Below are 71,243 nucleotides of genomic sequence, written 5' to 3'. Positions count from 1 at the left end.
GGGGACTTTCTCCTGGCTCTGGAACTATCCCCCTGGGGCAGCCCTGGGCTGTGCTGGCATCAGCTCCTGAGCCAGAGGCTGCAGGTGATGAGAGAGATCCGGGGAAAGTGCTGGGGCCAGGCTGGAAAGTGACTCTGCAGCAATGGCTCCTGCTCTGCCCCTGAGTGTCTGCGCGGCGCAGAGCTGCTGCCCCAGCGCCCCCAGGCTCCCCCCGTTAGCAGGGGCTGTAGCTGCTGGGGAGGAAACGCCCCCGGGAATGCAGGACAGTGAGCGGCTCCTCATGCAGGAGGGGGGGGGAGCCTGGAAGGGGCAGCTGGAGCAATCAGTGGGGAGGGAGGTGCCGGGCACCCAGCCTTGCCCTGCAGCCCACCCCCCGGGCAGACTGACTTGCCTGGGAGAGGGGAGGGGCAGGAGAGGAAAAGCCAGGTCCTGCCTCTGCCTGGTGCCCAAACTGCTGGGGAAATGTGCTGCTGGGGGGACAGTGTCGGGGGCTCCCCCAAAGTGGCTCCTTTGGTTCTGCTCTTGTCTGGCGTTTGGCTCAGAAACTCTGTTCCTGGGAGAGTGTAACAGCGTCTGGTGGGTTTAGTCCCGGTGGGAGAGGTCGGGTCTGTGCTGTAATAGCGTCACTGAGGCTTCTCCCAGCCTGGCAGAGTCTAGAGTGTCTGTCTGCAGGGACAGAGCCTGGGGGGTCGGGGTGTGAAATGGACTAACACTAATTCAGAAACCTCCCGAATTTCCCTTCTCACCCTGACAGGCTGCAGAATAACGACCCCGTTTTTCTCCAGAGCGTCCCATCTTCCCAGGAGCCGGGCCAGGAAATGGCTGTGGTGCATCCAGCTGAGGTAGGGATTTGGGGAGCTGCTGGGGAGGGTTGTTGTTGAGGGGAGGGTCAGGAAACACTCAGGTGAGGGGTGGGGGACAGAGACTGATAAACCTGCTGGGACATGCCCAGCCTAGGGCCTGGCTTATGAACAGACCCATTGGGAGTGTGTGAACATTCCCCCATTTCTGAAGCTGGAAACACCCCCTGGGCGGGGCTGGGAAACCAGAGCAGAGCACTGGAGCCTGAACTCCCCGGGCAGAGACTGCGATGAAATACAAAGGGGAGGGGCTGGGATTCCTGTCCCTGTTCCCTGCCTCCCACCTCAGCCTGTGCCTAGCAGGTGGGTGGGAAATGGGAAGACCCTGCCCTCCTCCGCCTGCTGGGAGGGACAAGGAGCTCTCCCCTTCTCTCTGTTCCCTGCAGCCTCCTGGCCACTCTGGGCAGGGTGGGTGGGATTCTGCCCTCTGGCCTTCCCAGACCTGTCCTATTGTGCTGCTTCCCATGAATGGTGGGGCTGTGGCTGGGGCAGCAGGCACTGAGTGGGGGCACCTGTTATTTCAGGGGCCGTGAGCTTCGAGGAGGTGGCTGTGTATTTCCCACGGGGCAGGGGCTCTGCTGACCCCGCTCAGAGAGCCCTCTACAGGGACGTCCTGCAGGAGAACTATGGGACTGTGACCTCGCTGGGTAAGGGTTCCTGTCCTCAGCTATGTGAAGCCACGGGGTCTGCATTTCTGCAGCGGGTCAGTGACATTAGAGGGGAATGGGTCGCATAGTCCGCAGCGCCAGTGTGAGAGAGGCGTTCACGCCCAACCCTCCAGTGGGATAGGGGAGTCATGGACCTAACGGACATGCTAATTCATCCCCGTCCCTCCAGCTGTCGCGGGGCAGGAGCAGTGTCTTAGCCTCTCTGCATTAATTCTCACTCACACACAGCATCTCTGCGCACCTCCCTTCCTGGGACTGGCTCCAGGTGTGGGGGCCTCTGGGGTTCAGACACAGGCAGGGGTTTAACACCAGAGCTGTGTGTGCCTCAGCAAGTCCCCAGAGCCCACACACCCTGAACGCTCCCAGTAACGCTGTGAGAACTTCCTGTTCCTCCAGACATCAGCCTGTCCCACGGGGACTCAGTGACCACGTTCCCATCTGTTCACATCCCACAACTCCCAGCAAACCCTAAACTCAAGACGCACCCTTTGTGACAAATACTGCCCCAGTCCTCAGTGCACTGTGCTCATACCTGATTTCACCCCTGAGCAGGACTCCCATTCCCAAACCTGCCCTGATTACCCAGCTGGAAGCAGGGGAAGAGCCGTGGGTCCTGGCTCCAGCGTTTTTGCTGCCCCAAGCGATAGGGAAAAATAAGCTGCGATCAGCGGCAATTCGGCGGCAGCTCTACCACCACTGCTTTATTCTTCATGCGCAATTTGGCGGCAGGTCTTTCCTTCCGAGAGGGACTGAGGGACCCACCGCCGAATTGCCACCAAAGCCCCACACGCGCCACCCCTTTCCGCTGGCCGCCCCAAGCACCTGCTTGCTGTGCTGATGCCTGAGCTGGCCCTCCGTCCTGGATCTCCAGGCCTCCGAGGAAATTAACATCCCAAAGAGGCACCTGCACAGGTGAGGAGTCAGTGACACTGACACAGAAACTATCTGGCAAGTGAAGGAAAATCTGAAAATCCCCAAATGTGCTATAAGCCCCTTCAGTGATTGCGTTGTGTTTTCCTCTTGCTACTCCCTTTGTGTCCTTTCTACCCGCCCAGGCACTGACTCCTGCCTGATTCCTCTCCCCCAGCAGGTGAGGAGACAATGAGTGAGAACGAGGAGGGGAATCCACAGCAGGAAGGCCCTGAGGAAGTGGAACTGCGGGGGAGGTTTCTGAGAGGAGCTGAAGGGAACTTTTCCCAGTGCTGGGAACAGAGAAAAGCCTGGAGTCATTGGCACAGGTCAGAGAGGAAGCTGGGAAACAGCCCATGGAAGAAAGTGGATGACTCCATTGAATGTGGGAGAGGAGGCAATGGTGCCCAGGAAACCACAGCCCAGCAGACAAATCATAAAGAAAAGAAACCCTAGAAATGCTCGGAGTGTGGGAAAAGTTTCAGTCGGCAGTCTGGCTTTTCTAAAGCATGGGAGAATCCACACAGGAGAGAGACCTTATGAATGCATAAATTGTAGGAAAACCTTCAGTCAGCTCTCAGGCCTTATTTGCCACAGGAGAATCCACACAGGCGAGAGGCCATATATTGTGGGGAAAAGTTTCAGTGCACCATCAGCCCTTTCAGTCAGCGCCAAGCCTTCTTAAGCATAAGAGAATCCACACGGGAGAGAAACTCTTTAAATGTTTGGACTGTGGGAAAAGTTTCAGTGAGAGCAAGCCTTATTTAGCATGGGGGAATCCACACAGGAGAGCCACCCTATCAATGCTTTGAGTGTGGGGAAAGCTTCAGTCAGCACTCAGGCCTTATTTGCCACAGGAGAATCCACACGGGAAAGAAACTCTCTAAATACTTGGACTGTGGGAACAGTTTCAGTCAGCGCTCAAGCCTCATTAAGCATGGGAGAATCCACACAAGAGAGAAACCCCATGAATGCTTGTGTAAGCAGAGTCAGGATGAGCTCTACCCTGACATCTGGTGGTGAATTATGGCGAGTGTGGAACAGAATTTCAGGGGCTGATCATGTTTGCATAGGCACACCCACCCTGCCTAGCATGAGCCCACGGCAACCCAAAATGGTCACGTTGACAGCTGTGGGATCCCCAATTTCTCTGTTACTGGGGCAGGAGGAATAAAGTGTTGTTACCCTGAGTATGTGAATGAGGGACTATGAAACTGTTTTATGACAGAAGGTCTCACCTTCGTCTAAGTAACACTCACTAGACAAGGGACATGGGTTCCAAAACCCAGGAAATTGATAGAGGTAGGGACAAGCATGTGTACCTGGTGGGATGGGGCCTCTTTAAGAGTCTAGAGCACCAATTGCATCTTTTTCTCTCTCCACTGTTGAATAGTAGAGCTGGGTTTGATTCTGTTAAGAATCTAGCTAGAGACTGCTGAACTGACTTCACTTTGGGCCAATTATGCACCAGCACTGGGGCTCCCTATTAGAAGCTGAAATCAATAAATGAGCTGAACTTACTGGGTGCTGTGTTAACTAGTGGGGAGCCTGAAGATATATTGCAAAGTTGCAGAATGATTGAGCAGCCCATGGAACAGCGAGCGAGCGGAGGGGAGTGGTTTGCGGGACGGTTGGAGCGGCTCACGGGTCGGCTGGAGAAACAGAGCGGCTGGTGGAGTGGAGCTGTTTGTGGTGAAGGCTGCAGCAGAACCCCATGGAGAGGCAGGGCAGTCAGCCTTGGACCACGTAAGGCGCCTCTTAACACTCTGTGTGCCCCCATCTCCACCCAGGCTGGGGGCAGTAAAACTCTGCTGATAAACTTTGAACTCTGGGGCGGCACTGACCAGAGACAGAGACGTTTGGGTTATTGGACTTTGGGGTGATTGGACTTAAGACCCTGAGGGGAAAAGGGGAACAGGACACTGCCAAAACTTACTTGGTGGGTCTTTTGCTCATGGTTTATGTTATGAATCCTCTTGTGGTGTTTCCCAACATGATGCCACATTGTTTCCTCCTTTATTAAAAGGATTTTGCTACACTCAGACTCTGTGCTTGCGAGAGGGGAAGTATTGCCTCCTAGAGGCGCCTGGGGTGTAGTATGTAATTGTCCCAGGTCACTGGATGGGGGCTCGAGTTGGTTTTTGTATTGCATTATTGAAACGGCACTGCTGGATACTGAACCCGGCTCTTGTTGCTGCCAACTCAGAGGGGCAGAAGGGTTACGCTCCCAGCTCGTAACTTCATAAACATCAAAGTTTCATTTGAAGATCAAACCTTGCTTCACACCAGACAGTCCACACAAGAGAGAACCTTCAATAAATGCAGGAAAAGATTCAATCTGAGCTCACACATTATTTCCCATCACATAATTCAGAGGAGGAGGAGGAGCTTGAATGTGAGGGAAGCTTCATTTGGTGCTCACATGGCATCAAGCATCAGCAGAGCCACACAGGGAAGAGCCTCTCAGATGTCCTTAGCGTGGAAAATGCTTCCCTTGGAGCTAACACCACACTGGACATCAGAGACTCCTCCACACAGGAGGGAAATTCTCTCAGTGCCCTGACTAGGGCTGGCCATAGTAAAACGTCCATTTCCTAATCCCCACATGCAGCAGGCACATTTGGTTCCCAGATATCCAGTTGTCCATGTCTGGGAGCAGGTTCCACCAGCAGCTGACCCTGAGCTGATCAGTGACTCTCTGGTTTTGCCTGGTCTCAGCAAAGGCCAGGCAGAGGAGAAGTCCTGGTCAGTCCCTCCTCCCTGCCACAGCCCTGGCTGCTGAACTGCTGGGCCTTCCTGCCAACCTGCTGGGGGAAGGGAGAGAGAACCTGCTTTTGATACTACACCCCAGATTCATCGTCATGATGATGCATTTAGTACAAGATGGGTCGTGTAAGGTATCATTGGCAAAGTTCTGATTTGCTGAATATGAGAATCCTGTCTGTATGCATGTATCAGTTTGGTAGCTGAAGTTATGAATATTGACTCTGTATCTTAATTTCAAATGTGGTTACACCTGGTGACAGCCACTAGGAAAGATGCTTCCAGTGTAGACAGCTGGTTGGGAAGGGCCAGCAGGGAAACAATAGACCTTAGGAGAATCTTATCCCCGACCTGGTGAGCCTGCTGGAGAATGCTCCAGGCAGCCTCTGAGCAATGGGCTCGGCAAGGTGGGCAAGGGCATGTGACCGGACCACATGACACTGAGCTCCATTTTGGGTACCTGTGTTTCTCCACAAACTGGGCTGGGAACCAAGTTTGGAAGAACGAGTATCGGCCACATGGAACAGCTCTCTAAGGCAGGGAGTGACATCATCGGTTGTTGGATACTCTCCCATTGCTGAACACCTGAGAGAAGCTCCGAAAGAAAATGACTTGGCGCGGGGGTGGGGAGCCCAAGCTGGAAAGCGAGTGCAGCTTGTGCCTTCAGCATCTGCAAGCCTGTGTGGGTCATCAGTCAGGTGAGCACTTGCAAATCAGACCCAATCTTCCTAGTCTTTTAGGCTTTGTTTGCAATTTTGTTTATTTACTAGGTAATCTGCTTGGATCTGTTTGATATCACTTCACTTCTGGTTTCTGTAGTTAGTAATCTTGGTTCATGTTTTAATGTGAACCCGTGTGCTTTGGAGCCTTTAGCTGTGCTGTCTCAATTCCCATCGCAGCCAGTAGTAGCTGAAATTATCTAGGATCCTGGTTAGAGGGTTGATCCAGGTGCAGATGCAGCAGCTCCACTGGTCAGGAGCGGCCAGAGCAGAGAGAGAACCCCAGAGTGGGGACACCCTAGCCCCTGCTGTAAGTGACCACAACAAGATTGGAGGTTGAACCCCAGACACCCTGGGCCCAGCCTTACCAGGGTTACGAGGACTTTGCCACACACAGAGTAGAAGGAGAGTCCTTGAGGTCAGGGAGGCCTCTGGGTAAAGGGAGGAGTGAGGACTCACATCCTAGCTGGCCCATTCCACTGGGGTGTGTATAAGCCAGAAAATGAGCCACAATATAGGACCATGCCCCCTTTACACTTGGACCCTTTGCTTCTCCCTCTCTCCTCTGCTGTCTCTGCTCCCTTGGCTTTCCCAGCACCTGGCCCCACAGTGCTTGTGGTCAGCTGGAGACGGGGCTTCCTGGGCCTGCTCCTCTCCTGATTCCAAAGGACTTGGCAGTTGAGGGGTCAAGTCCTCCATGGTTGTGCTGGCTTAGTTTTCCCTTTGTGCAGAAATTCCTGCTTTCTTCAGGACTGAGCCTCTTCTGGCCTCTCAGGCCCATGCTCTGGTTTCAGCTAGAGCCCCGGGATGGACCTGGGGCGTAGGGCGTCCCAAAGGCTAGAGCGTGAGCCTTAGTGGCTTCCAGACCAGCCTTGCCATTCCTGATGTGCCAGAGAAATGGGCACACGCCCAGGCTGGCGTGCAGAGCAGTTTCCTCTCCCAAGTGTGCGCCTGTCCCGCCGCTTGAGGGGGCTTGCAAATGCCACCTTTGGAGCCTGTGTGTTTCTCTGCTTCCCGCCAGCTGGGGAAAAGCCTTGGGGTAAAATCTCCTGCCCCACTGCCAAAATGAGCAACCTTGGAGCGGGAACGGTAAGAGGCCCTCGCAGCGGGCAGGCCCTGCTTTCCTACCGCCTTCTGCTGTTGGCCACAGAGCATCAGCAGCTGCCCCCATGCTGGTCTGCGGGTGCCTTTCAGTGGGTGTCTGGTGTGCCAGGAGCAGGCTGGCTGTGGTGTCTTTGGGGCTGTCTGCAGTCCACACGCGGGCATGGTCCTCCCCTCCTCTTGCCCCACCCTCGGTTGCTCTGTGGCTTTTAAGCTTCCCTTGGCGCTGTCAGCACCAGCTGCCTCTGCTCGAGGGGCCCAGAGGAGGAAGTTGTGCTGGGCTCCAGCCTGGGGCTCTTCCTCCCTCCTGCCTGTCCCTGGCTATCAAGCCTGGGCCTGGCCCTCCTTCGCTACGCGCCGTGTGGGCAAGAGCCAAAGCGCGTCAGCTAGTGCAAGGGCCATAAGAGTGGGCATCATGTGTAGCTGCGAGAATTGCAGCCCTCAGGTCACCCCACAGGACGGCAGCATCTCTAGCCAGGGTGTGACGGAGCGATTCTGGCGGGACCCAACTGAGAGTGCCAAATCAGGACCAATTGCTCAAACAGGGCAGTCACAGCCCTAGGCTGGGGTTTTTCCACCTCTAAGGCAAACCAAACCAGCCGGACAAAAAGGACATCGGTCTCACCCCACTGGCTAACCACAAGTCACCCGAGCAATTTCCTTAGACACTCCAGTCTCCCAGTATCACCACCAGTGCACTCTGTCCTGGGGATAAATGGTTATGAAAACCAACACCCCAATAAAAGAAAAAGGTTCCTCGATCCCAAAGGACAAAGCCACAGACCCATGTCAATAGACACATCAGATATTACACACAAATCCCGGTGTTGCCATTCCTTTAGAATCTAAAATCTAAAGGTTTATTTACAAAGGGGAAAAGATAGAGATGAGAGGTAGAATTGGTTAAATGGAATCAATTACATACAGTAATGGCAAAGTTCTTAGTTCAGGCTTGCAGCAGTGATGGAGTAAACTGCAGGTTCAAATCAAGTCTCTGGAGTACATCCCCCGCTGGGATGGGTCCTCAGTCCTTTGTGCAGAGCTTCAGCTTGTAGCAAAGTCTCTCCAGAGGTTAGAAGCAGGGTTGAAGACAAGATGGAGATGATGCATCAGCCTTATATAGGCTTTTCCAGGTGTAAGAACCTCTTTGTCCCCACTGTGGAAAATTACAGCAAAATGGAGTCTGGAGTCACAGGGGCCAGTCCCTGCATACTTTGCTGAGTCACAAGGCGTGCCTGCCTTCTCTCCATGGGTCAATTGTGTAGCTGATGGTCCTTAATGGGCCATCACAGGCTAAGCAGAGCTAACACCAACTTGTCTGGGATATCACCCAGAAGCACATCACCAACTTGAAATACAGACAGTATAGAGCCAATATACATAACTTCAACTAAAAATGATACATGCACACAGACAGCATAATCATAACCAGCAACCCATAACCTGGTCTTAGACACCTTATATGACCCCTTTACCTAAGATTTGATGCCACTACAGGACCTTGGTTGCAACCCATGTTCTATATGGTCCCAATTTATATCAATAACGTCACACCCCCAACGCAAAATTGATACAGGAAGGGATGTCACAAACATCGCTGACTGCATCCCAAGAGCCCCCTTTCCTTGGGTCTGTCTCACTACAGCTAGTGTTGGGCCAGAGGCCGTACCAGCGTATAACAGAAATGGTTTATCAAAGTCATGTTCAATAACATGATTGAATTTCTTTACAAACTCAAGGTATAACTTGGTTAGCTTTTGCAGCATGGTTCCTGTATGTTTCATGTGATTTTGCCAAGAGCTAAAGAAAACAGCTACTTTATCCATACCAGCTTTGGCCAATGTTTGGAACCCAATTAACATTAAACCAATGTAGATATTGAGGTTGTTCATAGTACAGGAATCTTGGCATTTAGCCATGAAAGCAATATGGTAGCGTGCCTCAGTTTCCCCTTTCATACAGCACATCAGGTCTGGAATGTATTTTCCTGTGAAAAGTTTCAATACTGTTTACAGGCATTAACTGTGAAACATCAGTATAGCAAGGCCCTTTAACATAAAGTGTGTTTCCATGTATTCCTTTCAACATGTTCAATGGATTTTCCAAAAGATTAGGCACATTGTACATTGTTACAGTTCTTGGCAATAGCAACACATTAGTTACAAAAATTAGCATTAGCAATAACAACAAATTCATTGCAAGTGTCCATTTACAATCATGTTTGTCATGCCACACCCTTGGCTCAATACCATTGAGTTTGGGCATTTTAGGTTAACCTGTGGCTTCCCTTTGCAAAATTCAGTCTTCTTTCCTTCTTGTCCTGCAGGATGAGACCCTGATTTCTCTTGCTTAACAGAATTCACTGGCTGATGGGGTGGGCTCTCTGTGCTAACAGCTATTAGCAAGTCTTTCTTCTCCCTGCCAGCCAAGTAATTTGCATTAACACAGACACTAGCTTTTAACTCCTTAGCTGCTATGGATTCCAAGGCTGGACTTTGTCTTACAGAGATACCACACAAATCCAAAGGGTCTGAGGGTGAGAGCTGGCTTGCTCTCCCCTGCATCCTTAAGCATTCAGCCATAAAACTGTTCTGCTCAGAAACACCAGTAGCTGAATCTGTCCTCAGACCCTGAAGCACAGACTGCTTACTCACAGAATCAGCATGGAGACAGTCCTGTTCCAACACCATTGTCTTCCCAACAGGCTGGCCACACACAGCCTCGTGGTTATAGGGCTGTTCAACTTTGTTAACAGCTCCTACTCCATCTGAGACCTTTCCAAAGCTGCCCACACTGGATCTCTCAAAAGGAAAGTCAGTGGATCCATTCACAACAGAAAATTTCTGGCTGTTAGGAACTGAAACTTCCTTGATTAAATCACTTTACACCCTTCAGTTGCAGTAAACCGCTTGCACAGGCTACCATGAGGATTCCTTTCCCCAGGAGCTTTTCTAAGCAGCACCACCCTCACAGAAATTCTGCCCTTCCCTGCTTCACCTAGGGCTTGCTCTAAAGGAACATTTTCCTGAGCAATCACAGATTCTTTCTGGTTCTTACTTACGTTCATAATCACCTTAGGCCCATCAGGCAGATTTCTACACAATCCCTTTCAGGCAAACTTATAGACTTCCTAGATAACAGGTTAGAAACAATCTCCTTTCCCTGGCCTGGAACAAGTTTAGGAATCTTTTCCTTCTTGCTACAAGTTGTCAAACTGTCAGTAGGTAACACAATTAAATCACCTTCATGCTCTCCTTGTGCCCTGGCTGGGTATCACCCTGATCAGACAGAGTTGCAACACCCTTTTCCAACCACACATTAGCAACTGGCAAACTACACGCACCAGAATTGTCTGGTCTCTGGGATTTTGCTATGACACTAACTGGATGCAACCTAGTCACAGTGCCATTCTCCCCAGCAGACACAAACTCAGGACCATTCCCTTCCTGGGCTTTAGCTGTATTTACAACCAACCTGAGACAACTGAATCACCCTCAACCATCACAGGCTGAAAGGCCCCTTCTGTCTGCTCCACAGACACCGAAGAGCCAGAGACACATTCTCTTTCACCAGACACACAGCTTGGGATCTCATTTCCTTGTCCCAGCACACAGGGCTGTTCACAGACAACTGCTTGGAGATTGGGGTAACTTCCTCCATAGGCAAGTCAATACCCCTGACAGACATAGGCACATTCCCTTCACTGTCACATTTCTCCCCACAGGACACAGGTAAGGGATAGGGACACTCATCTTCCACTATCCCTCCCTTCCCAAACTCCTGATTAGACAAAGCCATCAGCTCACAAGGCTGCCTAGGCTCCTCCAAACTTTCCCTACCAGGCACATTGCCACTCCCAATGGATAAGCTGCTGCTTTTTTCACTACACTGAGCTACTTCCAGCAAATCACAGTTACTCATTTCAGGTTCACTTTTCAAGCTGTACTAGCCAACAATCCATTACCCATCACAAATCTACCCTCTCCTTCCTCAGTTAGGGCTTTAACCTGACCATCTACTTTAATCTGCTTCTGAGAAACATTTTCCTCACCAATGAGATCTTTCTGCTCTTGATCTAACTTCAGATTTCCTTCTGAGACATCAGACAGACATTCAGAAACTTCATTTACAGACACACTGCTTTCTTGCACAGACAAACAGATATTTCTCTCCAGGTTAGAACTCCCTCTCCCCAGCCATAGCAAAACTGGTTAAACACAGAAAACTGCCCAGAGTGACACCACATATCAACACAGTTATAAACTGGATTTTCAAGAGGATACAGTTTCTGCTGTTCTTCCCTTGCTTTTGACTTGGAGCTGAAGTCTGGCAGTTTCCTGCTGCATCTGTCGAGTTTCCTCCTCAGCAGCCAGCAGCTCCAGATGCCCCTTACGAGCTTTTTCTTCTCTCTTAGCAGCTTCTTTCTCCAGCTGGGCCAAGGCTTCCTTCTCTTCCATTCGAATTTCTGCCAGTTTTGCTCATATTCAAACTGCAGGCTGTCTCTCAAGGCTTGCAGTTTCCTTGCTTTTCCTGATGCTTTCTGTCTCATGGTCACTGATCTTTAACCAACCAAACTCTCAAACCCAAAATTTGAATTTGATAGCGTGGGTTCTGACCCAAAGCTTAATTGACCTGGTTCTGTGGATCCAAGCACGACTACGCCACTGTGACGGAGCGATTCTGGCGGGACCCAACTGAGAGTGCCAAATCAGGACCAATTACTCAAACAGGACAGTCACAGCCCTAGGCTGGGGTTTTTCCACCTCTAAGGCAAACCAAACCAGCCGGACAAAAAGGACTTTGGTTTCACCCCACTGGCTAACCACAAGTCACCCAAGCAATTTCCTTAGACACTCCAGTTTCCCAGTATCACCCCCCCGTGCACTCTGTCCTGGGGATGAATGGTTATGAAAACCAACACCCCAATAAAAGAAAAGGTTCTCTTGATCCCAAAGGACCAAGCCCCAGACCCAGGTCAATATACACGTCAGATCTTACCCACAAATCACGCTGTTGCCAATCCTTTAGAATCTAAAATCTAAAGGTTTATTTACAAAGGGAAAAAGATAGAGATGAGAGGTAGAATTGGTTAAATGGAATCAATTACATACAGTAATGGCAAAGTTCTTAGTTCAGGCTTGCAGCAGTGATGGAGTAAACTGCAGGTTCAAATCAAGTCTCTGGAGTACATCCCCCGCTGGGATGGGTCCTCAGTCCTTTGTGCAGAGCTTCAGCTTGTAGCAAAGTCTCTCCAGAGGTAAGAAGCAGGGTTGAAGACAAGATGGAGATGATGCATCAGCCTTATATAGGCTTTTCCAGGTGTAAGAATCTCTTTGTCCCCACTGTGGAAAATTACAGCAAAATGGAGTCTGGAGTCACATGGGCCAGTCCCTGCATACTTCGCTGAGTCATAAGGCGTGCCTGCCTTCTCTCCATGGGTCAATTGTGTAGCTGATGGTCCTTAATGGGCCATCAAGCAGGCTAAGCAGAGCTGACACCAACTTGTCTGGGATATCACCCAGAAGCACATCACCAACTTGAAATACAGACAGTATAGAGCCAATATACATAACTTCAACTAAAAATGACACATGCACACAGACAGCATAATCATAACCAGCAACCCATAACCTGGTCTTAGACACCTTATATGACCCCTTTACCTAAGATTTGGTGCCACTACAGGACCTTGGTTGCAACCCATGTTCTATATGGTCCCCATTTATATCAATAACGTCACACAGGGTGTCAAGTTCTAGGCCCGCCCATTGCGGCCATTGCGCTGCCGGCCAGACCGAGGCCTGGCTCCAGTGGGATCAACTCACCGGCAGGAGGGGAAAGACTTGCTCTTGCACAACTCCAGAGAAAGAAGCAGAGATTCCAGGGCTTGGCCACAAGCCAACAGGGCACCAGATGGTCCCACGGAGAGTTGAACTGAGCTGGTAGGAGTCAGACTCCTGCATGAGCCCATCACACCATGGGAGGGTGGGGAGGAGCTGTGAGCCCGGCGGGTGTGTCCGGTGCAGGACATTGGGAGTCTGGGGGCTGCTGCACAAATCAGCTGCTGGGGCCGGTGGGTGCCTGGGCTGCTGCTGCTGCCCCAGCTGGGTCTGTATGGGGAGAGATCTGCATTAGCCCCTTTGTGCCCAGCTCTGCGGGGCGGGAGGGTTCGACTCTTGCGGTGGCTGGAGCCAGCCCCTGAGCCGGAGCCTGCCGGTGAGGGGAGAGACCTGGGGAAAGGGCTGGGGCTGAGCAGGAAAGTGAGTCTGGAGCTTCAGCCTCACAGCCCCAGGGAGCACCTGCCCTCAGCTCTGGGCCAGATCTGCCGCTGGGGCCAAAGCAGAGGGTTCTTTGGGTCAGTTCTTGGGTAACCTGCATTGAGCTGTGCGCTCATTGCTTACAATCCCTTCAAGCCTATCTTTGAGTAGTTAATCAATGTGTGTTCTATTTCCTAAAACTCTGTGTTTTGCTAGATGTGCTTGGGGCACCTGCTCAGGACCAGAGACTGGTGCATGATCCTCTCCACTTGGAGGAGGAGCAGACTGGGGAATAAACTGATCCCGTCAGGCTTTTGGCCAGGGCAAGACGCTGCAGCACCGGGACGTAGGCTGGGGAGCTGGGGAGAAGCTTCCTAGTCCCTGCAGCTGGGTGTGTCCCTGCCTGTGCAAAGGTTTGTGTGAGTGCAGGGCCGGGAGCGAGCTGCATCTTCTCCCAGCAGCTGTGTGAGAGGGAGCCCAGGCTGGGGAGACAGAGGGCTCAGCGGTACCCCAGCTCCAAGTTGCACCCCTTGGGGCCTTTAAACATTAGGAACCATCAGAGTTAAGGTGACGTGTACAAACTTTGTGCAGTGCTGTTGTGCATGCGTGTTATGATACAGACTCCCAAGCGTGGCCTTGGGGTGAATTCCTGCCCCTGACAGCATCAATTTCTCCAGACCACCAAGGGAAGTGGTGCTTTCTCCATCCATCCCTTGATGAGGTGCCTTGTGGAGTCTGCTTTGGTCCAAAACTTGCTAGAGTGCCATACAGGAGGCCTGGGCTGTGCAGAGGGGTCAGATGAGATGATCTAAGTGTCTCTTGTGGCCTTAGTCTCCAAATCTCAGCAAAACGGAGTGTGGCACATTGAGAGCCTCTGAGGTTTCCATGTGCTGCCTGCTTGATCCCCAGCACTAACCCTGAGTGCGTGGGGGTGTCACAGGGAGAGCAGCTGAAACATGAAAGGGGCTGGCCAGGGACAGGACATTACCCTGCAGGGCAGGGGTGGGTGAGGCGGTGACATCACACGGGCCTGGGGCAGCACCTCAGCTGATGGGTGAAAGGAGGTTGGGAGGTGGTGACCTCACAGAGCGTCCATGACAACAGCCAGGTAGGACAGGCTGCAGGGCTGGGGCCATCTCAGAGACCCCGGGCTTTGCTGCAGAGAGTCTCCTTCTGTAGGTCTCCCAGCCTAGGTCCGTGCTGATTAGGCCTCCACTGGATTCTTGTGTACAGTTCTGGGCATCACATTTTGGAAAGATGCAGAGAAATTGGAGAAAGTCCAGAGAAGAGCAACAAGAATGATGAAAGTCTAGAAAACATGACCTATGAGGGAAGATTGAAAGAATTGGATTTGTTAAGTCTGGAGAAGAGAAGACTGAGAGGGGACATTACAGTTTTCAAGTACCTAAAAGGTTGTTACAAGGAGGCGGGAGAAAATTATTCTCCTTAACCTCTCATGATAGGACAAGAATCAAGAGGCTTAAATTACAGCAAGGGAGGTTTAGGTTAGACATTAGGAAAACTTGCTAAGAGTCAGGTGGTTAATCAGTGGAATAAATTGCCTAGGGAGGTTGTTGAATCTCCATCCTTGGAGATTTTTAAGAGCAGGTTAGACAAAGCCCTGTCAGAGATGATCTATATAATACTTAGTCTTGCCTTGAGTGCAGGCGACTGGACTCGATGACCTCTTGGGGTCCTTCCAGTCCTATGATTCTATGATCCAAAGGTCTCTTCTTGCCTTAATGTCTACAAATCTCTGCAAAACTAAGTATGGGCCATTGAGCAGCCTCTGATGTTTTCATGTGTCGCCTGCTTTGTGTCCAGAAGTAACACTGAGTGAGTGGGGGTGTGGGTGTGACACAGCAGGAGCAGCTCAAAGATGCAAAGGGGCTGTCCAGGGCGGTGACATCACACTAGCCTTTTACAGGAGCTGGGCTGATTGGTCAAAGGAGGTTGGGAAGCGGTGACCTCACAGAGAGTCTATGAGCAGGGGCAGGTAAAGAGGCTGCAGGGTGGGGGAAATGGCTTTGCTGCAGGGAGTCTCCTTCTCAAGGTCTCCCCTTGAGGAGTGAGAGAGAATACAGGGTCACGCCTGTGAGCGCGAGGAGGAGCCTCCTTGGGGTTTTCCCTTCCCACTGCTAATTGAGTGAGAAGACAGAAGTCCCTGTGGAGCAGAGAAGAGCCTCAGAGAGGTTTCATGTTGTTGTTTCATGTTGTCATAGGTTTCCTTCATATGGACTGCATGACCAAGTGGAATTGATGGCAAAACATTGCCATTATGCAGTAAAACATCTTTAAGACTCATCTTCGATGAATCAACGAACAGTCTCCACTCATGTGGACTGTGAACGATGTTGAGGGCTGCCATCACACCATGGATGTTGTTGCAGGCTACAAGATGGTCTTCCATGAAGAAGAATGGGACAAGATCCTTTTGACGGTCCCGGAGCAGGCTACATGAGGAAATCAGTCCTTTCGTTGGACTTGCTGGCAGAAGAGCCCAGTGATGGTGCAGCTCCCCGAGCGCCAGTGACAAACGCAGCGCTCCAGCAACTGAGCTCTAGGGCTCGCTGCTGAAAGAAAAGCTTCACGAGTGACAAAGGGAAAAGGGAGGTGCTGGTCTTTAGCCAAGGGCAGGAGCCCCACCCTCCAACACAGACCATTTCCTCGTTGTCTGTCTGTGCTGGGGCAGAATCAGTAACACGGCCTCCTGCTTTTGCTATTGCAGAGAGTCAGTTCTGACGGTCTCTCAAACCCAGGGTGCCAAACAGGCCTCAGAGCTGACTGGGTGTAAACAAGAACTACTCAGGTAGACTGTGTCAGCTGCGAATTCAGATGTGCCCCTTTCCTGGAGAGATGGACTGAGCTGTGAGGGGACTGGAAGCGGAGCTCCCAATGTTTAACTTGCACTCGTTCAGCATCTTTCCTGCGAGTGCCGTCACTGTAGGTTAAATCCTCCAGCCCAGGACTCCCACCAGCTGTGGGCCCGACAAGCTTTCCTGGGATTGGATTCTGTAGAACAGGGGTGCAGGGAACCAGCAGGTGCATCTGACTCTTGGTGAGGTTTTGCATGCAAGATGTGTGTGTGAGTCTTTGTGTGTCGGAAGCAGTGAGTGTGGCACTCTCAGTGAACCGACAGAGGGCGACGGTGGTCAGAGAGAGACAAAGGAAGAATCAAGAGGCACCGATGGGCATAAGGATGATGATTGTGTTGTGTTTCATTCCTTAGATGTGGTGCCACCGCCTGTCCTTTAGCCTTGTAGTTTACCAAGAGTAAAACTAAATATCTGTTGAGATACAAGGGAGTGTGTGTGTCCATTCCTGCTAGCTGCACAGGGGTTTGATGTTGCTGTTAACTCTCGGCTCTGCCGGGATAAGGAATAATTGAAGCCATCACTGAAGTGAAGGAGGGAGATGATTTTCTGACAGGGAGGGACGGCTACTCTTAAAGGTGTTTGGCAGGCAGCCTCCTGCCCAGGTCTGTCCCAACAACACCCAGTTGAAAGGGGACCCTCCCCAGCCCTCCTCAGCCCGATGAAAAGGAGCGAGTGAGTGAGCGTGGGGGAGAGCGAGCGACTGAGGGAGATGGATTGAGCGGTCCGGGATCTCTGCGAAGGGGCGGGATGAGGGTGTTCAGTTTTGTTGGGTCAGAAAGTTGGCAACCCCAGATCCAGGGGAAACAACTCAAAGACCCAGCGAGTCTGGCCAGGGGCAGGACATCAGCTTTGAGGGGAGGGGTGGGTGTGGCAGTGACATCACAAAGGCCTTTTGCAGGACCGCGGCCTATTGGGCAAAGGTGGTGGGGAGGGGGTGACCTCACAGAGAGACCCCGACATCAGCCGGGCAGGACAGAGGTGCAGGGCCAGGCCAGTCTCTGAGACCTCCCGGCTTTGCTGCCGCAAGTCTCCTTCGCGAGGTCTCTCCTCGAGGGCTGAGAGAGAATTAGGATTCAGAGTTCTGAGCATGAGGAGGAAAGACTGTGGAGTTTTCTCCTTTCCTACCATGGATTGTGCTGAAAAGAAACTTCCCTTTGAGAAGGTAAGAGGCTCAGAGAGGTTTGGAACCTGTTCAGTCTGATCCACCTGGCGCAGGCAGCATTCTAGGCACAGACAGCGCTGGCTTCAGGTGGCAGAATTTGATTTCTCCCTAGGTTTTGATGGTTGGAATCCCTGGGGACATTGGGGTTTGTCCTTTTCATTTCTCTTTTCCTGTTTCCTCCCTCCTTTCCCCTCTTCTCTTGCTTCTTTTTCCCTTTTCCCAGATTCCTCCTCTACCGAAGAGGGATGTGTGGAGTGCGGCAGGGGAGGGGTATTGCTCTCATTGCAGAGGTCCTCACCAAGAGGTGGGGCTGGATCTGAGAGTGATCCCCTGTGATGGTGACCTGGGCCGTCCTTTGGGACATCTGGTGAGACCTCAGCCGCCCGCCTCAGAGTCTCAGTGGTGATTGGCCGAGCAGGGGCTATTGAGAGTGAGGAGACTCAGGTCCTTTTGGTCTTTTTTCAAATCAGGCAAAGAAGTCACAACCAATCCAATGTACGGGATTAATCTTGCTGCTTCTCTCCATTAATTGTCTCTTAGCAGGTGATGATTTCCTCTAATGTTCTAGGTCTTCTAAAATACTTGCTGAATAATTACTATGAACCACTGTTGGTCTGTAGCTCACTTGAGAGCACTTTCTTCTGATGAGTCAATGTATGAAATTCAAGATCTGAGAGAGAGTTTGAATGTCAGGAGCAGTGTTTCCTCTAATTTGCTATGTCCGTGTGCGGAATGAATTTTGCTGAGTGCACCAATACGGAGGTGAGGTGTGACACCTCACCTGTCTATTGGTGCTCATTCCAAACTTCATTCTGCAGATGGATCGTGTGTGGCGGGGTGAGGCTGAAGTGTTAGGAGTGTGGAGGGGTCTGAGGTAGGGCAGAGGGTGGGGTGAAAGGGCTCTGTCTGGGGGTGCAGTGTGTGGGGTGGGGTTGAGGATGAGAGGCTGAGAGCTGGAGTAAAGGGATGGGGTGCAGGGGTGTGAGGGCTCCGGCTAGGGATGCGGGCTCTGGGTTGGGGCTGGGAATGAGGGGTTTGGGAAGTTATGCTTCAGTTTTCCCCTTCTAAACTTAAGTCCTGTCTAACCTACAGGACGCTATGGGAATAAGACACCATGTTTTGTGGTGACATGACAAGAGGAGAGGGTGTGAGAACTACAGCAACAGAGATGGGAGGGGGGTTAGAGTCAGATTGTTTCAAATGCTGCATTCGTCTACTGACATTTAACAGCAACGCTTAGCTAACACAAAGGAGAAAGGAATTCTTTGCTAAAGATTCAACCTTCCCCTTTGGCCAACTCCACCCTTTCCCCCAGGTCTCTCCCCTCGCCGGCAGGCTCCGGCTCAGCGGCTGACTCCAGCCACCGCAAAGAGTCCGAACCCTCCCTGCCCCCCAGAGCTGGGCACAAAGGGGGCTAATGCAGATCTCTCCCCCATACAGACCCGGCTGGGGCAGCAGCAGCCCAGGCACCCACCGGCCCCCCAGCAGCTCCCACACTCCAAATGCCCTGCACGGCACACACCCGCCGGCCCCTCAGCTCCTCCCTCCCATGGTCCCATGGTCTCATGGGCTCATAGACTGAAGGCGAGAAGTGACCATTATGATCAACTAGTCCCACCTCCTTCACAACACAGGCCACACAATCTCACCCATCCACTTCTATAGCAAACCCCTAACCTATGTCTGACTTACTGAACTCCTCAAATTGTGCTTTGAAGACCTCAAGCTGCAGAGAATCCTCCAGCAAGTGACCAGTGCCCCATGCTGCAGAGGAAGGCGAGAAACCTCCAGGGCCTCTGCCAATCTGCCCTGGAGGAAAATTCCTTCCCGACCCCAGAGATGCTGATCACTTAAACCCTTAGCATGTGGGCAAGACTCACCAGCCAGCACCCACGAGAGAATTCTCTGCAGGAACTCACATCCCCACCCATCTAACATCCCATCCAGACCACTGGGCATACTTACCTGCTGATCATCAAAGATCAATTGCCAGATTAATTGCCAAAATTAGCCTATCCCATCATACCATCCCCTCCATAAATGTATTAAGTGTAGTCTTGAAGCCAGATATGTCTTTTGTCCCCACTACTCCCCTTGGAAGGCAAGTCTAAACTCCCTAGTGTCCACTTGATAGCCACTGGTTCTTCTTCTTCTCCACGGCATCGCTCGTGGAGAACAAGGACCTGCAAATCTACAGTCGTAGTCTATCTTTGTTTCAAGAATAAAAACAAACTAGCGCCTCAGGGGACCGGAACAGATTTCAGCTGATGGACAGCTTTGCTCAGTGTTTCTACATTTTAACAGGAAAATATTGAATGGTGAAATTCATTTCACGTCCCCGTTCAGCGGAACTCCTGAACATACAGGAGATGGATATGAAAATATAGATCACTTAAAAAAGAGGACATGTAAGAGAGCAGCTGGACTTGAACCAGAAACCTCTCGATCCGCCCTCAAATGCACCACCACTGAGTTCCCTGAGGCAGCTGAGTGTTGGAGCCAGTGATCTTGAAGAGTATGAAGGGGACACTTATTTCAAAGAGCTTCTCTTCCATTCCCAGACATGAGTGGTTTTAAAAATGGAGTTTCATTACATTTTCTATGTGCATGTAAACACCACAGCTTGCACAATCCCCACAACTGCTCAGTCTCACCAGAGCACAATAACTTTGGAAGCCCCACACCCAGCTCCCCAGCTCTGCGGCCTTTAACCTCTTCAGCAGTTCTCCAATGCCTTAAAGCCACAGGGCACAGCATGGAATTTGACCCCATTAATCCTAAATCAATTTGGATGAAAAATCTTTGCAAAAATAGTTCGTTTTCCAAACCAAAAGCATCTCCCGTTTGTGGCGTCCCCTTAAACTGTCTCTTCGCACACAAAGAGGAGACACTTTAATTTAGAAATGAGATAAGATGCTTCAGTCAGGGTAAGCAGTTCCTCCCCTTCATGATTGAAAGATCATAAAATGCCAGTCAAATTGACTCTTTCAGCCCTTACACAGCAGACCCCACTGACGGCATCTCCCCGGGGCCGGGTGGAGCCAGCTCACCTTATCAAACCTTCCCATTCCCGGGGGAACGGGAAAGTGCCAGGCTGCAGCGCCACCTAACGGCCACAGGACAAATCGCCGGCTGCTGCACCTGTGGGCACTGGGAGTTCGCTTAACATGGAAAGCTGCCTAATGCAAGTTGGCAAAACGGGGGTCTGCTGCACTACATCATCATCTGCAATGACTCAACCCGATAGGACACCTCCTGTGCTACGCTGCTACTAGTGACCCTCTCAAACAGGTCCCCACAGCTCCCCAGCCTCCCCCCACCAGGAGGCAGCTAGGAGAGGCTTGTTACACTGCTCTACAGCCAAAATGCTTCTGAAATAAATGGAGTCCAACTTTACTAATTCTGGGTCACTCAGAATGAAAATGATGCTTAAAATTCTTGATTGGCTCTAGTTTTCAAGATATGCTATTGAGTCAGTATTTATGACCCTTGACTTGGGAATGGCGGAGAAGTGAGTTATAAAGGGACGGGATCTCAATTTAACCAGTAATGACTAAAATCCATCTTTGACTGGATCTATGAATAAATCTATGAATGGGTTTGGACAGTACTTGCTTTTTAGGCAAAACAATGAAGGATGCAATCTGAAGCTGGTATTGCCTCATACATGGTATGAATTGCATCATGTTATTCCTAGAAGTCATGGATGATGCAATCATAATGAAGCTGAACCAATTGCCCTATATCAGCTCTAGAAATCAGACAGTGTCGTGCTCTCTTATTTGTCAGTGTTTGATTTTGCAAAGGGACCCATTTCTCTTTAGCCAAAGTGAGCAGAGATGCCTCATACTTGTGTGAACAGTGCAGATAACTTCTGCTATGTTTGTGGTGAAGTGACTTTTGCATCACCAAAGTGCAGTAGAACCACTATGGCTAAGAAAGCCTATCACTTTTCTTTTGGCTGCAAAATTGGAGATCAGGACAAGAGGTGGGCCCCACACATATGCTGCAACACTTGTGCAACAAATCTTCGCCAGTGGTTGAACAGCAAAGGAAATCTATGCCTTTGCAGTGCCAATGATGTGGAGAGAGCCAACAGATCATACCAGCAAATGTTACTTCTACATGGTGCCTCCAGTTGGGAAAGGTGTGACAAAGAAGAAAATGTGGACGCTGCATTATCCAAACATTCCATCAGCTCTATGCCCAGTACCCCACGGAGAAGGACTGACACTTCCTGATGCACCAGAATCATTCTCACTTGAGTCAGACGAGGAAGAGGAAGAGGACGAAACTTCTGGTCCTGAACCATCAATGTCACAGGACCCACATTTTCTCCCATCCTCCTCCTCTGAACCACACCTCAAAACACAAGGTGAACGGAATGACCTTGTCAGGGATTCGAACTACCCAAGAGTAAGGCAGAGCTGTTGGGCCCGCACTACAGCAGTGGACTCTCCTGGCAGGTGACGTTAGGGTTTCCATGCTCCGTGACCGTCAAAAGGCTCTTGTCCCATCTTCTTCATGGAAGGCCATCTTGTAGCGTGCAACAACATCCATGGTGTGATGGCAGCCCTCAACATCGTTCACAATCCACATGAGTGGAGACTGTTCATTGATTCATCGAAGACGAGCCTTAAAGCTGTTTTACTGCATAATGGCAATGTTTTGCCATCAATTCCACTTGGTCATGCAGTCCATATGAAGGAAACCTAGGACAACATGAAACAACTTTTGAGGTGCATAAACTATGACCAACATCAGTGGCAGCTTTGTGGCGATTTGAAGGTTGTTGCTCTCTTGCTTGGTCTGCAGACTGGATACACAAAGTACTGCTGTTTTCTCTGCGAATGGGATAGTCGTGCAACAGATTCCCACTACATCAAGAAAGATTTGCCACCTGACAGTCATTGGAGCCTGGGAGGGAAAGTGTTCAGCATCCACCACTTGTTGAATCAAAGAAGATTTTGTTACCACCCTTACACATCAAGCTGGGGCTGATGAAGAACTTTGTCAAGGCCATTGACAAAACACAAGCAGCTCCGTGGAAAATTCCCAAGGTTAAGTGAAGCTAAGATAAAGGAAGGTGTCTTTATTGGTCCTCAGATTCATGAACTTCTTCGAGATGATGATGGAAGTTAGCTAATGTAACGCCAATATTTAAAAAGGGCTCTAGGGTTGATCCTGGCAATTACAGACCGGTAAGTCTAACGTCGGTACCGGGCAAATTAGTTGAAACAATAGTAAAGAATAAAATTGTCAGACACATAGAAAAACATAAACTGTTGAGCAATAGTCAACATGGTTTCTGTAAAGGGAAATCGTGTCTTAGTAATCTATTAGAGTTCTTTGAAGGGGTCAACAAACATGTGGACAAGGGGGATCCGGTGGACATAGTGTACTTAGATTTCCAGAAAGCCTTTGACAAGGTCCCTCACCAAAGGTTCTTACGTAAATTAAGCTGTCATGGGATAAAAGGAAAGGTCCTTTCATGGATTGAGAACTGGTTAAAGGACAGGGAACAAAGGGTAGGAATTAATGGTAAATTCTCAGACTGGAGAGGGGTAACTAGTGGTGTTCCCCAAGTTTCAGTCCTAGGACCAATCCTATTCAATTTATTCATAAATGATCTGGAGAAAGGGGTAAACAGTGAGGTGGCAAAGTTTGCAGATGATACTAAACTACTCAAGATAGTTAAGACCAAAGCAGATTGTAAAGAACTTCAAAAAGATCTCACAAAACTAACTGATTGGGCAACAAAATGGCAAATGAAATTTAATGTGGATAAATGTAAAGTAATGCACATTGGAAAAAATAACCCCAACTATACATACAACATGATGGGGGCTAATTTAGCTACAACGAGTCAGCAAAAAGATCTTGGAGTTATCGTGGATAGTTCTCTGAAGATGTCCACGCAGTGTGTAGAGGCGGTCAAAAAAGCAAACAGGATGTTAGGAATCATTAAAAAGGGGATAGAGAATAAGACTGAGAATATATTATTGCCCTTATATAAATCCATGGTACGCCCACATCTCGAATACTGTGTACAGATGTGGTCTCCTCACCTCAAAAAAGATATTCTAGCACTAGAAAAGGTTCAGAAAAGAGCAACTAAAATGATTAGGGGTTTAGAGAGGGTTCCATATGAGGAAAGATTAAAGAGGCTAGGACTCTTCAGTTTGGAAAAGAGAAGACTAAGGGGGGACATGATAGAGGTATATAAAATCATGAGTGATGTTGAGAAAGTGGATAAGGAAAAGTTATTTACTTATTCCCATAATACAAGAACTAGGGGTCACCAAATGAAATTAATAGGCAGCAGGTTTAAAACAAATAAAAGGAAGTTCTTCTTCACGCAGCGCACAGTCAACTTGTGGAACTCCTTACCTGAGGAGGTTGTGAAGGCTAGGACTATAACAATGTTTAAAAGGACTGGATAAATTCATGGTGGCTAAGTCCATAAATGGCTATTAGCCAGGATGGGTAAGAATGGTGTCGCTAGCCTCTGTTCGTCAGAGGATGGAGATGGATGGCAGGAGAGAGATCACTTGATCATTGCCTGTTAGGTTCACTCCCTCAGGGGCACCTGGCATTGGCCACTGTCGGTAGACAGATACTGGGCTAGATGGACCTTTGGTCTGACCCGGTACGGCCTTTCTTATGTTCTTATGTTCTTAAAGCTTGGAAAAATTGCTTTTTAATTTAAAAAAAAAAACACTAAAGCTATTTGTGTTTATTTTTGGCTGTGTGTAGGCTGGGGTGGGATGAGGATGAGATGGCATACACACATTGTGTGTAGGGTGCTCATTCTGTGAGGGCATGCAGATCCTGCAGAAAGAAGCAGGTGTTTGTTTAAAAGTTCAAGTTACTTAATTACAATTTTTTTAAAGTTGAAAGTTCCTGTTTCAGGTACATCTCTGCTCCCTGCAGTTCCCAGGCCTCCAGACTGAAGATACTGCTCCATCACAGGGAAAAGGGGAAGAGAAAGGCGCAATCCCCACACAATTCAATAATGGGATTTGACCGAGCATCTTCTCACATGTATGGGGCAGCAGCAGAAGCTTCAATGGCTGAATCAGAGAGTTTTATCTTCTGAAAACTATTATAAATTAAGTAGAGATACGGACTTATCTATTAGTTAGGACCAAGGAATGGGACTCAGGGTCCCATGGCTCTGTAGCCAGCTGTCCTTCTGACTATCCGTGTGATTCTGAGCAAGTCACTTCCCTCTCTGTGACTCAGTTTCTGCACTGGTAAAATGTGGAGAAGAATACTGACCCAGCTGTGTAAGATGCTTTGAGATTATCAGATGAAGGTTACATAGTTACAGTTGAGGTGTGAAAACCAAGGAGGAGAAACTGGTTCTGTAATTGGCAAGCCATTCACAGTCTTTGTTTAATCCTGAGCTGATGGTGTTAAATTTGCAGACGAACTGGAGCTCAGCAGTTTCTCTTTGAAGTCTGGTCCTGAAGTTTTTTGCTGCAGGATGGCCACCTTAAGATCTGCTATTGTGTGGCCAGGAGGTTGAAGTGTTCTCCTACAGGTTGTTGTATATTGCCATTCCTAATGTCTGATTTGTGTCCATTTATCCTTTTCCTTAGCGACTGTCCAGTTTGGCCGATGTACATAGCAGAGGGGCATTGCTGGCATATGATGGCATATATTACATTGGTGGATGTGCAGGTGAATGAACCGGTGATGGTGTGGCTGATCTGGTTAGGTCCTGTGATGGTGTTGCTGGTGTAGATATGTGGGCAGAGTTGGCATCGAGGTTTGTTGCATGGGTTGGTTCCTGAGCTAGAGTTACTATGGTGTGGTGTGCAGTTGCTGGTGAGAATATGCTTCAGGTTGGCAGGTTGTCTGTGGGCGAGGACTGGCCTGCCACCCAAGGCCTGTGAAAGTGTGGGATCATTGTCCAGGATGGGTTGTAGATCCCTGATGATGCGTTGGAGGGTTTGAGCTGGGGACTGTATGTGATTGCCAGTGGAGTCCTGTTGGTTTCTTTCTTGGGCTTGTCTTGCAGTAGGAGGCTTCTGGGTACACGTCTGGCTCTGCTGATCTGTTTCCTTATTTCCTCGTGTGGGTACTGTAGTCTTGAGAATGCTTGGTGGAGATTTTCACCACGATTTCAACAGCTTCCACCCTCCATCAACCTCAGCCTGGACCAATCTACACGGGAGGTCCACTTCCTAGACACCACGGTGCAAATAAGTGATGGTCACATTAACACCACCCTATACCGAAAACCTACCGACCGCTATGCCTACCTTCATGCCTCCAGCTTCCATCCCGGACACACCACAAGATCCATTGTCTACAGCCAAGCACTGAGCTACAACCGTATCTGCTCTAACCCCGCAGACAGAGACCAACACCTAGAAAATCTCCACCAAGCACCTGGCATTGGCCACTGTCGGTAGACAGATACTGGGATAGATGGACCTTTGGTCTGACCTGCACGGCCTTTCTTATGTTCTTATTTTCTTATTTGACCACACTGCGTGGCAAGGAAAAGACGGCATGGAAAGCCTTCCACTTAGTGGCAATACATTTTCTCGGAAACAACAAGGCAGACAACTACAGGTTGTTGGTGGAAAACCTCCACAAGGCTTACAAAGCCTTGGTTGCAACATGTCACTAAAGAGACATTTTTTGCACTCTCATCTAGATTTTTTTTCCACCCAACTGCGGAGCAGTGAGCGACGAGCATGGCGAGCAATTTCACCAGGACATTGCAACAATGGAGAACCGCTATCAGGGCAAATGGAGCCCATCAATGCTGGCAGACTATTGCTGGACAGTGACAAGAGATGCTCCATTTAATGAATACAAGAGACAAGCCAAGAAGCGCCGAGTAGACACTGAATAGGACTAAACTATGTACAGAATAGCTTTTTGCCTTTTGTTTCCTAATACATTTAAGCTAGATAACCCTTTTGCTGATTTTTAAATTGTTACATAAACAGGAGAGGTGAAATATTATCATGTAAAGCAACCATAAACACACAAAAAGACCTAGGTTTAAAATTGATGATTAAAACTCTGCTATCTACACAATATACATAGACATAAAATGTAAAAAACTTAAATATCTTAGAAACAGAAGCCAATCAGTTGTTTTAATTGTCATATTTGAATTGAGCAAATCAAAATACATTCTAAATAGCACATTTGATCTCTGAAGCAGACGACTTCTGAAAAATTGTAGCCCAGTGTAAGCCAAGCAACCCCCTCCCTTGCTTTGTACTGGGTGCCCAGCTGTGGGCTTGTGTGTGTGTGTGTGTGTGTGTGTGTTGGAGGGGGGGGGGTGTTGTGAGCACACTCCAGTCAGGGAAGGGGTGGAGTTGGCCAAAGGGGAAGGTTGAATCTTTAGCAAAGAATTCCTTTCTCCTTTGTGTTAGCTAAGTGTTGCTGTTAAATGTCATTAGACTAATGCAACATTTGAAACAATCTGACACTAACCCCACTGCCATCTCTGTTGCTGTAGTTCTCACACCCTCTCCTCTTGTCATGTCACCACAAAGCATGGTGTCTTATTCCCATAGCGTCCTGTAGGTTAGACAGGACTTAAGTTTAGAAGGGGAAAACTGAAGCATAACATCCCAAACCCCTCATTCCCAGCCCCAACCCAGAGCCCGCATCCCTAGCCGGAGCCCTCACACCCCTGCACCCCAACCCTTTACTCCAGCTCTCAGCCTCTCATCCCCAACCCCACCCCACACACTGCACCCCCAGACAGAGCCCTTTCACCCCACCCTCTGCTCTACCTCAGACCCCTCCACACTCCTAAGCCTTCAGCCTCACCCCGCCACACACGATCCATCTGCAGAATGAAGTTTGGAATGAGCACCAATAGACAGGTGAGGTGTCACACCTCACCTCCGTATTGGTGCACTCAGCAAAATTCATTCCGCACACGGACATAGCAAATTAGAGGAAACACTGCTCCTGACATTCAAACTCTCTCTCAGATCTTGAATTTCATACATTGACTCATCAGAAGAAAGTGCTCTCAAGTGAGCTACAGACCAACAGTGGTTCATAGTAATTATTCAGCAAGTATTTTAGAAGACCTAGAACATTAGAGGAAATCATCACCTGCTAAGAGACAATTAATGGAGAGAAGCAGCAAGATTAATCCTGTGCATTGGATTGGTTGTGACTTCTTTGCCTGATTTGAAAAAAGACCAAAAGGACCTGAGTCTCCTCGCTCACGATAGCCCCCTGCTCAGCCAATCACCACTGAGACTCTGAGGGGCGGGCGGCTGAGGGGTCTCACCAGATGTCCCAAAGGACGGCCCAGGTCACCATCACAGGGGATCACTCTCAGATCCAGCCCCACCTCTTGGTGAGGACCTCTGCAATGAGAGCAATACCCCTCCCTGCCGCACTCCACACACATCCTCTTCGGTAGAGGGAGGGAAGCTGGGAAAAGGGAAAAAAGAAGCAAGAGAAGAGGGGAAAGGAGGGAGGAAAGAGGAAAAGAGAAACGAAAAAGGACAAACCCCAAATGTCCCCAGGGATTCCAACCATCAAAACCTAGGGAGGAAATCAAATTCTGCCACCTGAAGCCAGCGCTGTCTGTGCCTAGAATGCTGCCTGCGCCAGGTGGATCAGACTGAACAGGTTCCAAACCTCTCTGAGCCTCTTACCTTCTCAAAGGGAAGTTTCTTTTCAGCACAATCCATGGTAGGAAAGGAGAAAACTCCACAGTCTTTCCTCCTCATGCTCACATCCATGAATCTGAATTCTCTCAGCCCTCGAGGAGAGACCTCGCGAAGGAGACTTGCGGCAGCAAAGCCGGGAGGTCTCAGAGACAGACCTGGCCTTGCACCTCTGTCCTGCCCGGCTGATGTCGGGGTCTCTCTCTCTCTCTGAGGTCACCCCCTCCCCACCACCTTTGCCCAATAGGCCGCGGTCCTGCAAAAGGCCTTTGTGATGTCACTGCCACACCCACCTCTCCCCTCAAAGCTGATGTCCTGCCCCTGGCCAGACTCGTTGGGTCTTTGAGTTGTTTCCCCTGGATCTGGGGTTGCCAACTTTCTGACCTAACAAAACTGAACACCCTCATCCCGCCCCTTCGCAGAGATCCCGGACCGCTCAATCCATCTCCCTCAGTCGCTCGCTCTCCCCCACGCTCACTCACTCGCTCCTTTTCATCGGGCTGAGGAGGGCTGGGGAGGGTCCCTTTTCAACTGGGTGTTGTTGGGACAGACCTGGGAAGGAGGCTGCCTGCCAAACACCTTTGAGAAGAGCCGTCCCTCCCTGTCAGAAAATCATCTCCCTCCTTCACTTCAGTGATGGCTTCAATTGTTCCTTATCCCGGCAGAGCCGGAGGATTGAAAGCAGCAACATCAAACCCCTGTGCAGCTAGCAGGAATGGACACACACACTCCCTTGTATCTCAACAGATATTTAGTTTTACTCTTGGTAAACTACAAGGCTAAAGGGACGGGCGGTGGCACCACATCTAAGGAATGAAACACAACACAATCATCATCCTTATGCCCATCGGTGCCTCTTGATTCTTCCTTTGTCTCTCTCTGACCACCGTTGCCCTCTGTCGGTTCACTGAGAGTGCCACACTCACTGCTTCCGACACACAAAGACTCACACACACATCTTGCATGCAAAACCTCACCAAGGAGTCAGATGCACCTGCTGGTTCCCTGCACCCCTGTTCTACAGAATCCAATCCCAGGGAAAGCTTGTCAGGCCCACAGCTGGTGGGGAGTCCTGGGCTGGAGGATTTAACCTACAGTGACGGCACTCGCAGGAAAGATGCTGAACGAGTGCAAGTTAAACATTGGGAGTTCCGCTTCCAGTCCCCTCACAGCTCAGTCCATCTCTCCAGGAAAGGGGCACATCTGAATTCCCAGCTGGCTCAGTCTATCTGCGTAGTTCTTGTTTACACCCAGTCAGCTCTGAGGCCTGTTTCGCACCCTGGGTTTGAGGAGACCGTCAGAACCGACTCTCTGCAATAGCAAAAGCAGGAGGCCGTGTTATTGCTCCTGTCCCAGCACAGACAGACAACGAGGGAAATGGTCTGTGTTGGAGGGTGGGGCTCCCTGCCCTTGGCTAAAGACCAGCACCTCCCTTTTCCCTTTGTCACTCGTGAAGCTTTTCTTTCAGCAGCGAGCCCTAGAGCTCAGTTGCTGGAGCGCTGCGTTTGTCACTGACGCTCGGGGAGCTGCACCATCACTGGGCTCTTCTACCAGCAAGTCCAACGAAAGGACTGATTTCCTCATGTAGCCTGCTCCGGGACCGTCAAAAGGATCTTGTCCCATTCTTCTTCATGGAAGGCCATCTTGTAGCCTGCAACAACATCCATGGTGTGATGGCAGCCCTCAACATCGTTCACAGTCCACATGAGTGGAGACTGTTCGTTGATTCATCGAAGACGAGTCTTAAAGATGTTTTACTGCATAATGGCAATGTTTTGCCATCAATTCCACTTGGTCATGCAGTCCATATGAAGGAAACCTATGACAACATGAAACAACAACATGAAACCTCTCTGAGGCTCTTCTCTGCTCCACAGGGACGTCTGTCTTCTCACTCAATTAGCAGTGGGAAAGGGGAAAACCCCAAGGAGGCTCCTCCTCACGCTCACAGGCGTGACCCTGTATTCTCTCTCACTCCTCAAGGGGAGACCTTGAGAAGGAGACTCCCTGCAGCAAAGCCATTTCCCCCACCCTGCAGCCTCTTTACCTGCCCCTGCTCATAGACTCTCTGTGAGGTCACCGCTTCCCAACCTCCTTTGACCAATCAGCCCAGCTCCTGTAAAAGGCTAGTGTGATGTCACCTCCCTGGACAGCCCCTTTGCATCTTTGAGCTGCTCCTGCTGTGTCACACCCACACCCCCACTCACTCAGTGTTACTTCTGGACACAAAGCAGGCGACACATGAAAACATCAGAGGCTGCTCAATGGCCCATACTTAGTTTTGCAGAGATTTGTAGACATTAAGGCAAGTAGAGACCTTTGGATCATAGAATCATAGGACTGGAAGGACCCCAAGAGGTCATCGAGTCCAGTCGCCTGCACTCAAGGCCAGACTAAGTATTATATAGATCATCTCTGACAGGGCTTTGTCTAACCTGCTCTTAAAAATCTCCAAGGATGGAGATTCAACAACCTCCCTAGGCAATTTATTCCACTGCTTAACCACCCTGACTCTTAGCAAGTTTTTCCTAATGTCTAACCTAAACCTCCCTTGCTGTAATTTAAGCCTCTTGATTCTTGTCCTATCATGAGAGGTTAAGGAGAATAATTTTTCTCCGCCTCCTTGTAACAACCTTTTAGGTACTTGAAAACTGTAATGTCCCCTCTCAGTCTTCTCTTCTCCAGACTTAACAAATCCAATTCTTTCAATCTTCCCTCATAGGTCATGTTTTCTAGACTTTCATCATTCTTGTTGCTCTTCTCTGACTTTCTCCAATTTCTCTGCATCTTTCCAAAAATGTGATGCCCAGAACTGTACACAAGAATCCAGTGGAGGCCTAATCAGCACGGACCTAGGCTGGGGAGACCTACAGAAGGAGACTCTCTGCAGCAAAGCCCCGGGGGTCTCTGAGATGGCCCCAGCCCTGCAGCCTGTCCTACCTGGCTGTTGTCATGGACGCTCTGTGAGATCACCGCCTCCCAACCTCCTTTCACCAATCAGCTGAGGTGCTGCACAAGGCCCTTGTGATGTCACCGCCTCACCCACCCCTGCCCTGCAGGGCTAATGTCCTGCCCCTGGCCAGCCCCTTTGCATGTTTGAGCTGCTTTCCCTGTGACACCCCACGCACTCAGGGTTAGTGCTGGGGATCAAGCAGGAAGCACATGGAAACCTCAGAGGCTCTCAATGTGCCACACTCAGTTTTGCTGAGATTTGGAGACTAAGGCCACAAGAGACACTTAGATCATCTCATCTGACCCTCTGCACAGCCCAGGCCTCCTGTATGGCACTCTAGCAAGTTTTGGACCAAAGCAGACTCCACAAAGGCACCTCATCAAGGGATGGATGGAGAAAGCACCACTTCCCTTGGTGGTCTGGAGGAAATTGATGCTGTCGGGGCAGGAATTCACCCCAAGGCCACGCTTGGGAGTCTGTATCATAACATGCATGCACAACAGCACAGCACAAAGTTTGTACACTTCACCTTAACTCTGATGGATCCTAATGTTTAAAGGCCCCCAGGGTGCAACTTGGAGCTGGGGTACCGCTGAGCCCTCTGTCTCCCAGCCTGGGCTCCTCTCACACAGCTGCTGGGAGAAGATGCAGCTCGCTCCCGGCCCTGCACTCACACAAACCTTTGCACAGGCAGGGACACACCCAGCTGCAGGGTATGCTGTCCTCCTCTCAATGTTTAAATTTGGCGTGGAGAGTGCCTGGACATCTCCCAACCGTCTCCCCTGAATTCCTAGTTTAAAGCTCTTTTGATCAGATGAGCCAGCCTCCCTCCTAGAAGTCTATTTCCTTCCCTACTCAGGTGGAGTCCATCCCGTGAGAAGAGTTCTCTGTCCCCGAAAGCCTCCCAGTGCCCATACGTCCCAAAGCCCTCCTTATAGCACCACTTCCTGAGCCAACTATTTATCATCACAATCCTGTCACCCCTTTGTCGCCCTTCCGTAGGGACAGGTAAAATCCCACTGAAGATCACCTGAGCCTCAATTTCCTTGAGCATCTTACCCAGCCTGGCATAGTCTCCCTTGATCCTCTCTAGCGAGAATCTAGCCGTGTCATTCGTTCCTACATGAAGGATGATCAATGGGTTCTTACCTGCTCCTTTTAGGATCCTTTTCAACTGCAGGTCCACATCCCGTATTTTAGCGCCCGGTAGACAGCACACCCTTCTGTTCTCCGGATCGGCCCTGGTCACAGGCCTGTCCAACCTTCTCGGTATGGCATCCCCAATCACGTAGACCTGCCTTTGCCTGGTGACAGTGCGGTCTGCTAACCTATCCCCCATTCCCCCTGATTGCAAGCTCCTTCCATTCCTATCCTCCCTTGTAGTCCCTCTTAAGCCATCCTGCATCCTCCCGGGGCCCAAAGTCGGTGCTGTCACCATCGACTCCTCCCCTCTTTCTATCGGACTAGCCGCTATTCTCTTCTTCCTTGGTCTCCCACCGTCAGCTACCACCTGCTGTACCCCTTCCTCATTCTCCAAACCTTCAAACCTGTTCCTTAGCTCTATTTCTCCCTCACTGGCTCTCCTTTTCCTCGGCCTGCTTCTCACGATCACATGCTTCCACTGCCCATGTTCCCCATCCAGCATTCCCCCCTCACAGGCCTTAGCCCCTGCTTCCCCCCGTACGCCTGAGCACACCCCGGCCGCCACAGCTTGCCAGTGCTCCCACAGCTGCTCAAGCCCCCTTCTACTCTCTCCCCGGGATTCTACCTGCATCTCTAGACCCACGATCTTTTCTTCCAGCAGCTCTCTTAGGCGGCACTTCATGCATACATACATCAGTTCCGGTGCCCCCACTAGTACCATGTACATACCGCAGATGACGAATGCAATCAACCTCGATGTATCCTCTGCTCCTTGGCTCATGGCTGCTGTTGTCTCTGCCTCTATCAGCCTTCTCACCTGGGGAACACAGCACCGCACCCCCTGCCCCTTCCGACTCCCCCTGTAAACTAACTCCCACTCAAACTCCCCTGTTAGCAGCCCTGTTCGCCGGCTCCTGTGCCGCTGCCTGGCTGGGCGGCCGCTTTTATAGGCCCCCTCCTCAGCCTAGCTCCGCCCCCTACTCAGGGCTCGGCTGCCCGCTCAGCAGTCTGCCCCTACGGATAGATAAGTGGGGTTAAATCAGTTCTCAGCCTGAGTCCTTTGCTCTTAATCCTGAGGATATTGTCCCACCATGGGGCCATTTCCCGCCTCTCTTTCCTAGGGAAGAACAATTTTCCTTGCACAGACACAGGAACAGCAAGATCCTTCTCTGTCCCTTGTGCAAAGCAGGGGGCCAAATTCCATGGAAACAATGGACAAGCAGGGGGCCCTGGGCACATCCAGCCCTGGCCGTGAGATGTTCCTCCCCTCTTTCTTTATGCCCCTGTTGTTATTTCATGGATTGTCTGGGATGGGGAAAAGCTCAGTTCACTCCAGGAGGAGGGGGAAAGAACCCTGAAAGTCTCAGGACCCAACTCCTGCTACCAGGATCACTGAGGTGCTGGGAATCTGACTGTGTGAATTGTCAAGGTGGGGAATGAATAACAATTTACAACAAGATCCACCTCATTAATCACTGACACAGGCTAATCCTGCCGCAGATAGACGGGAAACTGGGAGTGATTCTTTGCTGTGCAGCCATGGAAACAGTGCACCGCAGTGAACGTACTGGGGAAAGCTGGACTTTACAGGCAGGTGGAAAGAGCAGATCCTAGAAACACCTGGAGCTTCCCACACCACTGCTACCACCAGAGTCAGGCGGTGAGCGACTCACAGCACCCCTCCCCTCCCATTACCTTCCAGCAGGGGGTGGCAGCACCCCCCACCCAAAGCAGGGGAGAGGGCTGAGTGTATCTCTGCACCCTGAGTCCAGGGCACCCACTCTCTGCCCCACACATCGAATCTGGCCCTGCTGAAATGTGACCCCCAAGAACCAGCAGCCTCCAGGACAGCAGATTTGGCCTCAGAGCCGGGAATGTGTCCCTCATGCTGCTCTTAGGCCACTGGATATTCTGGAAACAGGAGGGCTCTGAGTGTAACCTATAGCCCACATCATCCATCTGGGGATGTAGTTCAGTGGTAGAGCACATGCTTTGCATGTATGTGGTCCTGGGTTCAATTCCCAGCATATCTAGGTTCCTTTCACCCTGCTGCTTTGCTCATGCCCAGAGAGGATGTGACCCTGCAGGAGTTTCAATCCTGCTCAGTGAGGGGCAAGTGCCAATTGCATGGAAGGTCTGGGTGGGCTTTCTGCTCCTAAGACTCCTCTGTACATTTAAGATTCCCACCAGTTGTGCTGCTTGGGACAAGAGTAGATGAAAAGGCAGAATCCTCCACCACTGGAGGGAAAGGTCCCATATGCACAGACTGAGAGGCAAAGACTAGACTTATTTTTTGTCTGGGCCCAATCTTTCCACCTGGTACAGCCCTTGTTCCAGCTCACGTGGTAGCTAGGGGATGTCTCATGACTGCAGCCATGTTTGTTCAGTTCCACCCCTTATACAGCTTTGGCACAAGGCAGGAATTTTTGTCTCTCTCCTGAGGAAGAGCCCCAGGTTTAAGGTGGATTCCTGTACCAGGTGACATGGTCACATGTCCTGTGAGACCCCCCGCAAGCCTTCATTCTTCCTGGCCTGACTCACAGATGGTGCAGGACAGAGCCATCTCCAGTCAGTTGTCCTGGTTAATGGGAGCATTCAAGAGTCCAAACCACTACTAATGGCCCACACTTTGCATCATTACAACAGGACCTCAGAGTTATAGTTCATATTTCTAGTTTCAGATCCAAGAATGATCAGTTCATACAAATAGGATGAACACACACAGTAGATTATAAGCTTTGTAATGATACCTTACAAGAGACCTTTTGCATGAAGCATAGTCCAGTCACTTTATATTCACACTCATTAGCATATTTTCATAAAATCACACGGAGTGCAACATCACAGCAGGGAAAGGGTTTTACTGCGGCACCTGGAAGCAGTCAAGTTTCATGTTCAGGCTGTGGTATGAGTTCCTCCAGCTTTCTCGTAAGCAGACATGTACCTTAGCGGGTGCTCTCGATACAGGAATGGCCCCGACACGGTAAAGTGATGGGGATTGCATTTTCCTTTTTTATTTCTGTATTTCCAATGACATTTCTGTTTGTGATTTCGTTTTGCTTCGTATATCTGTGTTTTCTGCTGGATTTGATAGCTAACTTAAAAAAGAATAAGGCCTCAGGGCGCCGGATGGAGGAGCAGGCTGGGGCTAGGACTGCTAAGAGAGCGAGAGTAGCAGGTTTTCTGTATTGTTTCCTGCCCACATTTTCATGACGAGTTTCTCTGCTGCATGAAATTTGCTTTTGTTAAATGTGAGCCTGGCTAGCTCAGTTGGTAGAGCATCAGCCTTTTGATCTGAGGCTCCAGGGTTCAAGTCCCTGGTCAGGTGAAGAGGGAACAGTTTCCCCTCAAAATGAAAGACAGAATCTCTCCAGGATGTTATTTGACATCACTTCTTTTCACTAGGAAGGGCCACGTACTGCCTGGGACTGAAGGGGCAACTTCCTCATATGCCTATTGGCCTTTCAGTCTGGATTAAGAAAGGCCTCTGGGAGCTGCAGCAAACTGCTGCATGACAACTTGGTGAGTAAATGCAGGGCTGCCCCCACAGAGTCATCCTCGGCAGAGGTCTGGGGGTTCCCTATTGGTCCCATGGTGTACGGGCCAGCACTGGGGACTTTGAATCCTGCAATCTGAGTTGAAGTCTCGGTGGGATCTGAGGACAATTCCTTGTGCCCCCTGTGCCACAAACCCTGCTGGGTCTTCCAAGGCTCTATCTTGCTTTCTCAAATGCCATGAAAGCCTGTCTTTTGCCCACTAGCTGTTGTGACTTGAGCACAAGAGGGGACGTTTGATCCAGAAGCCTGGCCATGCCTGGAGTTCTGTAGATAGGGATGCAAGCGCCATTTCTGCTGAGTCCTGAAGCTGGGCTGCAGCCTGGCCTAGGAGGCAGCCCTATTGGTTGACCTACTGGCCCAAAGTCACTTGGGCAGTGTTGGTGTTCCCCAGGGATGCTGAAGGGCCTAAGGGAGGGAGGCTCAATACTCCCCCCTATCAGTCAGGGCGGAAGAGGAGGGCTGCAAGAGTGGGCAGGTTGATGGCTGGGCCTTCTAGCGTTCGGTTGGGGACATGGTGGGGAACGCGAACTGGGAGAAATGGTTGCTGGCCTGTGAGGAATGGTTTGGCCAGTGGCGTAAGTGGACCTTGTCATTACCTACAAGGTTGTCATGCTCAAGACCCATCTGTGGGGAATTAACTCAGACAGGTATTTCCCTCTGCTCCACGAGTGCTGCTGAGACCGAACACATAAGAACATAAGAAAGGCCTTACAGGGTCAGACCAAAGGTCCATCTAGCCCAGTATCTGTCTACCGACAGTGGCCAATGCCAGGTGCCCCTGAGGGAGTGAACCTAACAGGCAATGATCAAGTGATCTCTCTCCTGCCATCCATCTCCATCCTCTGACGAACAGAGGCTAGGGACACCATTCTTACCCATCCTGGCTAATAGCCATTTATGGACTTAGCCACCATGAATTTATCCAGTCCCCTTTTAAACATTGTTATAGTCCTAGCCTTCACAACCTCCTCAGGTAAGGAGTTCCACAAGTTGACTGTGCGCTGCGTGAAGAAGAACTTCCTTTTATTTGTTTTAAACCTGCTGCCTATTAATTTCATTTGGTGACCCCTAGTTCTTGTATTATGGGAATAAGTAAATAACGTTTCCTTATCCACTTTCTCAACATCACTCATGATTTTATATACCTTTATCGTGTCCCCCCTTCGTCTTCTCTTTTCCAAGCTGAAGAGTCCTAGCCTCTTTAATCTTTCCTCGTATGGGACCCTCTCTAAACCCCTAATCATTTTAGTTGCCCTTTTCTGAACCTTTTCTAGTGCTAGAATATCTTTTTTGAGGTGAGGAGACCACATCTGTACACAGTATTCGAGATGTGGGCGTACCATGGATTTATATAAGGGCAATACTATATTCTCCGTCTTGTTCTCTATCCCCTTTTTAATGATTCCTAACATCCTGTTTGCTTTTTTGACCGCCTCTGCACACTGCGTGGACATCTTCAGAGAACTATCCACGATAACTCCAAGATCTTTTTCCTGACTCGTTGTAGCTAACTTAGCCCCCATCATGTTGTATGTATAGTTGGGGTTATTTTTTCCAATGTGCATTACTTTACATTTATCCACATTAAATTTCATTTGCCATTTTGTTGCCCAATCACTTAGTTTTGTGAGATCTTTTTGAAGTTCTTCACAATCTGCTTTGGTCTTAACTATCTTGAGTAGTTTAGTATCATCTGCAAACTTTGCCACCTCACTGTTTACCCTTTCTCCAGATCATTTATGAATAAATTGAATAGGATTGGTCCCAGGACTGACCCTTGGGGAACACCACTAGTTACCCCTCTCCATTCTGAGAATTTACCATTAATTCCTACCCTTTGTTCCCTGTCCTTTAACCAGTTCTCAATCCATGAAAGGACCTTTCCTTTTATCCCATGACAGCTTAATTTACGTAAGAGCCTTTGGTGAGGGACCTTGTCAAAGGCTTTCTGGAAATCTAAGTACACTATGTCCACCGGATCCCCCTTGTCCACATGTTTGTTGACCCTTCAAAGAACTCTAATAGATTAGTAAGACACGATTTCCTTTACAGAAACCATGTTGACTATTGCTCAAGAGTTTATGTTTTTCTATGTGTCTGACAATTATATTCTTTACTATTGTTTCAACTAATTTGCCCGGTACCGACGTTAGACTTACCGGTCTGTAATTGCCGATCACCCCTAGAGCCCTTTTAAAATATTGGCGTTACATTAGCTAACTTCCAGTCATCGGGTACCGGCCGATTTAAAGGACAGGTTACAAACCTTAGTTAATAGTTCCATAACTTCACATTTGAGTTCTTTCAGAACTCTTGGGTGAATGCCATCTGGTCCCGTGACTTGTTAATGTTGAAATCACTGAGAGCTGGTGGAACCTCAAGAGACCAAATCGCAGAGGTCACAGTGGTAGGTGACAGCAGAAGGTGACTGTGCAGGGCCATTGGCAACAGAGTGGTGGAGTGAACAGTGGCACAATGAACAGCCATTGCCAGAGCAAACTTTGCCTTTTTGTCCCCCACCTGGAAGGTGTACTCACGTGAAAGCACCTCTGAACTCTGAGTCTCCACTGACCAAGGACAACACCAGTGAGCGGAGTGCAGTGGAGGGAAAAGTGAGGGGCACGTTAAATAAACATTTGTTTGTTGGACTATATTTTAGTCACTTTGCTCCAGAATGCTAGATTTGTGACTGGGAATGGAAACTTATATAAATATGTTTCCCAGTAGGCCAAGATTTTTAAAATGCAGTATTTGCGAAGGTTGTTATCTCACATTGTTGCTATCTTGGGAGGTCATTATGTTGGGGAGTTTCTGTACTAAACATTTTTATTATAATTAATTTTTACATAAGAATGGTCATACTGGGTCAGACCCATGGTCCATATAGCCCAGTGCCCTGTCTTACAACAGTGGTCAAGGCCAGGTGCTTCAGAGGGAATGAACAGAACAGGGAATCATCAAGTGATCCATCCTCTGTTGCCCACTCCCAGCTTCTGGCAAACAGGCTAGGGACACTCAGAGCATGGTGTTGCATCCCTCTCATCCTGGCTAATAGCCACAGATGGACCTGTTCTCCAGGAATTTATCTAGTTCTTTTTAAAATCCTGTTATAGTTTTGGTCTTCACAGCATCCCCTGGCAAAGAGTTCCCTGGGTTGACTTTATATTGTGTGAAGAAATACTTCCTTTTGTTTTTTTAAAATCTGCTGCCTATTAATTTCATTGGGTGACTGCTAGTTCTTGTGTTATGTGAAGGATTAAATAAAATTTCCTTATTCACTTTCTTCGCACCAGTCAAGATTTTATAGACCTCTATCATATCCCCATTAGTCATCTCTTTTCGAAGCTGAAAATTCCCAGTCGCTTTAATCTCTCCTCCTGTTTCATACCCCTCATCATTTTAGTTGCCCATCTCTGTACCTTTTCCAATTCCAATATATATTTTTAGGATGGGTGACCAGATCTGCACACACTATTCAGGGTGAGCACGTACCATAGATTTATATAGAGGCAATATGATATTTTCTGTCTTATTATCTATCCCTTTCTTAATGATTCCCAACATTGTTTGCTTTTGGGACTGTTGCTGCACGTGGAGTGGATGTTTTCAGAGAACTATCCACAATGACTCCAAGATCTCTTCCTTGAGTGTTAACAGCTAATTCAGATGCCATCATTTTGTATGTATAGCTGAGATTGCTTTCCAATGTGCATTACTTTGCATTTATCAACATTGAATTTAATTTGCCATTTTGTTGCCCAGCCACCCAGTTTCATGGGATCCCTTTGTAGCTCTTCGCAGTCTGCCTGGGACTTAACTATCTTGAATAGTTTTGTATCATCTGTAAATTTTGCCACCTCACTGTTTACCCATTTTTCCAGATGAATATGTTGAATAGGACCCCTTGAGGGGTCCCAGTACTGAGCCCTCAAGGATACCACTTTTATCTCTCTCCATTCTGAAAACTGATAATTTATTCCTACCCTTTGTTTCCCATCTTTTAACCAGTTACTGATCCATGAGAGGATCTTCCCTCTTACCCCATGATGGCTTACTTTTCAAAAGTCAATTTAAATTAAATACTTTTTTTTAAAATATATTTTTTTAGAAATCTAGATCTGTTATGTGTTTTGGTGTAACTTGCATTTTCCTTATGTTAAATTTCCATTATCCTAACAAAACATTTACTTTATTCACTTTCTTCACATCAGTCAAGATTTTATAGACTTTTAGCATATCTCCCCTTAGTCGTCTCTTTTCTAAGCTGAAAATTCCCAGTCATTGTGGGGGACTGTATCAAAAGCTTTGCTAAAGTCCAGAAATAGCACATCCACTGCTTTCCCCTCATCCACAGAGCCGGTTATCTCATCATAGAAGGCAATTAGGTTAGTCAGGCATGACTTGCCCTTGGTGAATCCATGCTGACTGTTCCTGATCACTTTCCCCTCCTTTAAGTGGTTCAGATTTGATTCCTTGAGGACCTGTTCCATGATTTTTCCAGGGACTGAGGTGAGACTGACTGGCCTGTAGTTCCCTGGATCTTCCTTCTTCCCTTTTTTAAAGATGGGCACTACATTAGCTCTTTTCCAGTCATCCGGGACCTCCCCCAATCGTCATGATTTTTCAAAGATAATGGCCAATGGCTCTGCAATCTCATTGGCCAACTCCTTTATCACCCTCGGATGCAGTGCATCCGGCCCCATGGACTTGTGCTCATCCAGCTTTTCTAAATAGTCCCGAACTACTTCTTTCTCCACAGAGAGCTGGTCACCTCCTCCCCATACCGTGCTGCAGAGTGCAGCTGTCTGGGAGCTGACCTTGTCTGTGAAGACAGAGGCAAAAAAAGCATTGAGTACACTAGCTTTCTCCACATCCTCTGTCACTAGGTTCCCTCCTTCATTCAGCAAGGGGCCCACACTTTCCTTGACTTTCTTCTTGTTGCTAACATACCTAAAGAAACCCTTCTTGTTACTCCTAACATCTCCGGCTAGCTGCAACTCCAAGTGTGATTTGGCCTTCCTAATTTCACTCCTGCATGCCTGAGCAATACTTTTATACTCCTCCCTGGTTATTTGTCCAATCTTCCACTTCTTGTAAGCTGTTTTTTTGTGTTTAAGACGAGCAAGGATTTCACTGTTAAGCCAAGCTGGTCGCCTGCCATATTTACTTTTCTTCCTACACATCGGGATGGTTTGTTCCTGCAACCTCAATAAGGTTTCTTTAAAATACAGCCAGCTTTCCTCGACTCCTTTCCCCGTCATGTTATTCTCCCAGGGGACCTTGCCCATCAGTTCCCTGAGGGAGTTGAAGTCTGCTTTTCTGAAGTCCAGGGTCTCTGTTCTACTGCTCTCCTTTCTTCCTTGTGTCAGGATCCTGAACTCGACCATCTCATGGTCACTGCCTCCCTTTCTTAAAAAGCGAAGGTTTCAGAGTAGCAGCCGTGTTAGTCTGTACTGCAAAGAACATAAGCTCGTGGGCTACATCCGATGAAGTGGACTGTAGCCCGCGAAAGCTTATGCTCAAATAAATTTGTTAGGGCTTGGCTACACTTGCAAATTTGCAGCGCTGCAGCAGGGTGTGAAAACACACCCTCTCCAGCACTGCAAATTGCGGCGCTGCAAGGCGCCAGTGTGGTCAAAGCCCCAGCGCTGGGAGCGCGGCTCCCAGCGCTGTACGTTATTCCCCACAGGGAGGTGGAGTATGGACAGCGCTGGCAGAGCTCTCTCCCAGCACTGGCGCTTTGACTACACTTAGCGCTTCAAAGCGGCAGCGCTTTGAAGTGCAAGTGTAACCATAGCCTTAGTCTCTAAGGTGCCACAAGTGCTCCTGTTCTTTTTTAAAAAGCAAACAGAATGTTGGGAATCACTGACTGCCGCTGCACACTGAGAGGATGTTTTCAGAGAACTATCCACAATGACTGCAAGATCTTTCTTGAGTGTTAACAGCTAATTCAGACTCCTTCATTTTGTATGTATAGTTGAGATTGTTTTCCAATGTACATTACTTTGCATTTATCAACATTAAATTTCATCTGCCATTTTTGTTGCCCAGTCACCCAGTTTTATGAGATCCCTTTGTAATTCTTCTCAGTCTGCCTGGGACTTACCTATCTTGAATAGTTTTGTATCATCTGCAAATGTTGCCACCTCACTGTTTACCCATTTTTCCAGATCATTTATGAATATGTTGAACAGCACTGGTCCCAGTACCGACCCCTCAGGGATACCACTATTTATCTCTCTCCATTCTGAAAACTGATAATTTATACCTACCCTTTGTTTCCCATTTTTTAACCAGTTACTGATCCATGAGAGGACTTTCCTCTTTCACCATGATGGCTTACTTTTCAAAAGTCAATTTAAATTAAATCCTTTTTAAAAAAAAATATATATTTTTTTAGAAATCTAGACCTGTTATGTGTTTTGGTGTAACTTGCATTATTCTTATGTTAAATTTGCATAATCCTAACAAAACATTTACTTTATTCATATCTCTTTTATATATCTCATTGGTCCTGACACCCCCCCTGTAAATTCGAACACCCCCCCTAATTTCAATTCCTGGGGAAACCACTGCCTCTGGCAGTGGTTAGACAAGCAACAGCAAGGCACTGGACTGGTCTGGAGTGAAAGTTCTGTGGGAAGGAACTGAAAAGAGTATTGGGGCTGCGGTGCAGCGCTTGCAGACACTTTCTTTGGCCTGTTTTCCTGGAAGAGTTAGCAGCGAGAGATTGTTAGTCACAGGTCAGTGGGTGGGTTTGTGCAAACTAGGAGTGTACAGGGAACTGTCTTTGAACAGAAGGAAGGAGAGAAACCGGCAAGAGGAAGGAGGCTGAAAGACTTCTCTGGCTTTGAACAGAATTCTGTGTTAATAGTTCTTGCTTTTAGCTGATCTCACTGAGGTCAGTTGGGGCGCATGGACAGACATGGGAGTGACTCAGCCAGGTCATTCCCATCTTCTGCCAAGCAACCAGGAGATGACAATGGCTAGCAGTTGTACTGTACTGTTTGCTACCAGCCTAAGATGTAAAAACTAGATGAATCAAAACAAGAAATTGACCTGTTTTGTTTTGTGAAATCAACAGCCTGCTAAACCCAGGGTTTTGAGTTCAATCCTTGAGAGGGCCATTCTGTGTGACAAAGTTGTTTGTGTTTCTCCTTGATGCAAAGCCACCCCTTTTGTTGATTTTAATTTCCTGTAAGCCATGCCATCAGTCGCCCCTCCCTCCATCAGAGCAATGGCAGACAATTGTTTCACGCCTTTTCTCAGTGCAGAACCAGAATCTGCAAAAGCGAAAACAGGCAAGGAGGTGACAGCAGTGCGGTGACAAGAGTGATGAGGACATAGACATGGTCATAGACTTCTCACAGAGTACAGGCCGGGCAATGTGCCCTGGCAATGTGCACATCATGCTGATGAGCTCTGCATGAGCTCTGCATGGTCAACTGTGCTGATCAGCACGCCACACTGGCCAAACAGGAAATGAAATTAAAAAGTTTGCGACCCTTTTCCTGTCTACCTGGACAGTGCATCTGAGTTGAAAACGCTGTCCAGAGTGGTCACAATGGAGCACTCTGGGATAGCTCCTGGAGGCCAATACCATCGAATTGCGTCCACACTACCCTAAATTTGACCCAGCAAGGCTGATTTCAGTGCTAATCCCCTCGTCGGAGGTGGAGTAAAGAAATCGATTTAAAGAGCCCTTTAAGTTGAAAAAAAGGGCTTTGTCGTGTGCATGGGTCTAGGGTTAAATGGCGATAACGCTGCTAAATTCGACCTAAAGTCATAGTGTAGACAAGGCCTCAGAGGAATTTTATAGCTACTGGCTGGGTGTCCAAAAAAGGGAGCTACCCACCTACCCTTTCATTGATCACACTTGGTAACTACTAAGCAGAAGCACAGAATCTAGATGGATTTGCTGCGTCTCCTGCAGGCCTTCCTAATGGCACAGCAGGGCTGCTCTTGGCTCTGCACAATGTTGTTTTGTTTAGCAGTGACTGTGAAGGGACTTCCAGCTATTTGGCTGTGGGAACTCTGGTATTAAGTGGACACCCTGTCTTAACTGTGTATGGCTGTATTGCTTGTAGATTTCTATATTCTGTACTGATGTTACCAAATGGAGTATTTTGTAGCGGTCTGCTATAATTTAACTTATACAAACTATGAATATGCTCCTCAGACTTAACCACCCGCCTTTCACACACTCCCTGCTTCTCACTCTCTGGGCTGGGAACAAGCCACCGGCATGTGCGTCCATTGGATTATTTTTATTTAATTACTTCTCATTGTTAAATTATTTATGTTTTTAAATTTCATTGCAGTGCATTTTCTTCCTGCCACTGTCACCTGGCAGCTAAGGGATGTGAGATTCTCCTCCATTGCGTTTCTGCCCACGGAAAAGAAGAGACCCCACACTTCAGTACCTTTGGAAATAAAAGCAACCTGGAAACAAACCAGCTGTCTCCTCAGTGTGCAGTTTGTGTCTCTTTGGTGCAGTTGATGTGTGTGCAGCATGTGTGGTGGACAGGGGCACTGTGTGCTCACATGGGAATTCACCATCCTTGGTGCAGGATTTGACTTGTTCTGGGAGTGAACATAGCACTTGTGGAGTTTCAGGCACAGGCTGCATGACCCCCTCCATTTATCTTTGGTGCAGATACAGCCCAGGCAGCACTAGTGCAACCTCCTCTCCTGCTGCCCTCCACCATCATCTGCACAGCCCACCTGTCAGGGCAGGAGGGGAATGTTGCTCCATGGATCCTGGTTCTCAGATGGGACTACCCTGGGATGGGGAGGTGTGGTTGCATCCATTAGGTCACCAGACTGAGCCTTCTAATATCCCTTGGTGATTGTTCCCAAGATCCAGGACTTTGTGCTCAAACATCTCCCAGCTTCCTTGTTTAATATAAAGGCCAAGGTTTCCTTGCAATATACAGAAAGAAAGTAGATTTTCACCCCAGATGGGACTTGAACCCACAATCTCTGGCTTCAGAAGCCAATGCCTTATCCATTAGGCCACTGGGGCCCTGATGGACAGCTACTGAAGAGATGGAAATTCCCTCTCATAAATGCACATTCCTCGCATTTGCTTCAACACCAAATAGCCCCTTTATGTGCCTTACAGAAATGTCTGCATCCCCTGGCAGCGAGGCAACTGGGCAGGTTGCTGACACAATTACAACACAGAATACAAAGTGTACAGTGCTGATTATATATAGTTTTATTACAAATATTTACACTGTAAAATATAAAGTACTATAGTGCAATCTCTTTATCATTAAAGTGCAACTTGCATATGTAGATTTTTTTTTGTTGCATAAGTGCACTCAAAAAGAAAACAATGTAAAACTTTAGAGTCCAGTCAGTCCTACTTCGGGTTCAGCCAATCGCTGAGACAAACAAGTTTGTTTACATTTACTGGAGATAATGCTGCCTGTGTCTTATATACATCACCTAAAAGTGAGAACAGGCTCTCTCATGGCACTTTTGTAGCCAGCGTTGCAAGGTATTAACGTGCCAGATATGCTAACATCCATATGCCTTCATACTTCAACCACCATTCCAGAGGACATGCTTCCATGCTGATAATGCTCGTTAAAAAAATAACGTGTTAATTTGTGACTGAAGACCTTGATGAAGAACTGTATGTCTCCTGCTCCATGGTTCTATCCGCATTCTGCCATATATTTCATTTTATGGCAGTCTTGGGTGATGACCCAGCACATGTTGTTCACTTTAAGAACACTTTCACTGCAAATTTGACAAAACGCAAAGAAGGTATAACGTGAGATTTCTAGAGACAGCTACAGCGCTCGAGCCAAAGTTTAAGAATCTGAAGAGCCTTCCAAAATCCAAGAGGGACGAGGTGTGAAACGTTGTCAGAAGTCCTCAAAGAGCAACACTCTGATGCAGACACTACAGAACCTGAACCACTAGACAGGAAAATCAATCTTCGGTTGGTGGCATCGTTATCGAGCAGTACCTGTCATCAGCATGGAAGCATGTCCCTGGCCTCTGATTGCTAGCAGCTCGGAGAGGAGAACAGGGGCTGGACCTCTCCATGGCCGCCTGGTCTGCTCACTCCCTCTGAAGCCCATAGCCAGGGCCAGCCTTTGGGGTGGGTGCCACCAGGGAATTGCCCAGGGGTACCATGGTCAAGGGCGGTGCTGTACGGTAGCAGAGAGGTGTGTGCTGCTGGTGTAAAGTCAGAAACTGCTCCCGGCTGGCAGGGGAGTGCTGCTTGGGGTGGTGCCCAGATTTCTCCCTGCTCCCTCCCGGCACAGGAGCATGGGGGGAGGGAGGGGAAGAGAAGGGGGAGATAGCGGTGATGAGCGGATACTGCTCCCCCCAATGTTCCTCCGTGCCCCCCTCTCACAGCCCCCTAGCGATGTGCGGAGGAGCAGTGTTCAGGGGCGGCGGGGGGAGCGAGCAGCAATGCCAGCTACTCTGTGCATCCAGGTCAGTTTCCCCAAGTGGGCACAGGAGGGGGTGCAGGGGTTAGGGGAAAAGGGGGCACAGTGCAGGGATTACGGGTGCGGGAGGAGGCAGGGGTTAGGGGAACTGGAGGGGGCACAGGGTTAGGGGTGCAGAGCTTCAGGGTTGGGTGCCGGGGGGGGGGAGCAGGGATTAGGGGGACAGTAGCACAGACCCCACCTACTCCTCCTGCTTTCTCCTGACACCAGCACCACCCTTCCCAGCATCGCCTCATGGCAGCATCTGCTTCCGGACTCGCACCAGAAACGGGAAGTCTGGGCCCTGCCTGGCAGCGGCTGTCAGGAAATGGAAGCAGGAGACACGACCACTCCCATGGTGCTGTGGGGCCTGTCCTGGCTGGTGGGAGATGGAGGCAGTGGATACTACCACTCCCATGGTGCCATAGGGTTTTCAGGTGGGGTGCCTCCCCCCCCGGGTTGGGCTCCAGGGGAGGTTTGGCATCTTAAGAGACTGGGGGGGGGGGGTTGCTTGGAGGAGGTTTGAGGACCAACAGCGAAGGGGAAGTTGGACACTGGCCAGAATACCAGGGAGACAAGGCAGGTGAGGTGATACCTGTTACTGGACCAGCTTTGGAGCCACACAGGGTCTTCTTCATGCAGGGGAAAGGTGCTCAGAGCATCACAGTTCAATAGAAGGTGGAACGCTCTGCCCTGAACACCAGACATTCCCCTGCTTCCTGGAACGGGGGGGCCTGTCCCCACTGTCCTGTAAACAGCCCCACCATGTACCCCAGAGGTGGCTGCATCTTAGCACCAAGACACCAGTGGTCACTGCTCCAGAGGAGATGGTACATACAGGCCACTGCCCTACGTGGCCCCACACGTTACTGCCCCAAGAGATGAGGTACACACAGGCTACTACTCAAACTGGGCACCTGGGGTCACTGCAGCAATGGTTGTGGGGGATACATGCAGGGCACTGCCGCACATGGCCACCAGGGGCCACTGCTGCAATGGTGGTGGTTTGGGGCAGGGGGGATGATAAACAAGCCACTGACTGAAGTGGCCACTACCACAATGGTGTGGGGAGAGAGGGAGGGAGATATCAATAGGGCACTGCCACACCAGGGCACCACAGGGAGGTCACTGCTCCAATTAGTAGAGATACACATCGGGTAGTGCCCCAACTGGGGGCCCTACCCCAGAGAGAGAGGGGGCTGGGGAGAGAAGAGGAAATCAAAGGCCACTGCCTCACTTAGCCACCAGGGTCACTACCTAAATAGGGGGGGACAAACACACAGGGCACTGCCCCACCTGACCAACAGGGGTCACTGCCCCAATTGGGGGATATACAGAGGGTATTGCCCCACAGAGATGCCAGGGATCAGTGCCTGCCATACCTGGCTCAGGGGTAGAAGGGATAGGGTGACCAGATGTCCCAATTTTATAGGGACAGTCCCAATATTTGGGGCTTTTTCTTATGTAGGTGCCTATTACCCTCCACCCCATCCCGATTCTTCACACTTTCTATCTGGTCACCCTGGGGGGCAGGGGCAGGGAGAGAGGGGGCTACACACAGGGCACTGCCATACTTGGCCACCAGTGCACATCCCTAGTGGGGGAGTGACACACACCAGGAGCAGGGCTCACTGCCACAAAGGGGTTGGAAGATACTGAGGGCACTGCCTGACACGGCGACCCAGGCACCCTGCCACCTTGGGGGAGGTGAAAAACACACCTCAGGCACTGATTCCTCTGGCTACCAGTGGTCACTGGCCCAAGGCAGGGGTTGGGGGACTAAATACACAGGGACTGCCCCACTGGGACAACACGAGTCACCGAGATGAGAGTGGGCTATGCAGAGGGCACTGCCCCAATGGCTCATATACATACAGGGCGCTGCCTCACCTACCCACCAGCGCTCACAGGCACAATGGCAATGGTGGGGTCACATAGGCAACTGCCCTCAGTGGCTACCAGGGGGCGCTGCAGCAATGCTAGGGGGGATACATGCCAGGCATTGCTGCCCCTCACCACCAGGAGTCACTGCTCCTACAAGGAGGCCCCCTACAGGACACTCTTGTGCCTGGCCAGCAGGGGTCACTATCACTGGGGAGGGGCTATGGGGAAGCAGAGAAAGAGCAACTAACTGCAGTGGGGAAAATCGTCATCTACCGGGGAGAAAGAACGGACTCCGCTAGGACATCGCACCAACTCCGGCCAGGCTGGATACCAGCAATTCGGGGCTGGAGCAGCTCCAGCTAGAGGCTGGGCGGAGGCAGGTGACCTCGGTCTCTGTGCTGAGCAGGATGCGTTGGCAGCGAGGAGGGACAGGGAACCCCCCAGCCAGGGTCTTGCTGCCCAAGGAGGGGGAGATCTGTGGCAGTTTTGGAGTAGCTGGTTCAGCAGCCGTGAGCCGCATGCTTGTCCCCGCCTGAGCTCTCCAGGAGCACATAACACACAGGTGTACACTGGATGTAGGCACCAGTGTAACGACAGGGCCAGACTCTGCTGAGTGCTGCCTGCGAGAGACAGGGGCAGAGTCAGACGGGCAGATGGGGGCAGGAGATGACAGGGCCAGCGGCCATGAGCTGAACCCATCACAAGTCCAGCCTGTGACGTCACCATCCGTCCCTGCAGCTCTCCATCTGTCCCGCTGTCCGTCCAACTCTCAACCCCCATCCGTCCCCAATGTATGCCACACACCCCCCTTCACCCATCTGCCTCACACACTCATCTATTTCCTCATGCATCCTGCTGTCCCTCTGATTGTCCCTGCAGTGCCCAGCACAAGGAGGCATAGTGGACCCTGAGTGAGGCTTTTGGGTGATGCAGTAATGGAGCTAGCGGGTGATAAGGAGGGTTCTGGGAATCTCTAATCCCAGCCCCACTTCTCCTGTGCCCAAAGCCATGACCACGAGCCCACCCCTCTCAGTCTCAGCCCCCACAGCCCCAAAGACATGACTGGCCACTCATGCTGTGACCCAGTTACACCAATGAGGTCTCCCCGAAGATAGAGGATTGGAAGAGCAACCCCCTTATCCTGGCAGGCAGGACACATCCTTTCCAATATGGCAGAGACCTTGCCTGGGGCAGATGGATCCAGCTGAGCCCATAGGAGACTGGGGGAGGGGGAGCAGAGGAAGAGGATGCAGGCAACTGAACATGACAGGTGTCCATGAAAGGGGAGAGAGTTTGAGTGTAAGTTGGCCAACATAGAGAAACCTCGGAGGAAGAAAGAAACTCAGAACAGGGAGTCACCCTCATGGATCCAACTTTCTGCTAGGGAGCACACACCATTCCTGGCCAGAGATGATCAGCCCTCGCAAATGGCAACATCATCTCCCTTGAAGCCACAGCTAGTCTGGAAACCCACACCCAGGTAACGGGAAATCCCTGCCTGGAGCCAGGAGGACTGTGACCAGAGCCCTTCCCAAACCAGATACATATCTCACCGACAGAGACAGCTACTCTGATCCCAGCTGGGCAGGTCTTGCCTGGCATCAACAGGATTCACGCAGTCACTGCTCTCGCTCACTTTCCATCTCACCTCAGGGCTGGACTCCGTCCCCGCGATTTATTTTCTCTTGGTATGAAACACAACACAAAAGAAAAAGCAACGGTGGCGAGGCTCCTCTTCTCACTACTCCCACACCCCAGGGCTCCGGCTTCAACCCTCCTCCCATTCTGTCATCACAGCTACAATTAGAAATCTGCAGCCTGGGCTCACACCTGGTTGTCTCCCCAATCCTTGGCGCTGTCCAGCACGTCTCCCTCCACAGAAGTCACCTGGCCTCGTCTTAGACTCCATCTTCATATTGCTCTTCTCCTTCCCAGAGCTCCTGCTCTGCCCCTCAGGCCTGTCTGTGCTCAGCTCTGCAGGCAGAGGGGAAGGGGCACGATGGGAACACACACGCCCCATTCCAGACACCCCGCAGCATCCACCGGGCTACCAAACCACGTCACCTGTGGCCAAAACCACCCCCCACCCCGAGGGAGCAAACAGCCTTTGTGAGCCCAGCACACACAAGGCAGGAAAAGAGTCACACCCACCCCCAGCCCAGCCCAAGGGGGAGCTTCCCTCACTTCCCGGCCACAGGCCCACGGGGCTCCTGGATGGGCAGTGGGGCCCCTGAAGAACTAGCTCAGCGTGTGATGAGTGACTGGGGGGTATGTGGGGCAGGGCCGCCCGGGGGGGGGGCAGGAGGGGCAGTTTGCCCCGGGCCCCACAGGGGCCCCCACTGGAGTTTTCGGGGCCCCTGGAGCAGGGTCCTTCACTCTCCCCGGGGGGCCTGGAAAACCCTTGCAGGGCCGGGCCCAGGAGCTTCCTCCGCTCCGGGGCGGAAGGACCCCCGCGGGCGAGTTACCGCCGCAGCGGCACCCGCCGCCGAAGGGCCCCCGGGGACCGAATTCCCGCCTCTGCCCCGAGCCCCCCCCGCCCGGATCCCACGGATCCCAACGGCCGCAGCGCGCCAAAGGGGGGGGGGAGCCTCGGGGCGAGGGAACCGGGGCCTCCCCCCGCGCGCCGAGTCTCTGTCCCGCGCCTCCGCCAATCAGGGAGCGGGAGGGGCGCGCGAAGGGACGAGTTACGGCCCTCCTGCAATAGAGGCCGCGTGAGAGAGACAGAGAACTACGCTTCCCAGAGTGCACCGGGAGGAGCGCGTTGTCCGAGCAACCGCGCACTTCCGCCTGAGACGAGCCAGGAACTACAACTACCAGCCTGCCCCGGGCACCTCCGTCCTCTCGAGCCCAGGAAGGGCGGGTCCCTGGGTCAACCTGACACCTCCCTCACAACTCCTCAGCCCTGCCCCCAGAGAGCCCCGCCCTCCGGCTCCTGACGCGAACTCGCGTGTCCTGGTCTCGCCGGCCCTGCCCCCACCCGCCTGCTTCTCCCTTGGCCTCCTGTCTCACCCGGGGGCTGTTGGATGGAGCCATATGGAAATATGGGGAGCCAGGACTCCTGGGTTCTCCCCAGCTCTGGGAGGGGGCAGAGTGGGGAGGGGCAGGGCTGGGAGCCAGGACTCCTGGGTTCTCCCCAGCTCTGGGAGGGGTAGAGTGGGGAGGGGCAGGGCTGGGAGCCAGGACTCCTGGGTTCTCCCCAGCTCTGGGAGGGGGCAGCGTGGGGAGGGGCAGGGCTGGGAGCCAGGACTCCTGGGTTCTCCCCAGCTCTGGGAGGGGGTAGAGTGGGGAGGGGCAGGGCTGGGAGCCAGGACTCCTGGGTTCTCCCAGCTCTGGGAGGGGGTAGAGTGGGGAGGGGCAGGGCTGGGAGCCAGGACTCCTGGGTTCTCCCCAGCTCTGGGAGGAGGGGAGTGGGGAGGGGCAGGGCTGGGAGCCAGGACTCCTGGGTTCTCCCCAGCCTGGGAGGGGGTAGAGTGGGGAGGGGCAGGGCTGGGAGCCAGGACTCCTGGGTTCTCCCCAGCCCGGGAGGGGGCAGAGTGGGGAGGGGCAGGGCTGGGAGCCAGGACTCCTGGGTTCTCCCCAGTTCTGGGAGGGGGTAGAGTGGGGAGGGGCAGGGCTGGGAGCCAGGACTCCTGGGTTCTCCCCAGCCCGGGAGGGGGCAGAGTGGGGAGGGGCAGGGCTGGGAGCCAGGACTCCTGGGTTCTCCCCAGCTCTGGGAGGGGGTAGAGTGGGGAGGGGCAGGGCTGGGAGCCAGGACTCCTGGGTTCTCCCCAGCTCTGGGAGGGGGTGGAGTGGGGAGGGGCAGGGCTGGGAGCCAGGACTCCTGGGTTCTCCCCCAGCTCTGGGAGGGGGGTGGAGTGGGGGAGGGGCAGGGCTGGGAGCCAGGACTCCTGGGTTCTCCCCCAGCTCTGGGAGGGGTGTGGGGGTAGAGTGGGGGAGGGGCAGAGCTGGGAGCCAGGACTCCTGGGTTCTCCCCCAGCTCTGGGAGGGGGGCGAGGGGGGTAGAGTGGGGGAGGGGCTGAGGTGCCTGCTGCCCTCGCAGCGAACAGCAGAGCGCCCCCTGCAGCTTGCCGCCCCAACCACGTGCTTGGTGTGCTGGTGCCTGGAGCTGCCCCTGGTTCCAGCCCCTCTGCCCAGGCAGCTCCCCCAGCCTGACACACACACACACACACACACACACACACAGAGCCCCTGTACCCGCCCCACCCCAGGGCTCCTCATCCCAGAGGGGAGCCCCCCGGCTGAGTGGGGAATCAGACCCCCCCGAAATTACCCTGGGACCAGCTTGATCTTCCTCCGCCCTGCCCTGCTCTGCATGTATTCAGAGTGAGTCAGTTTCCCTGTCCTGCCATGTGTCTCTTCTCCTCCCCAGTTCCTTCCAAACCGCCCCATTGCCCCTGCACCCTGGGCTGGGTCTCTGCCAACCCTCCTGCCCCCAATATCTCCCTGCCCCTACAGGTCTATAGGGCTGGATCCCTCCCTCCCCCCTTCTCCCCTCATTTCCTGCCTCTGGGGGTCTATGGAGATGGGTGTCTCCTCTGCCATCTCCTCCCCTGCCCCCAATATCCCTCTGGGGCTCTCTGGGGCTGGGGCTCTCCCTGCCCCTGTGCTCTCCCCTGCACACGATGTCCTGGGAGTGACTCAGTGTCCCTGGACCAACATTTCACACACCCCACCCCCACCTGACATGTCTCCCTCCACCCCACCCCCGTCCTCCTGCACCCCAGGCTGGGTCTCTGCCAATCCCCCTTCTCCCCTCCTGACCCCAAGATCTCCTGCCCCTACCGGTCGAGTGGTTGGGTCTCTCCTTCCCTGCCCCCATCCTCCCCAATATCTCCCTGCCCCAGGCCGTCTATGGGGCTGGGTCTCTCCTGAAGCCCCGCCCCAGCGCTGGCTCATGGACAATCCGCCCGGCGGCTGTGACGTGCTCACTCCCTGCAGACAACTCAGTCCCTGGAGACTAAAAGGACAGAAGGTGTCACGTGTCCATGGGCGGGGCTATGCAGATGAGCAGTGTCTGGCGGCAGGACGGAGAGCAGCGAGATGAACGGAAGGAGACCGGTGGAGAGAATTCTCTCCGTGTGGACAGAATCCGGTGTGGGGAGTTCGTGCTGTGGGTGCCTGCACCGAGTCACTTCGGGCAGTGTTTGCCACTGAGCTGCATATTGACCAAAGGTGTGTGAATGGAGTGTGGTGCCTGGCGGGGAGCAGCTCATGGTGAAAAAGAAAGCAGTGGGAGCAGCAGATCCTGTCCTAGCAGTGGTTTGTGCGGTTTCTTTGCAACCATGAGTGGGATTGTTGTGGTGCAACTAGACCCCACCTTCTCTGATGGGGTGGGGCTTCTACTGTCTGCCTGGGGGGGGGGTCCATGATGTCACAGCCCATGGGGGGGGGTTGAATTATGTTTCTGAAGTGGGAGAGCAACTTCCCCTGCTCCCACTCATTCTCCACTAGGGGGCTGGGATCTCTAGGGAGGGGAGCCCAGGAAAAAACAGTCTCCCCTATGGAACCAGGAGTCCTGTCTCCCAGTCCTCCTGCTCTAGACCCCCTCCACTCCCAGAGCCAGGGATAGAACCCAGGGGTCCTGGTGCCCAGCCCCCTCCCTGCTCTGACCACTCGACCCCACTCCCCTCCCAGGGTGGTGCAGGGGTCACTGGGTCTGTGTCTCAGCTCTGCTAAGGGCCTTGACTGATTTTCTCAAAAGTGCTTCCTTCTGTATCCAGCATATCTGCCCCCCCCCGCCCAGTCGCTGCCCACCCCCATGTGGGGGCACCAGCAGTGTGCCGGGTCGAGATGGGAAATTGTCCAAGCTGGCCCAGGAGAGACATGTGTGTCCCTGCTGGTGGGGCTGAGCCCCGCTGTGTGTGTGTGTGTTGGCTTTGCAGGATTTTGTATCCTGCAGCAAGTGACACACACATTGATGCACAAAGGGACTCACACAGTCCCAAGAACACTCACACACAACACACCCAGAGGGGCATGCTAGCTCCATCCCCAAAGAGAGAAACAATCACACCCCCCAGCCATGCTCACAATCACACACACACTGGAATATTCACAATTGTGCTCAGAGACACAACCGCACACAGTTCACTCCCACTGCTCCCAACACAAGGACCTCCTGCCCCATACAGCATGTGCCAAGGCCTGTGGAACTCACTGCCACTGGACAGCTACCAATGAGAATGGACCTTTCCAGGAGACCAATAGACATAGCCGTGGCGACAGAGGGGGCTGGGCTTCCAGGGCCTGACCCTGGCTGAGACTGGTTCTGACCATAGGGGTCTATCCAGCCGGGGGCAGCGTGACCCACACACAAACCCACCAGAAAACGCCTTTCTTAGCAGGTCTCCCAGGCCATCCCCCACCCTGCCCCGGGCTGGGTAACAAAGGGGCAGTATGAGACTCTGGGCCATGTGTGAGGAAGTGGGACTGGTCTTACTGGGGTCTGTGAAGCTTCAGTGTCCCCAGTGCAGTTCTTAAGTATCTAGCAAAGCAAAAGGCCAGTGCAACGGAATGCCTGACACTCTGTCTCCTAGCAACTGATGGCCTGGGCCCCTCCCCTGCAAAGGTGCAATTGAAGGTGTTGGAGACAAAGGGGTCAGGTGACCTCCTGGCCCAGGAAAGAAGCTGAGCAGAGAGGAGGGGCTGGAGGGGGTTGGGCAGACTGGAGCTGGCTGGGGAAAGAAGGGAAGCACAGACAGGGCTCTGATCCCCAATGGGGGCTATAGGGCTCCTGGGGCCCCAAGATGGACCTAACAGGGGGGATCCTGTTATCTGTGCCTGCAAGACCTGTGTTGGACTGTGTTCCTGTCGTCTAAATAAACCTTCTGCTTTACTGGCTGGCTGAGAGTCACTGTGATCGCAGGAAGCTGGGGTGCAGGACCCTGACTCCCACACTCCGTGACACCATGTCGCAACTCGGCCCCAGCCCCCACTCACACACGCTGGTGACTTGGGTAACTGCCGAGGATTGCACAAGAGAGAGTCAGAGCCAGGGAGAGAACCCAGGAGTCCTGGCTACCCCCGACACACACTCTAACCACTGGACCCCACTCTGCTCCCAGGGCTGGAGATAGAACCCAGGAATTCTGACCCCCCACCCCGCTCTGACCCCCCGACCTCACACTCCCTTTAGATTTTAGTCTCGCTGCCTCTTCTATCCACCCACCCCACCTGTCCATCCCTTTGCTGCAGGTTTTGGGGTGTCACCCTGCTCTGCATTCCCCAGTGCAGCCCAAGGCTTTTCCTCCTCAACCACACATCCTCACCCTCTTGTGCTGGATCATCGGCTTGGCCCCTGCCCCCTCTCGCGATGCGCTGTGCGGCTGGGGATTGTGCAACGGCCCAGCACCAGGCAACACAGAACGGACACCACGTGCCCTGCCCCACCTCATGTGAGCTGCTCTCCAGGTGCATCGGAGCCCGGTGCCCCACATCTTGGCACTCCTGCCCCACAGGGGGTGAGCTGCAGCCCCACCACACTCCGCAGAGGGGAGAAGGGTCAGGCCAGCCAGCCCTTGTAAGATGGGGAAATCACCACCAGGGTGAATGGTATGGGGCTGTGACATACAGAGAAACGGTTGTTGCGCCGGCAGAGGGCAGCAGAGCATGCACACACACACAATTGCAAACATACACAAACACATGCATGAATCCAGACACACACACGCACAGAATTGCTAATATACACAAACATCCGCACAAATCCAGCCAACATCAACACAACTGCTAACAGATGCAAACACATGCACAAATCCAGCCACATGAACACACAGACTTGCACAGCCACAAACACCCTCCCCACACACAAAACCCCATGCAGAAATCAATCAATCAATCAATACACACACGCACAATCCCCATTCTATGCACACACCTTGGGTCAGTGTGACACTGAATACTTCAATTGGATGGGGGGCCCAGCACCATGGCTATTCCCTGCCCCCCAGGGCTTGCAGGGGTGGATTGGGGCACAGGGGCCCGACCCATTGCCAGACAAGGGGTGGGGGGGTAGAGATGGGGATGGAACCGTGGCACCACCCAGTTCCTGGCACAGGCTCCTTCCAGGATTTGCATTTCTTGGTAGTTTTCACCCCATCACCACTTCCTGCCCAGCCCCCTCCTGCTGTGCAAGACGGTTCTGGGGGGACGGGAAGAACCCAGGAGTCCTGGCTCCCAGCCTCACCTGTGCTAAGGTACGAGACTCTACTCTAACCCCAGTGCTGGGACTGGACCCTAGGAGTCCTGACACCCATCTTCCTTTCCTCTAACCACTAGACTCCACTCCTGCCCTTTTGGGGAGCCAGGACTCCTGGGTTCTGTCTCCAACTCTGGGAGCAGAGTGGGGTCTAGTGGTTAGAGCAGGAGGAGCCAGGACTCCTGGGTTCTACTCTCAGTGCTACTGTGTGACACTGGGCCTCTGTTTCTCCTCCCACTTTTTGGGTGTGGAGCCTGTAAACTCTCTGGGGCATGGCCTGTCTCTCGCTGTGTCTGGGCAGCGCCTGGCCCAACGGGGCCTGATCTCAGCTGGGGCAGGGACTGTCTCTGTGTCTGTGCAGCCCCCGGCACAACAGGGGCCTTGATTCTGCCCCGGTCTCTGTAGGTGCTGCTGTTGTACAGATAAGTAGTCGTGATACTAAAAGGCGTGGCAGTGCGTGAGTGCACCACCATTGCCATGCAAGGGCTAAATGTGATTCTTATCCCTGTGACCCCCTGTGAACCCTTCCCCCCCCCGATTCTCCACCCTGAGCCCCTTGTACCGCTGCCTTTGTCAACGGCAACGCAGAAAGCCACCCAGCTCTAGCCCTAAAACAAGAAGATGACCAAAAAAAACCTCACACCAACAGGAAACCAGCCCAGCAGTTTGTGACTTCACTTCCCAAAATTATATACACAAACACACACACACAGAGCCCCGCTCAAACAGCCCCCTTTGCCAATGCACCACCTCACCTCGTCCAGAGAGGTCTAGGTGGGAAGCTTCACGTGGGAGCAGTGATGGACAGCACCATCAAGGTAGGTTCTGGAGATGGTCCTCCAGATGCAGGCGTCTGGGCTCCAACTGGCACTGGGCTCACACTGGGCTGTGTTCAGTTCCTCTCTGGTGTGCGCCCCGGCTCCACAAACGCCCCCGCCCCCTGCTCTTTCCTTCTGGTACAAAAAATATCCTCTTCCTTCGCCCCAGAGAGAGACACCCACGGTGCTGCTCAGCACACGCCTTCCCCCCACCTTCCCCCCCATTCCCAGGAGCGTGCAGGAAGGGAGTCATGATTGGGGAGAGCCCGTGTCCCGAGGGGAGGGTATTTTGGGGCTTGCCCCCTCCACAGAGCATGGGGGTGCCAATAGGCACCTATGGATGGTCCCGCCAAGCAGGGCCAGGATGGAAATGGGGGGCCTGTTCCCCCAACATGGAGAATCTGGGTGCAACCTTGCTTAACGGGTCAGTCTGTCCTTTCTCTGACTCTCTCATTCCAGCTTCAGCTAGCACTTGTGGTTCATTTGCTCTTTTTCATTCCTTTCCTTCTCTAGCTTGTATGTCCTTGCTTTCTTTTTTCCCCTCTGCCTTTCACGCTCTTGCTTTCTTTCTTTCTTTTTCTAATATTTTTTCTCTCCCTTTATTTCTTTCTCTGCCTTTCACATTCTTTTCGCTTGCTCTCTCTCTTGCTGGTTATTTTTTTCACTCTTTTTCCTCGCTCCCTTCCGACCCAAGCGGGTTCTCCTCACACAGATTTTGACAGGTTTTCCCCCTGATCAGCAAGTGGATTAAGCACGACTTCAGTGGGTGTTTGCCAGGCCAGGAAGCAGGCTGGCCGGGTGTCTTCATGGCCATCTGCTGTCCATGCATAGGCATGGTCCTCCCCTCCTCTGGCCCTGACCTCAGTCGCTCTGTGGCTTATAAGCCTTCCCTCAGAGCTGTCAGCACCAGCCGCCTCTGCTCTAGATGCCCAGAGGAGGAGAGGTGTGCTGGGCTCCAGCCTGGGACTCTTCCTCAGGGCCGCCCGGGGGGGGCAAGAGGGGCAATTTGCCCCAGGCCCTGAGCCCCACAGGGGCCCCCACGAGAGTTTTTCGGGGCCCCTGGAGCGGGGTCCCTCACTCGCTCTGGGGGGCCTGGAAAACTCTTGCGGGCGGGCGCAGGAGCTTCTCGCCTCCCGTCTTCGCCGGGGGGTCCTCCTCCGGCCGGGGGCAGGACCGCTGGCGAATTACCGCCGAAGACGGAGCCGGACCCGCCGCTGAAGTTCAGCTTGGTCTTCGGCGGTAATTCGGCGGTGGGGGGCCCTTCCTTTCCGGGACCCGCCGCCGAAGTGCCCCGAAGACCCGCGGCGGGGACCTCCCCTGCCGCCGAATTTCCGCTGAAGACCCCAGGCCCCCGGAATCCTCTGGGCGGCCCTGCTCTTCCTCCCTCCTGCCTACCAAGCCTGGCCCTGCTTTCTTCAAGTGCCATGTGGGCAAGAGGAAAAGTGTGGCCACAAGCACCAAACTTGTGGGCATCAGGTCAAGCAGTGAGAATCCCAACCCCCAGAGCCACTTCTAGACCCCCACCAAAGACCTGACTCCAGTAGGGAGGAGTCACCCAGCAGGAGGGAAATGATTCACTCTTACATAGCTGGAGACAGGAAAGCACTTTGAGCACCAGATCTTTACCACCAGCTAACACAAGGTCCCACTGAGATTTGAACTCAGATTGCAGGATTCAGAGTCCTGAGTGCTGCCCGTTACACCATGGGACCAGCTCATACTGCCTTCTCTGCACATTGGTGACTCTCACAGGGCTGGCTTGTGTAAGGGACTGTTGGCCCTTTACTAAAACTTAGTGGGGTTTTTGGTTGGCTAGTTTCCAGTCCCAATAGAAGGGGGAAGGGTCAATGGGAAATCAGGACCCTGAGACTGACATGCCCCTGGTGCAATGGTCACCAACTGGTAGGGAACAAGTGAGAATTTGTTAATGGAGAAAAATTCCTGGTGAAAATTGGCAAAGCTGTGGAGAGTTTGAAAAGTTCCAGTGAATTTACACATGGGGCTTTACACATGGGTCTCAACCTCAATTTACCTTAGGGCCAGTGCCAGTCCTCCCAGTGGGCCAATAATGTCACTCACACCGCCCAGAACCCGCCCCCCAAAACTCTGCCCCTCACCTGCCTAAGGCTCTGGGAGGGAGTTTGGGTGGGGGAGGGGTTCTGGGGGGCAGGCGCTGGGAGGGAGTTTGGGTGGGGGAGGGGTGCTGGGGGGCAGGTGCTGGGAGGGAGTTTGGGTGGGGGAGGGGTTCTGGGGGGCAGGCTCTGGGAGGGAGTTTGGGTGGGGGAGGGGTTCTGGGGGGCAGGCTCTGGGAGGGAGTTTGCAGCGCCGTAACATGGGCGAGGCGAGTGAGGCACTTGCCTCAGCTGCAGAAAGTGGAGGGGCGCAGCTCTACCACGATCAGCGGCGCTTCGGCGGCAGCTCTACCACTGCCACTTCTTCGGCGGCAGTTCGTCAGTGGGTCCTTCTCTCCGAGAGGGACTCAGGGACCCGCTGCCGAATTGCCACCGAAGGATGAATGAAGCGACGGTGGCAATTCAGTGGCAGGTCCTTCCCTCCGACAGGGACTCAAGGACCCGCAGCCAAAGAGCCTGGAGCCGGCCCTGGCCTTGAGTACAAAAATTCCTTGTAGGGCTCTGGGAGTTTGGGTGCTGGGTGCAGGCTCTGGGCTGGGGCAGGGAGTAGGGGGAACAGGAGGAGGGGTGGGGTGCAGGCTCTGGGAGGGAGATTAGGTGGGCAGGAGGGTGTGTGGAGGGAGAGGAGTTGGGGGCAGGTGTGTGTGGAGAGGGGTGCAGGCTCTGGGAGGGAGTTTGCGGGGAGGAGGAGGGGTATGTGGGAGGGGATGGTGGTGCAGGCTCTGGGAGGGAGTAAGGTGCGGTGCTTACCGGGGTGTCCAAGGTGGGGTGGGCTGGGGGGCCTCCACGTTCTGCTGCCCCCAGGCATCACCCCCGCAGCATCCCATTGGCTGCAGGGGCTCGGGGTGGGGGAAGCGCGCGGAGGCACAGACCCACACTGCCCTGCCATGCAGAGGGGCCGGCAGCCATTGGAGTGAGCAGGCAGATGCTGCTCAGCTCCGCTGCACTGCTGGGGCTCCTGGGGGGGAGCGCCTGGGGGCAGCAGGTGGGGCCCAGGGAGTGACCCGGTCCCAAAACTGCTGGAGCCCCACGGGTGAGACCTGGGGACCAGGACTGCCAGCCAAACTCCTTGAAGAGGAGGTGTCCCTCTCCTGTCAAAAACTGATCTTCCTCCTTCAGTTCAGTGACAGCTTGAATTGTTCCTTATCCCGGCAGAGCCAGAGGATTGAAAGCAGCAACATCAAACCCCTGTGTAGCTCGCAGGAATGGACATAAACACTCCCTGGTATCTGAGGAGATGTTTAGCTTTGCCCTTGGTCAACTACAAGGCCAAAGGGAAAGGAGGTGGCACCAAAGGGAAAGGAGAGTGAAACATGGCACATCATTGTTATGCCCATGGTGGCTGCAAAATCTTTTTATGTACTTCTTCTTATCAGCAGTGCATTATTTTCTCTGGCGTCTAGACCTTGACTATACCTTGGCCAAGAAATTTGTACCTTGATAAAATAATTGACTGCCCCTGGTGAAGGCAATGGACTTGACACCCACTGGGATGTCCCAACACCGGTACAAGTGCTAACAACATGGCTGCCTTTTAGCCATCGATTTTAATCGGGGCAATACATTGAAACAAACCCCTGTTAAATCATTTCTCAGCCCGAGTCCTTCACCCACATTCCCTAGAGCACTGGGCCACCACGTGGACTTTTCATTTCCCACCTCAATTTCACAGAGACACAATTTCCTTTGCACAGATCCATGAACAGTGAAATCTTCCTGTGTCTCTGGTCTGAACCAGGGCATTCGATTCCAGTGAACCCTTCTCTCCTGCAATGGCAATGGTCAGACAGAGGGGTTGTGGCACCTGCATCCCTGGCAGGAAGCTATTGGCTCAGCTCTTTCTTTCTGCTGCTGCTGTTAGTCCATGTAACATCAAGGGTGGAATGCAAGGCTGAGTTCACGCACCAGCCCCCTGAAATATTTCAGTGCCCCAGAGAAATCCTGCCCCTGGAACAATGTGCTGGAGATTTGACTAGGAAAGGGACTGTCTGAATTGTCAGAGTGGGGAATGAACAACAATCTACAGCAATGTCGTTCACACAAACACACTCTCATCCTGCTCCAGCTGGAAGGGAAATGGGCAGGAATTCTCACTGTTCACCCAAGGGCACACTTACACTGATGCGCAGTCATGAGCGTGCTGGGGAAGCTGGTCTGAGCAATTTGAAGTGACAATTCAGTGAGAACAGAATCATCATGTAGTGGAATAATTGTATGTCAAGTAGTTGTGGCCAAGTGGTTAAGGCGATGGACTAGAAATCTATTGGCGTCACCCCGCACAGGTTCAAATCCTGCCAACTACACAAGCACTGTGCTGTTGTTATTATCACTCTAATCTTAGTGCCTGAGCATCCACAGTGCAAACTGGAGCCAGATCTACTTTCACTCTGTGGACACCTAAAATGCTGCTGTGGCATTGCTATAGCACTTTGGAGTAAACAGTGATTGGAGGGGTTTTCCCATCCCTGTAATAGCTGCATTGACAGAACAATTCTTCCTTTTCTTTACCACTATCTAACCAGGGCTTAGGTCACCTTAACTCTATGGGTTGGGTTGGGTTGGGGGGTTCACACCCTGAGAGACGTCGCTCTGTCAGTTCAGTGCCCAGCGTACACCAGCCCTTAGATCCCTCTTGGTATTTCAATGCAGGCACTGACCTGTGAGAGGAAAACATCAGCTCACAAACACACAGACTGAATTCCCCACATTTCATCTCGCTGCACTTTCCAGAAAGTCACGAAATTCAATTCATTCTTGATAGGACAGAGAAAAAATAAGTGACACTAAGTTTTTGGCTTGGGTAAATAAAATTAAGTGTTTAATTAATATAGTACAAATCTGTACTGATTCCTCTAACTAACACCACAGTGTGAAACAGGAACAGAGACAAAGCTTGTCAGTGACGACTAATTTCGCAAATGATCTTCCCATTATTAATTTCCACGCTGCCCCATTGGAGGTCTGGGCACCTCCAGTGTCATTGCTCTGCATTCACCTGCCCCTAGAATTGTTCTCGGACATTCGCCTTCCTCTGCAGCGTGGGGCCTGGGTCACTTGCTGGAGGATTCCCTGCACCTTGAGGTCTTTAAGCCACGATTTGAGGACTTCAGTAACTCAGACATAGGTTAGGGTTTTGTTACAGGAGTGGATGGGTGAGATAATGGTCCCTTCTGACCCCTTAAGTCTATGAATCTAGTCCCAAATTTTAGTCCTGCTTTGGGACAGTGTCTGTCATGCAAGAAACTGCCCAGTCTGCGCTAGCAGTGAGGCTCCCTCACTAACAGCTGAAATCAGGGAGAGCTGTGTGAAGTGCAGGGCCCCAGGGGTGCCTGAACAGGGGGAGAACAACACCCCAGGACTTTTAAAAATGGGAGGGCTCTGAAAGGGGAGGGGCCCAGCCTCTGTAGCAGGAATGCAGGGCAGGCGAGTTCACGGCGGGCATTATGGGATACAGGTGGAGGCCATTATAGTGATATAATGACCAGCAGCATTTACACTGAAAATTTGTCACTTTAAGTTTGCTGCACAAAGCTCTAGGCCTCTCGTCAAGGTGGTTTTATTTTGTCACCAAAACAGGGCAATTTTGTCGCCAGACGTGGCATTGCAGTGTGTGCACCAGCCAAAAGCTGCCAACCGAGGGAGCGTTGTGTGTTTTTCACACACCTGAGCAATATAATGATGCTGAAATAACTTTGCAGTGCAGACCTGGCCAAAGATTCACACACACACACAGAGCTTGCAAGGAAAACGTCACCTGCTCCTCTGCTTTGCAGAATTCAAACACAAGCAAAGCTTGTCAGGCCCCAGTGGGGATGGCAGAGAGTCAGGTGTGGGCAGACAGTGTGTTTTAGCCACAGGCAGGCACCATGGCTTAGCTGGCTAAAGCACCTGTCTTGTAAACAGCAGATCCTGGGTTCAACTCCCAGTGGTGCCTTGTTGGTTAACTTTTAGGACACCTGGTATTGGCTACTGACAGAGGACAAAACACAGAGCTAGGTGGGCCTTTGGTCCAGCCCAGTGTGGCTGTTTAAACTGGGATTGAGGAGAAGGGTGAAGAGGAGCAGGCTCTGGTTGGGAGTGAGGAGCAGTGAGCATAGGAGGGACTGAGGGTTGGGTCTGAGGGGCACTGGGAAAAGAGGGGACGTGGGTTTAGGCTGAAGAGCATCTTCATTTGGGGATCCAGCAGGACAGGGGAAGGCAGCAGGTGATTCTAATTCCTTAGGGATATTCTGTGTGTTCGTGTGTGTGTGTGCAGGGGAGGAACATGCTCTATGCCCAGAGGCCTTTATTCCTTCAGGCTGCAAGGACAGAGGGGCTGTCAGGAAGTTGCCCCTTCAAACCCAACAACACAAAAAGGCCCTTCTGAGGAAAGGAAAAATCCTGCAGAGAAAAAGTAACCTCCAAGAGGACTCCAGCAAGACAGTGTAAGATCTTGGGGAGTAGTTTATCACCTGACCAGGGACTTGAACCCTGGACCCTCAGATTAAAAGTCTGATGTTCTGCCAACTGAGCTAACCAGGCTCCCAAAGCAAAAGAGCAAGTTGGTGCAGAGGAGAAACTAGTCAAGAAAACAAGAGCGGGAAACAATAGGGGAAACCTGCTGCTCTCTCTGGCCTGGTCAACACTACGAGTTTATATCGAATTTAACAGCATTAAATCACATTAACCCTGCACCCGTCCACACAACGAAGCCCTTTATATCAATATAAAGGGCTCTTAATACCGATATCTGTACTCCTCCCCGACGAGGGGTGTAGCATTGAAATCGATATTGCCATGTTGGATTAGGGTTCGTGTGGCCGCAATTCGACGGTATTGGCCTCCAGGCGCTATCCCACAGTGCACCATTGTGACCGCTCTGGACAGCAATCTGAACTCGGATACACTGGCCAAGTAGACAGGAAAAGTCCGTGAACTTTTGAATTTAATTTCCTGTTTGCCCAGCGTGGAGCGCTGATCAGCACAGGTGACCATGCAGTCCCAGAATCCAAAAAGAGCTCCAGCATGGACCATGCGGGAGATACTGAAGTTGATCTCTGCATGGGGAGATGAATCCGTTCTATCAGAACTCCGTTCCAAAAGACAAAATGCCAAAACATTTGCAAAAATCTCCAAGGCTATGATGGACAGAGGCTACAGTAGGGACTCAACACAGTGCTGAAACTTAAGGAGCTGAGACAAGTGTACCAGAAAGCCAAAGAATGAAATGGATACTCACAGAGGGAGGGGCGACTGATGACTGTAGCTATCCCACAGTTCCCGCACTGTCCGAAAACCATTTACATTCTTGGCTGAGTTCCCAAAGCCTGAAAGGTCAAAAACATTGTTGTGGGTGGTTCCGGTATGTGTCATTCCCGCCCCGTGAAAGCCGAGGGATAAAAATTGTTTCTCACCTTTTTCACTGTCACTGTATGTCTACTGGATGCTGCTGTGAGACACGGTGCTGCAGCGCTACACAGCACCATCCTCTTCCCTTCCTGGCGGACGGCAGACGGTACAGTAGGACTGGTATCCGTCATCGCTGTCCCATGAGTGCTCCTGGCTAGCCTCGTGAGATCAGCCGGGGGTGCCTGGGCAAAAATGGGAATGACTCCCAGGTCATTCTCTTCTTTAAGCGTCTGTCAGCACCATCCAGTAGACATATGGTGACAGTGAAAAAAGACTGAATGGGCTCCATGGTTGCCGTGCTATGGCGTCTGCCCAGGCAATCCAGGGAAAAGGGCACAAAATGATTGTCTGCCGTTGCTTTCACGGAGGGAGGATTGAGTGACGACATTTACCCAGAATCACCCGTGACACTGTTTTTGCCCCATCAGGCATTGGGATCTCAACCAAGAATTCCAATGGGCGGGGGAGACTGCAGGAACTATGGGATAGCTATGGCATAGCTACCCATAGTGCAACGCTCTGGAAATTGACGCTAGCCTCGGTACATGGACGCAAACCGCCGAATTAATGTGTTTATTGTGTCACCGTGTGCACTCGACTTTATACAATCTGTTTCCAAAAAACAGTTTCTGTAAAATCGGAATAATCCCGTAGTGTAGACATACCCTGAGATTAACAACTTTGGTGGCTAATTGAAAGGCTGATGATTCAAACCCAGGTGAAGATGGAGGTGTTTTTTTTTTAAGTGATGAGCATCCAGTACATTTTAACAGGCAGAAAAATGCCTCAATGCTGGTCTAGCCTCATTGGGCAAGCATAAGGAACACTTTTGCCGGTGGTATAGTGGTGAGCATAGCTGCCGTCTAAACAGTTGACCTGGGTTCAATTCCCAGCCAATACAGGGATGTGATATTCTCTCCTTTGGGAGCTGGTTTAATTTCAATCATGTTGTATCACTTTATCAATGGAATGACAGAATCCATGTGCTGCGGGTCACTCAACACACAATGAAAGAAGAAAGGGGTGGGACTATACAATGAGCTGTTGGAGTTATCCTGGCATTACAATGTTTGGTTAACTTCTTGAAAAAGTATTTCCTTTACTTCCCTCTCCCTTTTAGACTCAGAGCCTTTAAGGTCAGAAGGGACCAGTGTGATCATCTAGTCCGACCTGCTGCACCACGCAGGCCAAAAGACCCCACCCACCCACTCCTGTAATAAACCCTGGAGGAGGCAGCTCTGTGCACTGCCCCTACCTCAGGCAGCACATGGAGGCCCTCTGCCCCTCCCCATGGGTGTGCAGAGATGTGCCAGCAGCACTGAGGTGGCTCCCTGCCCACTCTGCCTCCGTCCCTCTGTGCCACTCCCAGAAATGGCCGGCATGTCCCAGCATCCCCTGGGGTGGGGGGAGTGTCTCCATTCATTGCCCCTGCCCCGAGTACCGACTCCACAGCGCCCATTGGCCAAGTCACGCAGAAGAGCCAGCCGCCATAGGCCAACATCCAAGGGCAGAGGAAGCCAAGCCACAAGGCTTCAAAAGGTGACTGGCCAAGATCCTCTAGCTTTCCCCTGCTGATGCCAAGGCTTTTTCCTCAGCTCATTTCACCACCCTCTGCCAGGCAGGGGTTGGGGTTATCTCAGGTGTTACCCAAAATTGGGCCAGCCAGTAAGCAAAGGGAGGACTAATGACCCACCAGAGTTTGGCAGAAAGCAGCACATTTATTATACTGACAGTTAAGCTCAAAATAAGCAGGGCGGGGGGGAGTCACACTCGCACTCGCATACTCACGCTCCCAGGACAGGCACAGCGCTGGAGATGTCAGGATTCTGCAAGGTAAGTGTCCCACAGCGCAGCTATGGACGGTGCGATGAAGGTAAGTCTCCCTGAGGCACAATGAAATACAACGCAGAGAACCACTGGCCAGGCGCTCCGGGCAAAGGGCCTCACTGGAGCTACAAGCTTGTGAGTGCTCTCCTGAGCACAGGGCCCCTTCCCCTTTTAAGGGCCTGCACCTCATGGCCTGCGACTAGAGATGACTTGGCTGCATCTGGTTGGTCACACTCCACCTTGGGCAGTGTCCATGCTCTGGGTGCGTGAGTGCTGCCTAATTAGAGTCCCAGACACCTTGTCTACCTGGGAGCTCTTCTGCTCTTCAACCAGCCCATTCATCCCACCAGCATTCCAGGAGGGAGCGGGAGGGAGAAAGCCACTTCACAGGCATTCAGAGAGGGAGAGGAGACAAAAGTGGGAGCAGGGGAAGTATAAGAGAACTTTTGAGCATAGAAATCACTGCTGCTCCTACAACAGCAGGGACAGGCCAGTAGGAGCTGGGAATAAGCCACCATGTTTCTGCCTGGTTTCAAACCAGGCACCTTTTGCGTGTTAGGAAAACATGATAACCCCTACACCACAGAAACTTTGCCACAAGGCTCTGCCCCTCCCTTTATAAAACCATAAGAATGGCCATACTGGGTCAGACCAAAGGTCCATCCAACCCCGCATCCTATCTGCCAACAGTGGCCAATGCCAGGTGCCCCAGAGGGACTGAACCTAACAGGTAACGATCAAGTGATCTCTCTCCTGCCATCCATCTCCACCCTCTGACAAACAGAGGCTAGGGACACCATTCCTTACCCCTCCTGGCTAATAGCCATTCATGGACTTAACCTCCATTCATTTATCTGCGAAAAGAACAAGGAGCACTTGTGGTGCCTTAGAGACTAACAAATTATTTGAGCATAAGCTTTCATGGGCTAAAACCCACTTCCTCGGATGCCTGCAGTGGAAAATACAGCAGGAAGATATAGATATACAAAGAACATGAAAAAATGGGTGTTGCCATACACACTATAATGAGAGTGAGCAGCTAAGGTGAGCTATTATTAGCAGGAGAAAAAAACCTTTTGTAGTGATAATCGGGATGGCCCATTTCCAACAGTTGACAGGAAGGTGTGAGTAACAGTAGGGGGACAAATAAACATGGGGAAATAGTTTGACTTTGTGTAATGACCCATCCACTCCCAGTCTTTATTCAAGCCTAATTTAATGGTGTCCACGTTGCAAATTAATTCCAAATCAGCAGTCTCTCATTGGAGTCTGTTGTTGAAGGTTTTTTGTTGTAATATTGCAACTTTTAGGTCTGTAATCAAGTGACCAGGAGGTTGAAGTGTTCTCTGACTGGTTTTTGAATGTTATAATTCTCGATGTCTGATTTGTGTCCGTTTATTATTTTACGTAGAGACTGCCTGGTTTGGCCAATGTACCTGGCAGAGGGGCATTGCTGGCACATAATAGCATAAAGAGCTAAGTCAGCACCCGAATAGCACTTTTTTGGGCCTGCTGCTTCTCTGTCTGGGAAGTTTTTGTCAGCCCTGACACACGAAAAGAGCATCATTGCAAGCACCCATGAAGGCGAGATGAATTTTTGCCTGCCTTGCTCAGCTTGACTTGCTTCCTTACCCCATTCCTGTCTCAGATCCTAGGTTACCTGGTGGCTGAAGATGGTCCATTGTCTCAAGCGGTGCCAGAGCCTGACACAGTGCCCCTGGGCAGCCTTTGCTCTGCACATGCTGGTCATGCACACTTGCAAATACTTTAAAGCTCCTGTCAGTAAGTTCTGGGGACAGTTGCTCACCTTCAGAGGAAGCTCCCTAAAATTGGCCTGTCTCACCTAGTGGTACATTGACCTCTGTTCAGATTGAGCCAATCTGTGGCCGCCGCCGCTGTGAGGGCAGCCACTGTTGCGGATGAAGCCATCCTGCAAGCACCTTCCACCTAGCCACCCACTGAAAATCCTGTAGGGTGTAAGGTGGGAGTAGAAGAACACTAGAGGGGGGGGCTCCCCCTTCCCCCACCATCGGCCATCCCATACCCGGTGCTGCACCCAGTGGGATAAAAAAAAATACGGCCATATCGGAAGAGTCAGTTGCGTTCTGTGCGGTTGCCCCATCATTCCCCTCAGGCCTGACCTGCCCTCCAGCTCAGCCACTCACTGAAAATTGAAAAAGAAAACAGTAGAGCTATAAAAGTCGTCAAAGCCCACCAAGCCCAACCCCTCTTCTAATACGGCAGAAAAGCCGCACTTCTCCTGACTAGGTAGGGATGTCCTATTGCCGCACAAGAAGTGGAAGGCCATTTAATGTGGATAAATGTAAAGTAATGCACATTGGAAAAAACAGGGCCAGATGTGGATAGCCGGGATAGCCTCCTGCTGTGCTCATTTGGGTTTGTACTGTAGTACGGTGCAGTGTTTCTTTACAAAGGGCAATTGTTTGCTAGTTTCCTTAGTAAGGACTAGGTGAAAATAAGATGAAAAATTCCAGCTCTTTTCCTTGGAGATTGTTTATCTGCTCCTTGCACGTGGCTCTGCGCGCCGTCAGCCGGGGTGGGCCAGGCTGCGGACGTGACTCAGGCTTGGGCCACATGGCCGCACTTTCCTGACGAGGCATGAAGCAGGCCAAGAGCTTTGCACAGCCTACAGGGAAGTGGGAGGGAGGCGTCTTCAAGCCAGCGTGTCTCGTCCGCTTCTCCCTTGCCGCTTGGGTGGAGGCAGGAGGGGAGCGAAATGTTCCCGGCTGAAAGTTTTTGGGCTCGGCCTTGAGGATTAAGCCTGAGCCTCCGGCACGGCTGCTGGGAGATGGGTTTCTGAATGGCATCCAGCCCGCTCTTCGGGCCACCAGCCGAAAGCACTGAGGCCAAGAGGAAGCAAAATGGGGCCTTTGAGGCTCCCAGCAGGCCTCAGGGAGCAGCACAGGCTTACTACTGTCCCTGCAGGGGCTTGAACCACCATCCTTTCCGTTAACAAACATACTGACCCACTGCACCACAGATCAGTAAGGCTGTATTGAGCATACAAGTCAGGAATCAGCTCAGAGTATGGTATAGCAGATGTGTGCAGTGATCAGGGATAAAAGTGACTTAAAGGACTTGGCAGTACTCCAGAGTCCAGTGGAGGGGATGGTTCCTCAACCGGAGGAGGTGCGGCCTCTATTGGAAGAGGTGGGGCCTTTAAATTCTGGGGCTTTTAAATTAGGATTTAAAGGGCTTGCGGATTTGGCTGAAGCTAGGAGCCAGGCCCTTTAAATCACCCCTGGAGCTAACAGCTGCAGAGGTGGCTGGGAGTCCTGGGGTTTGGGCAGGGGTGAAAGTAATTTATATTTCTTACCCATATAGTCCAATCGCAAGCAACCCACCTCTCCTACATACTTCATGGATCCCTCCCATTGCATGACATAGCCTTTTGCAGGGGCTCAGACTATTGGCCAAAGGTGGTGGGGAGGTGGTGACCTCACAGAGAGATGCTGACATCAGCCAGGCAGGACAGGGGCGAGGGGCCAGGGAAACCTCAGAGACCCTGTGGCTTTGCTTCAGCAAGTCTCCTTCTCCAGGTCTCTCTTTGAGGACTGGGGGAGTATTGGGGTTCACGTACCTGAGCGCCAGGAGGAACCTCTTTCGAGTTTTCTCCTTCTCTTTTAGTGATTTCCTAGAAAACAGATGTCCCTGTTTAGAAGGCAAGAGCCTCCTCGAGGTTTGAAACCTGTTCAGTCTCAGTCATCTGGTGAGAGTTGAATTCTAGGCATGGAAAAAACGAGCTTAAGGAGGCAGAATTTTATTGTGTACCTGGGATTTTGTCCCTTAGATTCACTGGGGACATTGGGGTTTGTCCTTTGTTTCACCTTTTCGTCCATCCCTCCCTCCCTCCTTTCTCTTCGTTTCTTGCTTCTTTTATCCTTTCGTCTGTTCTCCTCCCAAAACCAGGAGGGTGTGTGTGTGTGTGTGTGTGTGTGTGTGTGTGTGTGTGTGTGTGTGTGTGTGTGTGTGTGTGTGTGTGTGTGTTGCAGGGCAGTGATCCCCACCAGTTACCTGGGCCATCCTTCGGACTCTCTGGTGAGAACTCTCAGCCTCCCATCCTCAGATTCTTCCCTGATTGGCTGAGCAGGGGGTTATTGCCAGAGAGGAGAGTCAGGTCTTGTTGTTCTTTTTTAAGACCAAGTAAATAAGTCATAAGCAGTTGTATGTTTGATGAATTTTGCTGCTTCTCTGCACTAATTGTCTCTGAGCAGTTCATGATTCTCTCTAACATTGCAGTTCTCCTAAAATATAGGCTGAATACTTAACTGTGCACTGTTGCTGGTCTGGAGCTCATCTGAGAGCACTTTACTCAGATCATTCAATGTAGAAAATTTAAGATCCGATGCTTAGTTTGAAAATCAGGGCTCTTGGGTCTTATTCCCAACTCTGCCACTGATTATGCGACCTAAGACAAGTCAATTATCCTTTCTCAGCCTTATCTTCTCCCTCTTTCAAGTAGGGATAATAATGATCCGCTCCTACCTACCTCACGGTGGGTGGAGATAGGGCCAACTATAGGTTTTTTGCTGTCCCAAGCAAAAAAAAATATTGGCTGTCCCCACCCCAGTCCTGGGCTCCTCTCTAAATCTCCCTGCTGCCCCAGCCCTGGGCTCTGCCCCCTCCACCCACACCCCCTGCTGCCCCAGTTCTGGGCCTCCCCCACACACCCGCACCCCATGCCATCCCAGCCTGGGCTCTCCCCTACACACACCAGCACCCTCTGCCACCCCAGCCTTGGGATCTTCCCCAAACATGCACCCCGTGCTGCCCCAGCTCTGGGCTCCCCCCGCCCACTTGCACCCTCCTTCCACCCCAGCCCTGGGTCACTGGTAACTTGCTCCCAGAGTGGGTCATTCAGCAGGAATTTTGGATGTGCACAGAACACAG

The 71,243-nt window shown here is 51.4% G+C and overlaps 5 non-coding genes across 5 annotated transcripts; 3 read left to right on the top strand and 2 right to left on the bottom strand.

Moving 5' to 3' along the window:
• The first annotated feature begins 34,039 nt into the window (after positions 1–34,039).
• On the top strand, positions 34,040–34,111 carry TRNAA-UGC. The gene has a single exon. It is a non-coding gene; the product is annotated as a tRNA-Ala (tRNA).
• A 10,476-nt stretch (positions 34,112–44,587) lies between these two features.
• TRNAQ-CUG lies at positions 44,588–44,660 on the bottom strand. The gene has a single exon. It is a non-coding gene; the product is annotated as a tRNA-Gln (tRNA).
• A 13,965-nt stretch (positions 44,661–58,625) lies between these two features.
• Positions 58,626–58,697, bottom strand: TRNAQ-CUG. The gene has a single exon. It is a non-coding gene; the product is annotated as a tRNA-Gln (tRNA).
• A 2,641-nt stretch (positions 58,698–61,338) lies between these two features.
• Positions 61,339–61,420, top strand: TRNAS-AGA. The gene has a single exon. It is a non-coding gene; the product is annotated as a tRNA-Ser (tRNA).
• Positions 61,421–62,977: 1,557 nt separating this feature from the next.
• Positions 62,978–63,051, top strand: TRNAT-UGU. The gene has a single exon. It is a non-coding gene; the product is annotated as a tRNA-Thr (tRNA).
• Positions 63,052–71,243: the final 8,192 nt, after the last annotated feature.

The sequence above is a fragment of the Mauremys reevesii genome, linkage group 21 (assembly GCF_016161935.1).
Source record: "Mauremys reevesii isolate NIE-2019 linkage group 21, ASM1616193v1, whole genome shotgun sequence".
NCBI classification, from domain to species: domain Eukaryota; kingdom Metazoa; phylum Chordata; order Testudines; family Geoemydidae; genus Mauremys; species Mauremys reevesii.
This window is presented reverse-complemented; position numbering and strand designations above follow the sequence as displayed.